The sequence below is a fragment of the Lactuca virosa genome, chromosome 4 (genome assembly GCF_052849685.1).
Source record: "Lactuca virosa cultivar CGN04683 chromosome 4, Lactuca_virosa_CGN04683_v6, whole genome shotgun sequence".
Classification (NCBI taxonomy): Eukaryota; Viridiplantae; Streptophyta; class Magnoliopsida; order Asterales; family Asteraceae; genus Lactuca; species Lactuca virosa.
Genome location: NC_136429.1, coordinates 6663215 through 6735303, shown reverse-complemented (window position 1 = coordinate 6735303; position 72089 = coordinate 6663215). Strand labels below are relative to the sequence as shown.

The 72089-nt window shown below is 40.5% G+C and overlaps 3 protein-coding genes and 1 long non-coding RNA gene across 5 annotated transcripts; 3 read left to right on the top strand and 1 right to left on the bottom strand.

Annotated features, from left to right (window-relative positions):
- The first annotated feature begins 24892 nt into the window (after positions 1-24892).
- LOC145169248 (two-component response regulator ARR14-like) lies at positions 24893-27432 on the top strand. 2 transcript variants are annotated; one of them, XM_079087813.1, is made up of 5 exons: positions 24893-25189; positions 25665-25817; positions 25901-26293; positions 26394-26467; positions 26542-27432. In XM_079087813.1, the coding sequence occupies exons 1-5, from the start codon at positions 25054-25056 to the stop codon at positions 27319-27321; spliced, it is 1536 nt and encodes a 511-aa protein (XP_078943939.1). In that variant the 5' UTR covers positions 24893-25053; the 3' UTR covers positions 27322-27432. The 2 variants fall into 2 exon arrangements, with proteins under 2 accessions (XP_078943939.1, XP_078943938.1); XM_079087812.1 differs by having other exon boundaries at positions 26391-26467.
- A 27-nt stretch (positions 27433-27459) lies between these two features.
- On the bottom strand, positions 27460-30052 carry LOC145169249 (TPX2 (targeting protein for Xklp2) protein family). The gene is made up of 7 exons (XM_079087814.1): positions 29860-30052; positions 28559-29335; positions 28414-28472; positions 28202-28301; positions 28045-28116; positions 27856-27954; positions 27460-27783 (listed from the first exon to the last, which is right to left on the bottom strand). Exons 1-7 carry the CDS (start codon positions 29929-29931, stop codon positions 27574-27576), a joined length of 1389 nt encoding a protein of 462 aa, XP_078943940.1. The 5' UTR covers positions 29932-30052; the 3' UTR covers positions 27460-27573.
- An 8583-nt stretch (positions 30053-38635) lies between these two features.
- On the top strand, positions 38636-42706 carry LOC145109611 (subtilisin-like protease SBT4.6). Its single transcript, XM_079046807.1, has 9 exons — positions 38636-38755; positions 38861-38952; positions 39439-39685; positions 39770-40256; positions 40338-40432; positions 40513-40728; positions 40809-40920; positions 41514-41727; positions 41958-42706. The coding sequence occupies exons 3-9, from the start codon at positions 39510-39512 to the stop codon at positions 42572-42574; spliced, it is 1917 nt and encodes a 638-aa protein (XP_078902933.1). The 5' UTR covers positions 38636-38755; positions 38861-38952; positions 39439-39509; the 3' UTR covers positions 42575-42706.
- Positions 42707-61924: 19218 nt separating this feature from the next.
- On the top strand, positions 61925-63241 carry LOC145109629 (uncharacterized). The gene is made up of 2 exons (XR_013709107.1): positions 61925-62326; positions 62645-63241. It is a non-coding gene; the product is annotated as an uncharacterized LOC145109629 (long non-coding RNA).
- The last annotated feature ends 8848 nt before the right edge of the window (positions 63242-72089 follow it).

Genomic DNA, 72089 nt, shown 5'->3' with positions numbered 1-72089 from the left:
TAATCTCTGCCTCAGATTCTCAAGTGTCGCCTGCTGCGTTGGCCCCCATTGAAAATTAACATTCTTCTTCGTCAATCGGGTTAAAGGAACAACACTCTTGGAGAAATCTTGAATAAATCTCCGATACTAACCTGCTAACCCAAGGAAACTTCGAATCTCAGATGGTGACCTCAGAACCTTCCACTGCATCAAGGCCTCAATCTTACTTGGGTCGACTAATATACCATCTTGGTTGGCAAGGTGGACCAGGAACTGCACCTCATGCAACCAGAATTCACACTTGGAAAACTTGGCATAAAGCCACTCCCTCCTCAAAGTCTCCAGAACCTCCCGTCAGTACTCCTAATGTTGTTCCTTGGTCTTAGAATAGACCAAGATATCATCAATAAATACAATCACATATCAGTCCAACATCGGCCTGCACACCCGGTTCATGAGATCCATGAATGTTGTCGGTGCATTGGTAAGCCCGAACGACATCATCACAATCTCGTAATGAACGTAACGAGTCCTAAAGGGTTTCTTCTATACATCCTCATCCATGAATCACATTTGATGATAACCCAATCTCAAATCAATATTGGAGAACCAAGACACACCATGAAGCTAGTCAAACAAATCGTCAATCCTCGGAAGTGTGTAACGTTTTTTAAACGTTAACTTGTTCAGCTCCCTATAATCAATGCACATCCTGTGCGAACCATCCTTCTTTTTCACGAACATGATCGGTGCTCCCTAGGGTGAACTTTTAGGCCTGATAAACCCTTTATCCAACAACTCCTGCAGCTGTGTGGACAACTCCAACATCTCCGGGGGTGTTAACCAGTACGACACCTTGGCTATCGAGCCCTTCATGACTAGCATGGTATGTAAGAAACAAAGACAGCAAGCAAGCCTTTACTTGCTTCTTCCTACTTATAACTTTAAGGCAATAAAGTCAAGGGATTGAGTGTCTTTCACTTTACCCATAAGGGCCATAACTAGTTAGTTACATCTTAACTAAATGGTTCCTCTAAGCACCGAAAATCTTGTGCATAACCTATATATCCATACCTTATGTATATAGCTAGTTTTATTCTCTTTTATTACTATTTTCTAGAAACAGTAATTCCTAATATGCTGTTCAAATATTATTTTTATAAAATAATATTTTTCTAATTAAATACAAGTGTTGATATTTATTACTAATCAAAATTACTCTAATAAATAATCAATTAGTAGTAACTTGCTACAAGGTGTTACCCTATATGATCATATGTCATTAGAAAATATTATTCTATAATGACTCTTGGGCATAAATATCTTTTAGTCTTAAAAACCAACACTGTTGGAAAATTGTTAACATAGCCATACCATTTCAAAACACTAGCCATCACCGTCATCCTTCAAGCACGTTCATCGTTCCCACCACTTGTAGAAGCACCATCTCCTCTACGGCCTGACACGAAGGAACGAAGTTCAACACCGAACTAATAAGGAAGCCATGCTTAGAAATATAATCCCCACAAAACAAATTGGCAAATGCATCTTGCATCCACTGAAGACGTGTAGGATCATGGAAGGGAATCTTTCCTTCAAAAAGACCAAGAGGGTGCTCCCGGTTCATAAGCTCATAATCTAGCCACTTCTCAAACTCAATACACACAGACTCGAGTGATCGATTTGCATCATAAAATGGAGAATCATCAAAAACCTTATCAAAAATTCCGCTAATACCTTCAAACAACACCCACCTCATATCCTCCTCAATTTTTTGCACTTGAGCAGTCAAGCCAATCATACTAGCCTACAAGTATGTGTTTTTCAAAACAAATTCATTAAGATCATTCCTGAGCTTGTGAACAACCGTATCCAGTCCACCTTAACCTCGTCACACAAATCCTGGTTCTCTTGATGCAGCTCAACATTCTCATCACACCAATTCATCACCTTACTTTCCAAAGCCAAGTTTTCAAAAATTTTGAACTTGAACATGACCCAAATATTTTCCCTTTGATTATTACCAAGGCTAAGCTAGGTACCTGGGGATGCAAAATTTTCAAAAAAAAAGTGACATAACAGCTTTGGGATCTAGAAAAATTTGATCTCAACGATATTACCAGTCAGGAATGAAGATGGGCCCACTAGGATGGATAATGCTTTCATATGAAAAGGGACTAACAGTGTTCAGACGATCTAAATAAGAAGTTATTTCCCCTACCCTTTTTTAAGTAATTAAAGGAGTATCGTCAATATCATCATCAGGCTCATCATTATTAATGTTTGTTCTCAAAACACCGCTAGTTGAGAAACCACCACTACCACATATATCAGAATCATAAGATTCATGCACATGAATGAAAGATTGAGACTCTTCCACATCATCATCATAGTTATGTAACACCCTATTCCCCTTACGTATTTAATTTATTAAAGTATTCATTTCGTAAGAGCTACTCGACGAGTTGGTAGCCCTAACTCGTCGAGTAGATGCCAGCTGGGTCGCGCGATTTAAATGGTCTACTCGACGAGTCCGAGCTTGGACTCGGTGAGTAGGTCCATCAAGAGGAACCCCTAATTTTCAGGGTTTGCACCCTATAAGCATCATATATGGCCTCCATCCTAGCCTCCATCACCTCCAAACCCTGTAGATCTTGCCATTTTTGAGTGTTTTTGTGCATTGTGAAGCTTGTAGAAGAAGTAGAAGATTGAAGACTCAAGAGAAAGACTGTAGATCCAGAAGTTTCATCCCTTTAGCTACATTTTCTGGTAATAAAGCCTCAAACTTGATCATTCTCTTCTTAGATCTATTCATAACCTCTTTTGAGGGGTTTTGGTCCAAGATTTGCTAACTTGTGGGTAAGGATTGACCCATGTGTTGTCCTTCCAGATCTAGTGCCTTGAGAGGCTATGACGACATAAAAGTGCAAACTTTATTCCCTTAAAGTCCTCATGCAAGTGCTAAAGAAGTATTTATGGCCTTTTGAGCCCAAAAGAGCCATGCATGGAAGTAAGCTTGAGACTTTCAGTGATCATCTGATAGCTAGACCTTAGATCTAGGTTTGTATGCGTTGATTTGAGATTCTAAGGCTTTTTGGACAAGATCCATGTCCTAAAGGAATTAGGGTTTTGTCTAAACCATTTAAGAAGAGTTATGAACGGGTAAAGTTGGAAACTTTACCCTTAGAAAGGCCATTCCGGTGAGCAAACGAGCTAAGAACCTTGGATCTAAGAAATTAGGGGCTTAATCTATTAAGATGGCCAAACAGACAGAAGGAATCATCAAGTCCATAAGGGAACTCGACGAGTCATATCGGGTTGTCCCGATTTTTATGACAGCGAGAACTCGACGAGTCTGTTAAGGGACTCGACGAGTTGACTCAGTTGACCATGGGTTTAAGCGTTCAGGAACTCGTCGAGTTAGGAGATAACTCGACGAGTTGGGTTGATTGGGAGTTGACTTTGACTTTGAATTTGACTAGGGGTAAAATGGTCATTTTACCCTAAGACAGGTTTAGCAAATTCTGATTAAGTGTTATTATGGAATTGATAGCCGGAGAGTCGCCTGAGCAACAGTCAGGGATTCCTCGCTCGAGTTTTCAGCAGTCAGTCTTGCGAGGTGAGTTTCCCTTCAGTAGGAACGGGTCTAAGGCACCAAGGTCGGCCCGTAGTATGATATGTTAGTAGCCGATTGTGGGCGGGGCCTATATCTCTTAGTAGCCGAGTGTGGGCGGGGCCCGTATCCCGTAGTTTAGTTTGGTTATAGATATATGTCTGACTGATAGAGTTGTTATACTTGTTGTCTGTGTGATATTTGTATATTTGTTTAGTAGCTAAGTGTGGGCGCGGACCGTATCTCATAGTATTTGAGTGTGGGCGGGGCCCATATCTCATAGTAGTCGAGTGTGGGCGGGGCCCGTATCTCAAAGTAGCAGAGTGTGGGCGGGGCCCGTATCTCAGAGTCAGTGGAGTGTAGGCGGGGCCCATATCTCCTAGTTAGCGGAGTGTGGGCGGGGCCCGTATCTCTTAGTTGCATGTTATATGTGTATGGTATGGGGTAGTTTGGGGGAGCTCACTAAGCTTTGTGCTTACGGTTTTCAGTTTTGGTTTCAGGTACTTCCACTAGCAAAGGGAAGGGCTCGGGATGATCGCATGACACACACCACAGTCTTCAGCCTGGGAGTTGTACTCTGATATTTTGATATGATATTTTGACATGTGACATATATTATGATACTTTGTGACACATGATACACGGTTTTATTTATGAGTATGGATGATTTATGGTTTTAATAATGATTTGAAAACGAAATTTTTGGACCGTATTTTTGGAATGTTTCAAGTTGGTATCAGAGACTTGGTTTCAGGGATTCGGGCACACCCTTGGGTGTGTATGAACTCAAACTAAGGAATTGGTATGAAATTTTTCAAAAGAAAATCATTTTTATAAAAAGAATTTTGAAAAGAATTTCAAAAAGAGAAAAGAACTTTGAAAAAGAGAACAAGGGTGTGGTGCATGCAATCAGCCGAGCTCAAGTAAGTACTCCCAAATTACCCATACAAGTTTATGTTATGTTATGATTATCTGCTTTATGAGAGCCGCATGCTAGTTTAGGACAAAGGATCTAGGAAGGATGCCTTATGTGCCTGTTATATGTATCTCAGCTTATGAACTACATGGTAGTACAGATTAGTCAGGGATAGCCTGAAAGAGATATGCTTGATTATGTTTACTCGATGCTAGAATGATGCTTGCTTTGTGCTTTTAGGAGTCTTAGTTATCTTGTACTAACTAATAAATGAATATGTTAAGTTACATATTGCGATGATTAAATAATTTCAGAAGGTTAGGTCTAGCTCTATTGCGCAGCTCTTGTCTGAGTCCAACCGTCGTAGGGTAGGATCTCTCATTCGAAGAATTATTTAGTCTTAGTGATATGTAATAGTATTCGCGAGCTAGTTAGGGGAAGATAGCAGGGACTTCTTATGCAGCTGATGGCGGAGAGTGGGATGGTGATTACCCTAGGGCAAGCCTAGGATGAGAGTAGCACGTGAGGCAGTAGTAGTAGAAGGGACTTGGTGGAGTCGAGGCAGTTCTTGAGGAAAGTACGGATAGATGTGGAAGGTAGTATGGGCCCGTACTAATGAAAGCAGATGATCCGTACTCGAATCAAGGGAGGCTGAGGTGAATCCAAGGAACTTGTAGATCCCTCGAGATTTGATGTTTGTTAGATCCCTCGAGATTTGATGAGTATACTGATGTTTGTTATGGTGTATTTTTAGTATGGTGGTTCTACGTCCTAGGCCGGCGGGCACTTCAGGTGAGGGATCAGGCTCGGGCTCTGGATCCAAGCAGATGGATGAGCAGACGAGGGAGTTTCTTTCATCTGAGGTTACACGTAGCATTCTAGAGCAGACTCATGTGATTTTTGGATCGGTCAAGGAGGGTATTTTAGAGCTTCTGGATGAGAAGCTGAGCGCTTTCCGCACTGAGATAGCGGCCATGATGGGGTCGCGCACACTGACGTTTAGGGAGTTCAGAGCATGTGGAGCTCCCGAATATCATGGGGCTCGGGACCCCATTGCTAGCAGCAGGTGGTTGGCTGATGTTGCCAACGCGTTCCGTACCAGCATGTGTCCCGAGGGGGACAAGGTCAGACTAGCGTCCTGTCTTCTGAAGGACAGGGCCCGTGATTGGTGGGAGGAGGTTGGGAGAGCCATTGGTAATGATACAGTATTGGATGCGATGACCTGGAGTGATTTCACGACCATGTTCAGGGCCGAGTTCGCACCTGTGATCGAGGTGCAACAATTAGCGAGGGAGTTCCAGGATTTAGAGCAAACTATTGAGACTGTGGCGGAGATCACTGCCAAGTTCAGGGAGAGGGCCCTTCTTGTTCCGCAGTATGTGGCGGACGAGGAGATGAAGAAGTCCCGGTGTCATGAGATGTTGCAGAGTGATATCCGCCAGTTTGTGAGCCGCTCCAGCTGCAAGACGCTGGAGGACATGATTGCGAGGGCTCGTGAGAGGGAGACAGATTTAGAGATGGAGAGGAAGAGGAAGCCAGAGTCGGTATCTGGCATGGAGGGCTCGGGAAAGAAGCCCAAGACAGATTCCCGATGGAAGGTCCAGCAGGGTCGAGGCCGCTGCGGAAAGTGTGGCAGGTCGCACGAGGGGACGTGCAGGGCGGGGAGTTCGGGCTGCTTCAAATGCGGCCGAACAGGGCATGTGAGCAGGGATTGTACTGCTGCTTCTACCACAATTACCACCGCATTATCTGATCTGATTTGCTTTCAGTGCAATCAGAGGGGCCACAAGAGGTCCTAATGTCCGAGTTTAGCAGCAGCAGGGAAGGTGACGACACCCGCCCCTGGTACATTGAGGATTACAGACGGCCGTCAGGGTCGGACTGAGGCGCCAGTGGCAAAGAGCAGAGCCTTCCAGTTGACAGCAGAGGAGGCACGAGCAGCTCCTGATGTGGTTACGGGTATGTACCTTCTCCATCATCTCTTATTTATTTCTGATTATTACTTATATTTGTATGTTTGTTTATAGGGTCGCTCTTAGTGAACGACATATCAGCCATGGTACTCTTTGATTCGGGTGCTACCCGATCTTTTGTGTCGCTCGCACTTAGCAAGTGATTTAGTAGGGCTCCGGGGGAGCTGGATTGTCCACTCGACATGGAGATAGCAGATGATAGGACCGCTAGGGTCGCGAGGGTTCATAGAGGATGTACGCTACGATTATTTGATGAGCAGTTTTCAGTGGATTTGGTTCCTATTCCCCTGCAAGGGAATAAGGTTATAGTTGGTATGGACTGGTTGAGCCCCAATGGGGCAGTGATTGACTGCGAGCAGCAGCTATTGAGGGTTCGTACTCCTAGCGGGGGGAGAGTTAGTGATTCAGGGCGAGAGGCCACATCGCGGACCGATTCTCTGTTCAGCAGCGAGGGCGAGGCGCCACCTTCAGCAGGGTTGCGCCGGATACGTCGCCTATGTCAAGGATACCCGGGAGAAGGGTAAGGCGATAGTCAATGATTACCGGTAGTATGAGAGTACCCGGACGTATTCCTGGAGGACTTACCTGGGATACCTCCGGAGAGACAGGTTGAGTTTAGGATTGACCTGGTTCCTGGTGCGGCTCCGATAGCCAAGGCATCATATCGGCTGGCTCCTCCCGAGATACAGGAGTTGTCTACGCAGCTGAAAGAGCTGCTAGACAAGGGTTTTATCAGGCCGAGCAGTTCACCATGGGGAGCCCCGATCCTCTTTGTGAAGATGAAGGACGTGTCACATCGCATGTACGTTGACTACCGGGAGCTGAATAAGGTTACGGTGAAGAACTGTTACCCACTTCCGAGAATAGATGATTTGTTTGATCATCTTCAGGGAGCATCTTGGTTCTCCAAGATTGATCTACGGTCAGGGTATCACCAGATGCGAGTCAGAGATGATGATGTGTAGAACACAACTTTTAGGACTCGTTATGGTCATTATGAGTTTGTGGTGATGCCGTTCGGGCTCACCAATGCTCCAGCCGCGTTCATGGACCTCATGAACCGAGTGTGCAGACCGATGCTGGATCGGTCTATAGTAGGTTTCATTGATGACATCTTGGTTTACTCCAAGACTCAGGAGCAGCATGAGGAGCACCTGAGGGAGGTGCTGGAGACACTGAGGAGGGAGAGACTTTTCGCAAAGTTCTCCAAGTGTGAGTTCTGGTTGCGCGAGGTGCAGTTCCTTGGGCATCTCGTCAACCAGAAGGGGATTCTGGTCGATCCGGCCAAGATAGAGGTCGTGATGCAGTGGGAGATTCCGAGGTCTCCAACCGAGATTCGTAGTTTCTTGGGTCTGGCAGGGTATTACAGGAGATTCATTCAGGACTTCTCCAAGATTGCAGTTCCATTGACCCGACTGACCAAGAAGTCGGAAGTTTTTCGCTGGGGACCTGAGTAGCAGGCAACCTTTGAGACGCTCAGGCAGCGATTGTGTGAGGCACCGATTCTCACTCTGCCAGAGGGTGTAGATAACTTCGTAGTCTACTGTGATTCTTCGATAACAGGCGTGGGAGCATTGTTGATGCCTCGAGACAGCTGAAGCCTCACGAGGCTAACTATCCGACGCACGATTTAGAGCTGGGGGCAGTGGTATTCGTCCTCAAGATTTGGCGGCATTACCTCTATGGGGTTTGGTGTACCATATACACGGATCATAAGAGTTTGAGGTACCTCATGGATCATCCGAATCTGATCATGAGGCAGCGTCGGTGGTTAGATGTGGTGAAGGACTATGATTGTGAAATCCTTTACCACCCGGGCAAGGCCAATGTAGTGGCCGATGCCCTGAGCCGCAAGGCGGTAGCGGCCCCGATCCGAGACATCTGTCTGAGGATGACAGAGATTTCTCCATTATGGGAGCATATTAGAGAGGCACAGGTCGAGGGCCTGAAGGAGGAGCGTCAGAAGTGTGAGAGGATTGTAGGCCGGGTGGCCTCGTTTGATTATGACAGCCGACGGTTGTTGACCCTGCATGGGAGGGTCTAGGTTCCGTACTGGGGTGGAGTACGACATGTTCTGATGGATGAGGCCCATAAGTCGAGGTTCTCCATCCATCCCGGGGCGACGAAGATGTACATATATCTTCGACCCGATTACTGGTGGCCCTGCATGAAGCGGGACGTAGCTTGGTACGTGGAGAGATGCCTGACCTGCAGGAAGGTCAAGGCAAAGCACTAGATACCGCACGACAAGATGTATCCGTTAGACATTCCCATGTGGAAATGGGAGGATATCACCATGGATTTCATTACTAAGCTTCCTAGGACCGCACGTGGGGTCGATTCGATATGGGTCATTGTGGATCGTTTGACCAAGAGCGCCCATTTCATACCGATCCAGGAGAGCATCTCATCTGAGAAGTTAGCCGAGATTTATGTTCGAGAGGTAGTAGCACGTCATGGAGTGTCTGTCTCGGTGGTGTCAGACCGAGATGTCCGTTTTACTTCCAGATTTTGGAAGCGGTTTCACGAGGAGATGGGTACTCGTCTCCACTTCAACACCGCTTTCCATCCCCAGACGGAGGGGCAGAGTAAGAGGACGATTCAGACTCTCAAGGACATATGCGTGTTAAATTTCGGTGGCAGTTGGGATATGTATCTTTCGTTAGCAGAATTTTCGTATAACAACACTTACCATGTCAGCATAGACCGACCTCCCTTTGAGATGCTCTATGGGAGGAAGTGTAGGACCCCAATCTGTTGGGGTGAGGTCGGTCAGAGAGTTATGGGAAGTACGGAGGTAGTACTCAAGACCACCGAGCGGATCCAGCAGGTCCGGAGTAGGCTCCAAACCGCTCAGATTCGGAAAAAGAGCTACGCCGACAAGCGAAGTTCAGACTTGGAGTTCCATGTGGGCGATATGGTCCTCCTGAAGGTGTCACCCTGGAAGGGTGTTATCAGGTTCCGGAAGAAGGGCAAGCTGGGCCCCAGGTTCATAGGTCTGTTTAGGGTGTTGGCTCGGGTGGGTCGGGTTGCTTACCGGTTAGATCTTCCAGCAGAGCTCAGCCAGATCCACAACACGTTCCATGATTCTCAGTTGCGAAAGTGATTATTGGATGACTCAGCAGTGGTACCCCTTGAGGAAATCAGGTTGATGACAGCCTGAACTACATCGAGAGACCACTGGCGATTTTAGATCGTGTTGAGAGAAAAACTTTGAGACACACTTGAACAAACGTTAGAACAAGTAGATTGCGGAATAGTTAATCTCGAAGGATCTAAAAGCTCAACAATAATATTAATAAGTTAGAGTTAGATAGTTAGAGAGTTAGTTGCGGAAAAGTAAAGAAATGGAAATGACAACAATTGTTATATCAAGTATACACATAAGTTGATTCATAACAAGGAATGCATTCAAACCAAGTTAATAAGGAAGATCAAACTTAGTGATTAAGTCACAAAAGACTTGCTCCGAAGAGAGGTTATAATCAGTTATATTCTAGTAAGATTTGAGAGTAAGAAGAGATGTGTGATAAGATAGAGAGATTGAAAAGATAAGATCCAAGTTATATTGAATAAGAATGAATGATCTCTATTTATAGAGTCTCAGGAAATACACTAGATTACGTCTCTAAGAGTAGCCATGCAAGGCATACTGGACAATAAGGAGTATTACAAAAAATAGACAAGTAAAGTAATCTAGTAAAAGTGACTGCGGTAGATTATGACTCCGGATGCGGTTGCTGATGAGGGAGCTTGACTACGGGTGCTTGTAGGCTGCGGTAGGTGAAGTTTCAAGAGGGTCACTTTTCATGATTCAACAGATCGCAAGACGATGGAGCTGAGGAACAAGAGGGTGGAGTTAGTTAAGGTGCAGTGGCAGCACCGCAAGGGTTCAGAGTGGACATAGGAGTCCGAGGAGGAGATGAGGGAGCACTACCCGGAGTTGTTTACGGAAGTAGTAGACTTCAAGGACAAAGTCTAAGACAAGTGGGGGAGAATTGTAACGCCCCGTTCCCGGTACGTATTTAATTTATTAAAGTATTCATTTTGTAAGAGCTACTCGACGAGTTGGTAGCCCTAACTCGTCGAGTAGGTGCCAGCTGGGTCGCGGGATTTAAATGGTCTACTCGACGAGTCCGAGCCTGGACTCGGCGAGTAGGTCCATCAGGAGGAAACCCTAATTTTCAGGGTTTTCACCCTATTTAAGAATCATATATGGCCTCCACCCTAGCCTCCATCACCTCCAAACCCTATTATCGAAACCCTAATCCACCATAAGTGATCTTGAGCTAGTTCTTGCCATTTTTGAGTGTTTTTGTGCATTGTGAAGCTTGTAGAAGAAGTAGAAGATTGAAGACTCAAGATAAAGACTGTAGATCCAGAAGTTTCATCCCTTTAGCTACATTTTCTGGTAATAAAGCCTCAAACTTGATCATTCTCTTCTTAGATCTATTTATGACCTCTTTTGAGGGTTTTTGGTCCAAGATTTGCTAACTTGTGGGTAAGGATTGACCCATGAGTTGTCCTTCCAGATCTAGTGCCTTGAGAGGCTATGAGGACATAAAGGTGCAAACTTTATGCCCTTAGAGTCCTCATGCAAGTGCTAAAGAAGTATTTATGGCCTTTTGAGCCAAAAAGGGCCATGCATGGAAGTAAGCTTGAGACTTTCAGTGATCATCTGATAGCTAGACCTTAGATCTAGGTTTGTATGCGTTGATTTGAGATTCTAAGGCTTTTTGGACAAGATTCATGTCCTAAAGGAATTAGGGTTTTGTCTAAACCCTTTAAGAAGAGTTATGAACGGGTAAAGTTGGAAACTTTGCCCTTAGAAAGGCCATTCCAGTGAGCAAACGGGCTAAGAACCTTGGATCTAAGAAATTAGGGGCTTAATCTATTAAGATGGCCAAACAGACAGAAGGACTCGTCGAGTCCATAAACGAACTCGACGAGTCGTATCGGGTTGTCCCGATTTTTATGACAACATGTACTCGATGATTTGACTCAGTTGACCACGGGTTTAAGCGTTCAGGAACTCGCCGAGTTAGGAGATAACTCGATGAGTTAGGTTGACTGGGAGTTGACTTTGACTTTGAGTTTGACCAGGGGTAAAATGGTCATTTTACCCTAAGAGAGGATTAGCATATTCTGATTAAGTGTTATTATGGAATTGATAGCCGGAGAGTCGCCGGAGCAGCAATCAGGGATTCCTCGCTCGAGTTTTCAGCAGTCAGTCTTGCGAGGTGAGTTTCCCTTCAGTAGGAACGAGTCTAAGGCACCAAGGTCGGCCCGTAGTATGATATGTTAGTAGCCGATTGTGGGCGGGGCCTGTATCTCTTAGTAGCCGAGTGTGGGCGGGGCCCGTATCTCACAGTTTAGTTTGGTTATGGATATATGTCTGACTGATAGAGTTGTTATACTTGTTGTCTGTGTGATACTTGTATGTTTGTTTAGTAGCTGAGTGTGGGCGGGGCCCGTATCTCATAGTAGTTGAGTGTGGGTGGGGCCCGTATCTCATAGTAGCCGAGTGTGGGCGGGACCCGTATCTCGAAGTAGCAGAGTGTGGGCGGGGCCCGTATCTCAGAGTCTGTGGAGTGTGGGCGGGGCCCATATCTCCTAGTTAGTGGAGTGTAGGCGGGGCCCGTATCTCCATGAGTGTGGGTGGGGCCCATATCTCTTAGTTGCATGTTATATGTGTATGGTATGCGGTAGTTTGGGGGAGCTCACTAAGCTTCGTGTTTACGATTTTTAGTTTTGGTTTCAGGTACTTCCACTAGCAAAGGGAAGGGCTCGGGATGATCGCATGGCACACACCACTGTATTAAGCCTGGGAGTTGTACTCTGATATTTTGATATGATATTTTGACATGTGACATATATTATAATACTTTGTGACACATGATACACGATTTTATTTATGAGTATGGATGATTTATGGTTTTAATAATGATTTGAAAACGGAATTTTTGGATCGTATTTTTGGAATGTTTCAAGTTATCTCCTCCCTCTCCCTCACCACTATTAATAATATCATCCACAAATTGTAACTCGAAGTCATCAGAACCAATATCCCTACCAGATACTTTTCCTTTAATAAAATCACTTAGAAGAAAGGGGGATCGAGCATCATCTATACACATAAAATGGAGGTTGAGAAATTCTTAAATACGACCCATAAAAAAAACCCCTAGAAATATACACAAAACAAAGAAAATGTAAAAGAAGTACAAGACAAATTTTTTTCTCGAACAAACAAAGCATGAACATTCGCCATATGAATCCAATGATGGCTCATACCCACTTCCCTAATACCACCTCGGGGAATTTCTTTATTGACATGCCTAACAAAGAAATTTTGGTAATATCTTGACCAAGATCGGTTATCCTCCCAAGTTTCTGGTCCTCAATGGTACCGTGTGAATGAAAGACTTTGGGAAAGAAAATCGCAAAGCATTAAGCCAAATGAACTCATTATTCCATCTTTTGATAGATTCCAAAAGACCTTCTATAAAACTCTTTCCTCTGGAGTGAAAGTAAAACCAAGCACCGCTCTTGTAAATACAGAAGACATATTTAAACAAATCTATCATCGACACAACAAGGGAGGTATGACACAATAACTCAAAGCATATTAGTTTGGAGATAGAGTTTGGTTTCAGTTGGTACATATGGATCTTGTAGGTTATAATAACCTACCCAAAGAATGGAAAGGGGGCATCCGCAAACCTGCTTCAAAATAATAGATATAGAACCTTATATTACCAAGAGAAAGACGATCGATAGTAGCATTCGAAGCAGGAATCTCGCCACCGTTGTAACACTCTAAATCTGGTATGACTTGAAACCCTCAATAATTGACATTTTAGCATAATTAGACCCTTAAGTACGTTCGCCGTACATGGTTGTATGCTTAGCGTACTATGCAGGGTTGGACACAGAGGAGCTGGGCGTACACTGGGCGTACGCGCCAGGGATCCAAAACCCTAATTCTCGGGCATGAGGCCTATTTAAGCTACCTTAATTCCCTTGGACTTAACCCTAGAGAGCCTCCACAGCCTTAATGTTGGGTTTTGAGCATTCTAACACTCCTATGGTGTACATGCAACCCTAAATACCTTGGATCTATGTTTTCTCTATTATACATGCAAATATCAATTTCCAAGGTATTTATCCTAACTAGCATATTATGAAGTACAAGTAATATAAAAACTAGTAGAAATATATACCTATTTGTTGGTGCTTGATTCCATGGAGCTCAAGAGCCTAGTGCCCCAAATGTGACACCTCAAATGGTTCACACAACATCATATGCACTTGGAATAACTTAGAGAGAAAGTAGAACACTTCATGAAATCGGTTTGCCCTCTTCATGCATACATGGTGGCCGATTTTTGCACAAATAAGATGCTTATATAGTTGTTACAATTAGGGTAAACCCTAATTGTCATGGCTTTCCATTTCCTTAGATCCATGGGTTCAAATACACCATGGAGCATCCATGGAGCATCCTAATGGGTTTTAGCCCAACTTGATAATCCATGGAGCATTAGCCCACTATATAAGTATGGATGATTTACACAATCAACCCATATATTTAATTAGTCTTCTTTTGATCACTTAATTAATTCTAGATTAATTCTTGATCAATACTAATTAAATAATCTTATTAATATATTAGAACTTATAATATATTAATAAACCTTAAGTGTTATTTCTCTCATTTTAGTCTATCCAAATGCATGATGCCATGCAACCCAAATGGACCATGCCGGGTCGGGTCAAGTATATACCAATTATAGTTATGGACTTAGACACTAATCCAACACTCTCCCACTTGGATAAGTCTAATAACTATTATTGCAAGTACGCCTTCACAACCTGACCATCAATCGTAGCTCTTAAAAGCTGCTGCCAAACTCTGAACAAATCAATGACGCGTCCATTAGATAAGTGATCATATATTCCTCCATTCTAGATATCATATGGACTGAGACATGGATTATAATACTTCTCTCTGTCCATCTGTTGTTTCCTGATTTCCGATTTATGACGACTGACTAATTGAACAAATCAAATCAGTCCAGGCTCGGCCGAGCACTTACATTTTGTCATCACTAAATCATCGAGGGGTCCACAGATATCACTTTTATCCCTTTGAGGATAAAAGGAATGGATAAACTTCGACTCATATGCTTGTACTGACTACTTGTTGAATCATACACAAAGGCACGTTTTATAACATCAAGTTACCAATGCGTTTACGTGCAACCAATATATAACCAACTCATAGTCAACAACTCATATCTCTAGGTTTGAAGAATATAAGATATTATCGTCTCATGATTCACTCGTGATAAAATCCATGAAGTGATTCAAATGAGCGTGGGTCGAATCCAATACTCAGAACTTATGAGCACTCATGAATGTTGTAGCAACCACTGCTATGTCTAATGCACATTAGACAAATCATACAAGCCAGATTCATGACAGTCTTGATTCATATCTACTTCCAACATATGACCGACTGTGGATGGTTTGAATAACTTAGTCATTCGGGAAGAATGACCTAGTTATTCTGGAAGTCAAAACATGCAAAGTGAAACACAAAATAATACTAATCCTATATGGCCCCAACACTTTGAGTGTAAATAAAAACCCTTTTTATCTAAGCACCATATTGATTACTCATTATTCATGTTTCGATTAATCAACTTAATACTTGAATTGAAACAATAGTCATGCCATGCTCCAAGCATGCACATTATGTTCGTCCAAACAATAGCTATGCCATACTCCAAGTATGCACACTATGTTTACATATGGTCCTCTCTTTGTGAAACAGATCGATTGAAAATATTTCAATGATGCTCATTTCACAATCCCAAATCCTTTACAATAAATGCAAGAATACCAAAATTCTTGTCATTTACCGTAATCTTGTTAGATTCTAAACTTATATGCAATGATCCTCTTGTAATGAATATGCACACAAGTCACAAAGACTTGGCAACAGACATTACAAAGTATTCTAATGGAAAGCAATTCCATGGAAACGAAGTCTCAAATTCAAAGTACATTCCTTTGAACATCCTTCTTTGCATTAAGTTCTTTAATCTTACACAGATTCAAAAAAATAACTTCCACCTATGGAAACAATTCCATATTCCCATTTGGACCATCACCTTTTGAACAAGAGTTGCCTCTTTTCAGAATATGTCAATATGATCCTTACTCTATACTTCCAATTGTCCATGAGTAACCAATCTTTGGTAAACCTCAAATTGTCCTCGACAATTGCTTAATCATTTTAGTCATATCCAGTTCTAATCCCTTTTCCCTTCTTAATGCCCTAAGCATTAGGAAAATTTAGAATGGATGAATATTATAGCACATGCAATCGATCCTATATCCTAAGCATATGGGACATGATTCATGCTATAAAACTTTTATTGGTCATATTCTCACAATTCGAACTATGAAGAGGTATGCCGTAATCATAATCGAAATTTTGAGAACGCAACATATACAGAATTTCCTTATGTTGAACCATTCCAACATAACATTCATATATATCCTTGACTAAAGTTGATTAAAATCTCAATCTAAGCTGGTAGAATTGGAATGAAGTATAAAATCCTCTCCCTTAATTATAGGGAAACAACTTTTCAAAGCGAATTGAAACTTTTGTTTTCTATAATTAACATTGCTAACTTGCAACATAATCATCATGCTCCCACTAGCATAATGATTATTATCTTACTAGCATAACACTTATGCTCCCACTAGCTTTGACATGTACTCAGAAATCAGCTGGACTTCTAGAAAAACAATACTTTATTGACTTTCTTACCAAAGTTCAGATTTCTGATACAAGATGCTTTGATAAGACTTTATCAAAATCATACATCTTTCCTTAGATAGCTCACTTGTGTGTCTAAACAATTATGAAGAGGGATGCCGTAATCAAAATGTTTAGACCTTTTGTCATTCTCACAATTGCTATCTACTTAAAATCTACTTAGTGAAAGAGTTTCCTCACCATCATTTTCATGAATCGGAGAGAAACCTTATGACACTTAGATTCTATGGTGTAAGTGTTCCTATCCATGTGAATTTGTCATAACCATAATCACAAGACAAGGTTAGTGGCAAATCCAAACACATATGGACTGAACTTGTTCAATCTTAATTTCTTGCCACCCGGCAGCACAAGGGCCTACCATTGCTTCTAGGTTGATATGCAAACAATTGAGAACTCATAGAACTCACAAGCATAGTCAACTTTTAACTGGAATAGACACAAAAATAAGAATATGTCAACACGATAGGTTACAAACCTCAAGTCGTGGGCTAGTGATTAACAAAACTTCTTGATAAGTTCTTGAAACTATTTCAGGATCTTTTAAACTTCCACTGTCCTCTTGACATATAAGACTCTGTTTGTCAAGAACCATTCCTTGATAAAACAAATATTCAAGAGTTAGTGCAGATTCTTATCAAGTTAAATACTTCTCACAACTGGTCTTAGTTGGTCTTTGTCTTATCCAAAACATCACAACTTACCAATCTCAAATGTACAAGAATAGGAAACATCTTACTCTACATTTGACAAGTGTTAAAAACTTTCAAAATATTATGTCACTCAAGGCTCAATCTTGGAGTATGACTCTAAGATTTTATTTTGGAACGAAGTATGATTTATCCTTTGATTTAACCATTTCCACAATTCACGATTCCTCTCCTTAGCCACCAAATGCACTAAGGTGTCCTTAGAGGATCAATTGTGATATGGTTCCATAATCACTAAGATAATCATAAAACAAGATACACAAGTACTCTCCCATCTCTTCAGATTGGAGAAACTTTTATCTTTCTGCCTTATTTGATTCTTCTTATTCAACCTTTGTGGTGGACCTGACTAGTACACAACCTAATGTATCCGATCCTTTAGTCCTTCGCTTGACTCACATGCGAATGTGAACAAGGAATTAGTCTTAATTTACCAAAGATGAAAAATCTCATTCATCACACAATACAACTTGCATGATTCCAAGTTTCTATCCAACTGAAACTTGGGTGATGAGAATCTTTCCTTATTTGATAAATTATGACACTACCACAAACGAAAGAATCAAATTCATTTTCCAATATTGCTTATCAATGGAAACATATAAACAACAATTTTTCACAAATGCCTTTATAAGGATACTTAAAATAAATAAAAATTTTCTTTTATTTTTAAAACTTGCGGAAAAACTTATCCTTACAATGCAAATTCATATGAAAACTTTGTTGTTATCTATTCCTAAGCAATATCTCATAACTCTTATCCAGTGGCTCAAAATTCTGGTCATCGAACCATGCGATCAGAATCAGCACCCCTTTTTCTTTAAGCTTCATTTGATTCTTCAAAAACATCAAAATGTAATTACATTACATCATGTATTAAGAATCTCCAAAAGAGACTTAATAGAGTTAGATAATGGACTCTACCTGAAGTAGAGTCAAACTTTTGACTTTACCATCCTTATGAGGTTTCAGGTAAACTCGGCAGCTTCGCAACCAATGACCCTTTCCTTTGGCAATGGGCACATATGGACTCTTTGGGAAGTCGATCTTCTAATCAAATTTGCTTTACCAGTGTTCCATATCATTGCTGATTCAGCATCACCAAGCAAATAGATAAGATCATTAAAGGGTCATATCGTGATCTGTCATCAGGTAGTGACTGAAGAACCAAGTCAACAGTCAGCTACCTCGAGATTTCGACACCCGACTCTCCCGGCTTGTCAATATGTGACTTAATCTCCAAGACCTAAGCACATATAGACTTTGTTTGCCAATAGGGATTGAGTGACTTAGAACTTATCAAGTCTTGAAACTTGTGGGATAGGGAGATTTATTGGAAGAGGTGGAGGAAGTGAAGTATGATTTCCAGTCCCACTAGTGCTCAATAAAGGGATTAGTCTTTCACCTTGATTGCCTTTTGGGATATCATCTTCATTAGGAAGCTGGTTCCTAAAGATATGGGAAGACCATAGTTGTCTAAACTAGAAATCTATAAGGGAGAAATTCAAGTTAGTTGATTTAAAGTCCTTAATATAACACCCAATATGAAATATTAAGGCTAGAATCCAACAACCTATTTATAATTGGAAGAGGGATGCCGTAATCCAAATTATAAAATAGTTGAAGGTAGGTAAATGACGATTTACCAATTTCCACCATAAAAAACGAAATATAATTAAGTTTTAATTGGATTTGAAACTCCTAGATCTTTTGAGATACATTGAACTTTCAATGGCATGTTTGAATCTCGATCGTGCCCTCTCAAGTTTGTGACTGGGATGCCGAGGATCACAAACAAGGTGTGAATAACCATGCAAATTGAATTGGTACCCTTAATTTTATCACCTAATCGATGTGCCGGTTAACCACACACGCTCCACCGATCTATAATAAAGTCAAGTTACCCTTTGTCACTCTTACTAGTCCTTATTAGTGTGCCGGTTAACCACACACGCTCCACTAACGACTTGGTAAGGTACAAAGTGTAATTTCATGGGTTAGCACCTATTTCACATTTTCCTAAGTAACTAAGATTGGGAATTTATAAGTGTTTAGTTACTTAGTATTTATCATTATACTTTTAATGAAGGGAGAATTATAGTCCTTTCCTACCCGTTCGGCTAACGACCCTCCACCAGTCAAGGAAGCGGTGGGTGAGAGTGGACACCCATTAAACTGCCATTTTATAGGCAGTAACCTTATACCCCCCTTATAGACCGGCTTCGTGAATGAGGCCTACTAATGGTAAGATTGACTTTATCTTATACATATCTATATAATTAAAATTATAATAATAGTATAAGGGTGTATTTTAAACATTTAAAATACTTGGTGGTTTAATCTATTAATTAAACTATACGCTTAATTTAATTAAACTTAAACCATGTCTTTATGGAATTATTAACTCTTTTAATTAAACACTTTAATTAATTTAATGAAGTCCATAAAGTTTGAATTTTAGCTTTTAAAATTCTAAGGGTTCAATTTGGAATTAAAGTATACATGAAGAGTAACTTTACAAATTCCAAAACTTGAGGGCAAGTTTTGAAACTATTCAAGACTTTTCAGTTTAATGGCTCATTAAAATGAAGACTCTTCATTTTTATGTAACTTCTTATTCTTTAATAACACTTTTAAAGAAGTGACTTTTAAACATCCATAACTTGAGGACAAGTTATGGAGTCATAAAACAATTTAATGAAAAAAACTCTTCATTTTTTGTGTAACCTATGGCACTTTTATGAGTTTTAAGATTCATAAATATGACTTTTCATGTGACTTGAAGACAAGTTCCAAAAACATATTTTATGAACTCCTTTTAGATTAATTTGGATCAAAAACAACTAAAACACAATTTTTTTTCATTAATCTAAACTAACTCATAAATCAAGGAAACATAAAAAACTTTTGGTAATCCATAATTTGAGGACAAGTTATGGACTCCTTACAATTTCATTGAGATCAAGAATTATAATAACAAACAATTTGCACATAATTCCTATGATCTACCAAAACTCATAAGCATGAACATTCACAATCAACAATTTTCAAGAATTACATAAACATATATAAACTTGAAACTTTGATTATAGCATTGAAATTGGTTTAACATAATCATTACCACATTAAAAACAGGTTTTATAAGACCAAAACAGTCAAAGGTAATGATTCTAGACCAATTCCAGCACCAAAACTCGAAGATATGCTGTTTGGGGGTCCAACTCGTCGAGTGCACGAACCAACTCGGCGAGTTGGATGCATTTTGTCTTGGACTCGTCGAGTCCTCTGTTCAGACAGCACAAAACTTCGATTTTTAAGCAGTTTGCATCAAGTATAAGTGAAAACAAGCCTAGGCTCTGATACCACTGTTGGGTTTGAGCATTCTAACACTCCTATAGTGTACATGCAACCCTAAATACCTTGGATCTATGTTTTCTCTATTATACATGCAAATATCAATTTCCAAGGTATTTATCCTAACTAGCATATTATGAAGTACAAGTAATATAAAAACTAGTAGAAATATATACCTCTTTGTTGGTGCTTGATTCCATGGAGCTCAAGAGCCTAGTACCCCAAATGTGACACCTCAAATGGTTTACACAACATCATATGCACTTGGAATAACTTAGAGAGAAAGTAGAACACTTCATGAAATCGGTTTGCCCTCTTCATGCATACATGGTGGCCGATTTTTGCACAAATAAGATGCTTATATAGTTGTTACAATTAGGGTAAACCCTAATTGTCATGGCTTTCCATTTCCTTGGATCCATGGGTTCAAATACACCATGAAGCATCTTAATGGGTTTTAGCCCAACTTGATAATCCATGGAGCATTAGCCCACTATATAAGTATGGATGATTTACACAATCAACCCATATATTTAATTAGTCTTCTTTTGATCACTTAATTAATTCTAGATTAATTCTTGATCAATACTAATTAAATAATCTTATTAATATATTAGAACTTATAATATATTAATAAACCTTAAGTGTTATTTCTCTCATTTTAGTCTATCCAAATGCATGATGCCATGCAACCCAAATGGACCATGCCGGGTCGGGTCAAGTATATACCAATTATAGTTATGGACTTGGACACTAATCCAACACTTAGAACGTCCTTACACTCTAGAGAAACTTGTGATACCATTTTGAGCTTTAAAGAGTGCATTTGTGGCCTTCTAGTGTTCATTCCAAGAAGAAGAGGTGGTCAAGCAAGCTTGGAACAAGTTGGTGCTTCAAGAACCTGCATTTTAGTCATCTTGCAAAGCTATTGGAGGTAAAAAGCTTGGATATTTCTTCTTTAATCTTTAGATCTAGCTAGGGTTTTCATATTTGTCCCTTTTGGTTGATTTTGGACCTCCATTGGTGAGTTAAGCAACTCCAAAGGATGGAAATGACAGATCTGAGGTCCGTTAGTCCTTTTTCAACATAAATATGGAGTCTTGATGGGTATTTTGACCTCATGCATGGGCTAAGAGCTTTGAAAATGTCTTAATGAGGGTTTTGGGAGCATTTGAGACATGCAAAGGCATAAAGTTGCCAACTTTATGCCTTAGGTCGTCTTAATAGGGTTGGATCTGACTTCTGGACGTAAAAGAATCAAGTATTAAGCACTTAATGGAAAAAGTGCTTAATCGGTTAGTACGCTGGGCGTACCCCAGTGTACGCTGCGCGTAAGTCCTAGAACCCCAGTACGCTGCGCGTACCAGGATGGTACGCTAAGCGTACGCACCACAGTTGGGCCGAATCCGTTTTGGGCCTTGAGCTATTTGGGCCTCATTTGATTATTGGGCATGGGGGTATTCTGAGAATTATGAGTCATATCATCTATTATGGGCCATGGACATATTGATTGGGCCTTATTGGGTCAAGAGGCCAGTTAGGGATTTTGGACTTGGACTTTGGGCCCATCAGCAAGGGATGGATAATTGGGCCTTTGGGAAGGGTTTGGAATTTGGGTTTCCTTTGGCTAGTTAAAGTCCTAACATTGTTTAAAATTATTATTCAACGCGGGAGGTTACAGACTGTTGGGAGAACAGCTTTGTATTCGGCAGACTGAGGTGAGTCTCCTCACCATACCAATGGGTCTAAGGCACCAAGACCGGCCCATTTTATGATGTGTAGTATTCTAGCTGAGGTTATGTTATGTGACATGATAATTGATATGAACTAGGAAATATGCTTTGATATATGTGATATGTTGTATGGAAGACCATGGGAGAGCCCATGACACTCGGATGTAAGAACATGTGGAGAGCCCATGGCTTTCCTATCAAAGACCATGGGAGAGCCCATGGCACTTAGGTGTAAGACCATGCGGAGAGCCCATGACATCCTGGAGTAAGACCTTGGGGACGAGCCCACAACATCCTTATTAGTTGTATGCATGACTTATGTGGTGTATGTAGCCTTAGGGCTAACATGATATGTGATAATTGGATTGTATGTGTGGTATGCTCTGGGGAAGTCACTAAGCATTCGTTTACAGTTTGTGGAATTGTTTCAGGTACATCTGAGCCCAAGGGCAAGGGCAAGGCGTGATGGCGCGGCGTGCACTCTATCTCACTTTTACTGATATGTTTTTGGGGACATTATGATGAATTAAATAAGTTGTAATGAATACTGATTTGAAAACTGTTGTGCTGGGATTTCATGGATTATGCAAGTGTGTTTTATTAATTAAAAACGAAAATTTCTTTGAAAATTTTGGGTCGTTACAACCGTCTTCTTCAATAAGATGATACTTCTCGGAGACTTTGACCAACGATCCGCAGAAACAATAGAATGAAAAACAGGCATAGAGAATCGCGACATTTTTTTCGTAAGAAAAACACAACAACAATGGCAAGAAGAAGCAAATGGAAGGAGAAAGGGGCAATAAACTATCAGATGGGTATTAATAAAGGCAAAAGGGTAGGAATGCATCTTCCGGACAAACTAGTAACTGTCTGCATGGTTACGCGAGCACACAAGCGTGTGTAGCTTACGATAAATTGTTCACTACCTAAGGTTAATGATATTTAAATCCCAGTTATCAAAACCTGCTATGAACCAACCTTTAACAATTGGATTAGATGCTTAATGGTGTATAATGTTAGCTCATACATAAAGGCCAAGTATGCACCTGGTAGAGCAACATCCTAAATTAAATAATATTTGAGAAAGTACTCATGCGATATCCTGGGAAACATGAATAAAGCTCCAATATTTTATTAAATGATACTACCCTTATAACCACAAGACAACAACATCATCTGTGTAACAACAACAACAAAGAGTCCTTCATCCATATAAAGTTACATTCGTGCAAACCGGTAAAAATCATCAACACTCTCAAATTCTTTACATATGCAATATCCATCTCCGATATTTAACTTAGGCATCAGAGACTAATAGTGGGGTTTCACCCTCGGTAGTGCTTCCTGGCTTAGTGTCTATCTATTTTGCAGTGTAACTTCCTTCATAAGCCCCATTGGAGAAGACCACCCACATACCAACAACCCTCCGGGAAGTGACATAGCATCATATAGTTTCATATCATTTCTTTTTAACTTTAGTGTGTGGTTGATTCATCTTGACTTTCTTATCAAATATTAGGTTATATACAATGATGTTAACATTTTCAATGAATTGTTAAATTTAATTTAAAGAAATCTTATGGTTATTGTTTTTAATAGAAATTTGGAAAAAGATAGAAGTTGAAGGTGCGAATGGCCATTAGGCTTAGTGTGGGATAACATGACTCAACACTCACTTTATTTAAGCATTAGAAACCTACTCTACTTACTTTTAAACCCAACTTTAACCATGATTGGCACTCATCCTCATTAGTTTACTATATATTCCAAAATTTTGTAATTTGTAAGGTCGATATAAAATATTGTTTGAAAAATACTCACGTTTCTGATAACATGATTATGAAGAAATAAGTATGATGGTCCCATAAATTAAGACGGTGCTGTTTCATCTAATAAGCTCAATAGAGAGGCGACATGTAAGGCATAAAGATTCATTGTTTACATTAATTATTCTTCCAATAACATCAATATTAAATTATTCAATTACATTTAGATGGAAACAAAACAAACAAGTTCTATTTGGTAATCTTTTATGGATTGCAAAACTAATTCTTTCAAAAATATGTCCATAAATCTTGGGGTCATAAAACTACATTGAATGACACGTTGGGCTCTATTCTGGTGCTAAGAAACCAAAAGTATCCAACCAAAAATAATATAAACGTATGTTGATTATCCATACATGGTTTCGACTTTGTATATGGGGAAGGTTTATGCATATGGGATATGAGTGTCTTGAGATAAGTAGCGTCAAACTGTGGGTAACATCGAACACTTGTTTCCCTCAAAAACTTAAGATGAGTAGATGATATATATGTTGATAGTTATACCTCCAAAAATGACTGCACCACATTGATGTCCTACAACATGTTCGTTAACATGTGAACGAAAACAAAGGGATAGTAAGTAAAGTGAACCGTAAGACATAGACCTGAGTTAAGTTCCTAATACATCCATACAAATATCATAACCTGCAAATAATGCAAACAAGGAAAAAATAAGTCACTGTGAACAGATAAACATGAAGATGAATAAATCATAATACAATCATATTAAAGGGTATCAACAATAAAGATGATAAAAAGAAACGCAGAAAGTGAATAGGGAATACACCGTACAAACTTGAGGGTGTTGGTGGTGATGTTTTTTAATGTATAGGGTCCAATAAAATAAATCATAAACTTGAGTGGTCTAATTAGAATATTCGCTACTTTAAACACCGGGGACCGTTGGTTACTACAAGCTTACTGCCGGCGCCAAATATTCGTCTTCTTCCCTCTCTTAAAAACTCCTGCAAACATCAGTCGATTTCCGAACTCTCAAACTCCATCCACCTCTTCATCAGAGCTCTACTTCTTCACTCCCGGCTGTTCGCCTGAGTATTTTTGTGTTTATTTGACTAATCTGTCTTCTCTGATGGCAGAGGGAATAAATGGATTTTCATCGCCAAGAGCGGACGTTTTTCCGGCAGGACTTCGTGTCCTTGTCGTCGATGATGATCCTACTTGGTTGAAAATTCTAGAGAAGATGCTCAAGAAGTGCTCTTATGAAGGTCTGTTTGTATTTCATCAGCAATTGTTTTTTTTTTTTTTTTGGTTCAATATGATTCGTTTTCGTTCATGTATACATTTGTTCGACTGAATTTGCATGAGGGTTTGTTTTTTATGTACATAACATTACAAATCATCTAAATCAAGCAGAAATACCAGTTTTACTGATTCATACCTGTCATCAAAGTTAAGCTTTGGGTGAATATCGATATCAGGTAAGCTCTGAGATTTGGGGTGTTACTAGAGAAGGCCATGAATGAGTTTAGCTTTTTTCAAGCAAGATCATTTTTTCAGTTGTGAAGTAGGAAGCCTTGGGCATATACAAAATCACCCCCTGTTACATAGTTTGATTGTTCTTTATGAGGTCTATACTTTATACAGAGAGCCTGGTTAATTCATGATCCAAGTAGAAGACATTGTTAAACAATGGCATGGAGAAGATGATTGATTGATTGATTGTTGTTGTTGTTGTTTCAGTTACTACATGTGGACTAGCAATAGAGGCTCTGGATCTGCTTCGTGAAAGAAAAGATGGGTTTGACATTGTAATTAGTGATGTCAACATGCCTGACATGGATGGTTTCAAGCTTTTGGAGCATGTTGGACTTGAAATGGAGCTTCCTGTCATTAGTCAGTCTCTTTCTTCCCCAATATATTTATATCCCAGTTTTATATGCATATATTAAAAACCAGAACTGATTATTTCTATGCAGTGATGTCTGTTGATGGGGAAACAAGCAGAGTGATGAGAGGTGTCCAACATGGTGCTTGTGATTATCTTCTGAAGCCAATTCGAATGAAGGAACTAAGAAACATATGGCAACATGTTTACAGAAAGAAGATACATGAGGTGAGAGATAGTGAAAGCCATGAATGCCTTGAAGAGATTCTGATGATGAGAAATGTATCGGAACAATCTGATGATGGCTACTTGCTTTCTGGGGGTGGTGACATAACACCAGGTAAGAAAAGAAAAGACGCTGAACATAACAATTACAATGACAAAGACTTCATTGACCATTCTTCAATCAAGAAAGCAAGAGTTGTATGGACAGTTGACCTTCATCAGAAGTTTGTCAAAGCTGTCAATCATATCGGTTTTGAAAGTGAGTCATCAATCATCATAGCACATACTTTTCTTGAATTCACTTCTCATACTTCTTCTGATCATTTGATATAAAAACGTTTGTTTTTTCATGACAGAAGTGGGTCCCAAGAAAATACTTGACCTAATGAACGTGCCATGGTTAACAAGAGAGAATGTTGCAAGCCACTTGCAGGTATTTCTTTAACTCTGGGCTATCGGTTTAAGATCTTATCCAGTTCTCTCATAAAGTTTCTTAAAATAGTGCAGAAATATCGTCTCTACTTAACTAGGTTACAAAAAGATGATCTTAAAAGTACAGATTCTATAAAGATGCAACAAAATGAAGGCGTCCAGAATACCAATTCCAGAATCCATGAAGTTGATCTCAAAACCACCACCACCACCACTTCATTGCAGACAATAGAATCCAAGAAAGTATTAACCGGTTATGCAGCCAAGGGTCATCACAACAAGGCCAGCAGTTCAAACATTGGGATCGGAATCGGAAACAACCACTCCTTCCGGTCAACTCAGTACCCGACATTTAACTCAGTGTTGCCAACTCAGTACTCTTGGGATGGAGGTTTCACAGAAATTCAGTTCAAACAAGAACACAGCAACCAACACTTTGAGGTGGAAAATGGGTTGGGACTACTATTGCCTACTACTACTGTACTCCAACAACACAACCAAGAAAGAGGCAAACGAGTAGTAGCGAATTCAAGCAGTGGAATCAAGTCATCTTTTGGCTCCTCCTCCTCCTACATTAACATTATGCCAACTTTCCAACCTCCAGATCCATGGAGCCTGAAAGATGATCAACAAACTTCCATTAATAATCTTGATTTATCTTCTATTCTGCTTCAAGGTCAACAACTTTCCTCCTCAACAAATCTTGATATACAACAAAAGAAAGGAGTAGCCGAGTATAACGATCCAGAGTTCCCTCCAAGCTTATATGATGCACTAAGATTCGACTATGAATATGAATACCCTCCTGACTCATTGGAATATCCAGTAATAGATCAAGGCCTATTCATAGTTTGACATCATCTCATTCTCATCTCATTTAAAAAAAATGATATATATGGATCCTCTTTGGCAAGAATTTGAGGCGTCCTACAATGGACAAAAACAAGAGGCTATTTTGTTTGGGTACATACATTTTTCCTTTGCAACAACACATTAGATAGAAACTTGTTTTAATAGAATAATAATAACAATACACTTTATAACTTGCATACAAAAAATTATTACAGCATCTTAAATGATGTTGAAAGAAGCAATCAACAACAACTTTCAACATTGTTTCTTTGACATAAAGACTGATGATGATGAATCATTCTTCTTCTTGGTTGTCAAAAAAGCCATTGAACTACTTAGTTTTTTTTTATTTATTTCTATATAATTCTTTGGCTTTGAAGGAGATTGACAACAAGTGTCCTTATGTACTAATCTTGGAGTCGGCTTCCTTCCAAGCTTTGGTGAGCAAGGTTGCATTTGTGGAACCTGCATGATTTTTAAAATATGGTTTTTTACTGATTAAATAATAAGTTTTTACTTTATTGATAATTTGATTACCTTCTGAATGCTACTACTTCTTATCACTTTTGTTTCATTTGCAAATGTTTTTGCTTCCAAAGCAGTGCTCCTTCGCAACTTTTTATTGTCATTCGTAGTCTGTACAAGAATATGGATGGAATCTTTATCATAACCAAAAGGTTATATCAGACATTTCACAAACTATGTATCGAGTAGAATGTAGCAAACCTTCAGTTTAGGTTGAAGATGAATCTTTTCTGTCTCCTTCTTGTTGCCCTTTTCTTCTAGCTTCTGAAAGAACTGTAGTGAGAGAAGCAAGAAAACATCAACAAACATAACAAGAAAAAAACATCAAGAACCTAAATTTGGTTATCTTTATCTTTACCTCTTTACGTTTTGCTGCACGTTCTTCACTTCTGAAGCTAAATGATGAAGGCACAGTAGAAGAAGAAGAAGAAGAAGATTTTGGTTTCTTTGTACATACACTAGAATGGAAGACACAATATTTTTTAGAGACATTATTAGGGTATATATCATTTACAGGGATAAAAAATTAAAAATCCAAGAACCTCATTGGTTTTGTTCCATAAAAATTACCTTTTGTTTTCTGGTGGTGGGAGGACCTGAGAAGCTTTCCTTACCCCGTTGATAGACACCTGGGAATCAAAACAGATGATTCAAATGTGATAATAATAATTAAAAATAAATAATGAAAATTCAAGAAAAGAAAGCTGAAGGTTACCTTTAGGTTTAAAGGTTGCTTAATAAGTCTATCTTTAGGTTTACTTATAGTTTTTAAGATCCTATTTTTAATTCCAGCAGGGGGAAAGTTCATTGACATATGCAGAGATTGTAAAACTGATCTCTTTTTCTCTGTTACATCATTTGCAGCCTTTTTGGGACGAATTGGAGGAGTTGGTGTTTTTCTAGAAGTTTCCTTCTTACTCAAAGAAATTTCAGAACCTTTTTTTATCTTATTTTTATGTTTCTCTAATGAAATATTTTCGCTTGATACTTTCCCTTGTTCCACTTCCACCTGGCAGCGGCTACTTGCCATGTCATCCTCAACATTTCCAAATTGTTCTAGAACTAGGTTAGTACTAGGTGAGCAAACATCTTTACATGATGCTATTTCTATATCTTGTTCATGGATATGTTGTGAGAAAGCTGGAATAGTAGTAGTAAGAGTAATTGGTTTTGATGACTCGTTTTCTTGTGGTTCATCAATGGGTGAAAGGGTATCGGATCTTGTAGGAGAAATGTTGGTTTGAGGGGAGTGATTAGGAGGTTTGTTTTCTTTTTGAGGTGATTTTGTTTTTGTGGCTTTTTTGGATGCGATTTTCTTGTAATGTGCTTCAAAGAAAGCTTTCTTTTCAGCAACAGCACCGGGTCGGGAGTGTTTTTGAACATCTTCTAGGGTTCGATTGTGAGAAAACGAAGACCATTTTTCCCAATCTAATGGTTCAGTCATGAATCGACCAAATGAAATTGATGTGGTTAGGGCTCGTAGAGGGTCACCCTGTGGCACATAAAAAGAACCATATAAACCCTAGAAACACGTTATATAATTACGGTTTTCTTTAAAACCCAAGGAAACAGATTAAAGTTGGGGTTTTGAACAAGAAACAGATTAAAGTCTTGACAAAAACCAAGTAATTTCAAGAAAACAAGAAACAAACTAGTGGTGGAACTTCAATTTTGGTGACAACAACACAAAATCAAAACCCTAATCGCGTACATATCAAAATGAAAAGCCCTGGAAGTAAAAATCATACAAACTCTAGAAAGCAGAAACAGATTAAAGTTGGGGTTTTGAACAAGCTGACAAAGCGTATACATACATAATCGTGACAACAATGAAGAGTTTTGAAAAAAAAAAAAACGAGATGAATGTTATTGCTAAAACTTCAATAATTAAAATCGAATTTGGATTCAATTGGAGAGCATATAAAAATTGAAAAACAGTGCAATTGGAGAGCATATAAACCCTAGCAACAGATTAGAAATTAGGGTTCTTTATATCATATTCTTGAACTAACTAACCTCTTTGTATTCGCAAGAAGCGAAGAGAGGTTGTGAAACTGAACGCATCAAGCAAGGAGCTGCTTCACCCATTTCCACAGATGTAGAGAGAGAAAGTAAACCCTAGTAAAAGAAAAAGAAAGAAAGAAAAAACCTTGTTTCTGTGTTTGTAAATCTTGGGTCTAATTAATCCTTGAAATTTGAAGCTTTAAATGGATTGGTTTTTATATTCTGGTTAAGAACACTGTGATATGAAGCTGATGGACATTTCCCCAACGTCTAGTTTTAATTTTCTGGGTTATTTTTCGGCTTAATTTAAATGTGGGCCCCACACCTAACACAACGCCCAACGGCTATATCTCTGTCGCACATCATAGAATGTGAAAATTTTTACTCTTGTTTTTAACTTTTTTTAATGTACATCATATAAGTTTTGCTATGCATTGATGATCTATATTAATTTAACCTTTTATTAAGGAAAAATATATATTTATGTCATGTATTTCAATAATTTCCTTTTTTGTAAATTTGTTAGTAATTCAAATTAATCCAATCAATTTATTAAAAAATATTTCCATTTATAATTAACTTTTATTATTATTATTCAAAAGATTAGAAAAAGTGTATACATTTTATAAGCTATGATTTTATTATATTTTTATTTTATGATCATCCAAAAATATAAAAATATGTGTTTTTCTTTGCTAATTGAAACATAATTTTTTATTTATAAATTTTGGTTGAAATGGAGGCACAATGAAGTTTTTCGTATGGTTTAAAAATGTCCTTAAAGTAAATTTTGTATCTCAGACCTCATTAAAGTGGAAAACTACCTGTCATTTACATCCTTTTGGAAGAAGCAAAGCGATCACTCGGTAATTTACTGTGACGTGGACTTTTGACCTCATATTTCTTCAATTAAATGACAGTTAACAATAACACATCGTCTTTTGTTTTAAAATAACTGTTCGAAAAACCTCCCATTGCATAATCATTTCTACAAATCGTTTTCCAAAATCGTTGAAGAGCATTAGAGTAGAAGAATCTAAGGTTTTCTCCCCCAACTCGAGTAAGTTATCTTTCATCTTAGGGAGTAAGTTATCTTTCATCTTAGGTTCTTTTGAAGTAAGATTATTGGTAGAGGTGAAGTGCATGGCTAACGAAAACCCTGATCCTATTTATTTGAAAGTGCGTTTGCATTATAATGGTGTTTTCACAAGACACCCACATAGATATATTGGAGGTGATATGTTCATGTTTATGGATCATGATTTTGTTGAAATGCATCTTGAGGTGTGTTTCACCTTTCAAGAAAGGTTTACCGGAGAACCTTTTGAGAAACTTTACTACTTAGCACGTAATGAAAGTTTGGAAAATGGTCTTAGGGTAATAGCTAACGAGTTTGACTATGTTATTTTTATGGATGCAACTTATCAAGCCACAAAATGCCAATATACCTATATTTAGATCATACTTGGGATGGATTTGAGGACTGGTTGGACGAAGAAAGTGATGAAAGTGGTTCAGTGATCCAAGGGGATGACAAAGAACCTTCACTCCCGATCCTGAATGTAACATCCCAAAAATCATGACCACAAATTTCATTTTTAAATCATTAAATAAACCATAGTTACTAGAAATCATTTATCAAAACAAGAACCATAATATCTCGAAACATCAAAATCAGTATATTCATATCAAAACTCATGTCAAATATATATATCAGAGTAATCATCCCAGGCTAAACATAATGGTGTATTGTCACAACTAGCAAATTTAGGGTTGAGATGGTAATCTTGGTACAAAAATTTCCTCTATGTAACCTTATTTCACTAACTATTGAAGTCCAAAACAACAATGTCATATGAACACATATGAATCAAGTAGTAATAACCTCATGCAAGCCCAAAACTTAATCCAATAGCTAACCCCAATCAATTTTGGACCTTGACCCAAGAATTCTCAGCTCAAACATTGTATGGGTAATTTGGGAGTACTTACTTGAGCTCGGCTGATTGCATGCACCACACCCTTTTCTCTTTTTAAAATTCTTTTCAAAATTCTTTTTATAAAAATGATTTTCAATTGAAAATTTTCATACCAAGTCCTCAGTTTGAGTCTATACATACCCAAAAATGTGCCCGAATCCTTCAAACCAAAGCTCTGATACCAACTTGAAACATCCCAAAAATACGGTCCAAAATTTTCGTTTTAATTTATAAATGAAACCATAGTAATCCAAATCATCTCATAAAAACATAAGTGATAATATCTCAAAAAATCATATCAAAACGCTGTATCAAAATCACATGTCCAAATATCAGAGTAAATCATCCCAGGCTGAACGCTGTGGTGTGTACCATGCAGTGATCCCGAGCTCTTCCCCTTACTAGCGGAAGTACCTGAAACCAAAACTGAAACAGTAAGCACGAAGCTTAGTGAGTCTCCCCAAACTACCACATACCATACACATAATCACATAATAACATACATTGGGCCTTGCCCACTACATCGGGCCCCGCCCGGCGTCGAACCGAAGTCCGACATCAGGCTCCGCCCGGCATCGGACCGAAGTCCGGTATACATATAAACATATCAACAAAGCATATAACATAAACATAAACATATAAACATTCCTCGGGCTTGCACCGACATCGGACCGAAATCCGGTAACATATAACATAACATATAAGCTCAACATTCCTCGGGCTTGCCCCGACATCAGACCGTAGCCCGAAACATATAAACAAACACATGCAAGAATCACGAAGACATCAAGCATACAAACATTCCTCGGGCTTTCCCCGGTATCGGACCGAAGTCCGGAAACATATAACCTACATCGGGCTAACCCCGGCATCAGACCAAAGTACGGCATATGCTAACATACATAAACGGGCCGACATTGGTGCCTTCGACCCGTTCCTACTGGAGGAAAACTCACCTCAAATGTCGAGTGAAGTAGCTGAACGTCTCTGCTCCTGCAACCGGCTCTACTCACGCCCTATACAAAACAACCCCTTAGATACCATTCCTTACATCAAGACCCCTTCACGGGTCAACCTTGGTCAAAGTCCATGTCAAAGTCAAAGTCAACGCTCAGTAAAAGTAAAAGTCAACAATCCAAGTTGACTCAACTCGTTGAGTCATCCTCCTGACTCGCCGAGTTCCCTTGCTACTCGCAGTGGTGATAAAACGAGTCAACTCGTCGAGTCCCTTCATAGACTTGTCGTGTTCTACCACCTTGTATAGAATCGGGACAAATCGACACAACTCGACGAGTTCCTCTATGGACTCGACGAGTTCCTCAGTCTGTTTGGGCCATCTTAATGGATTAAGCCCCTACTCTTCAGATCTAAGCTTCATGCTTCTCATATACACTGAAAATGTCCTTTTAAGGCTAAAGTTTCCAACTTTACCCATTAATACCTTTGCTTCATGGGTTTAGCTCAAACCCTAACTCTTTAGGACCTAAATCTTGGTCCACAAGCCATCCATACTCCAAGCTAAAGCATACAAATAGAGATCTAGGCCCTAATCACTACATGAACACGTAAAGCTTCCACCTTTCACTCCATGTGTGACCTTCTGGAGCTTAAAAGGCCAAAATGACATCTTATGGCTTGCATGGGGCTTCAATGGCCATAAAGTTTGCACCTTTATGCCATGAAAGCCCTCCATGATTCCAGATTTGAAGGTATACTCACTTGGGACGTCCATATCCCAAAGATCAAGCTTCTTGGACCAAAAACCCAATAAAGTGATAAAAAAGAGATCTAAGAAGCTACTAAGCAAGTTTGCGACTTGATTACCAGAAAATGATGAGGATGAAATGGAGTCTCTGGATCTACTAACTTCCTCTTGAATCCCCAATTCAGCTTCTCCTTCCTTCACAAGCTTCAAAACACACCAAGTTTCACAAATGCATTAGGGTTTCTGAATCTAGGGTTTGGGACTTGGAGGCTGGAAATGAGGCCAACAAGTGGGGATTAAGATGCTTAAATAGGATGCAAAACCCTGAAAGTAGGGTTTCATTATGGCAGCCCTACTCGTCGAGTTGAGGCTCTCAACTCGTCGAGTATGTTACTTAAAATCCTGTGTCTCTTCTGATTTCTACTCGATGAGTTTGGGGCTCCTAACCCGTCGAGTTGCTCTACAAAAATGAATAAATTATAATTAAATGCGTACCAGGAGCCAGACGTTACAATAAATTTCGCCATTTCTGATTAGTTCTTGCAATAATCGCTAAGATCGACAACATTTGGTTCTGATACCAATTGTGAAGCCCAAACAAAATGACGAGTGCGGAATAAGAATAACAATCACAAATCAATTACCATAAAGTTGCAAGTAATCTGTAAAGCTTTTGTATGTTATTGATTTAGAAATTGAACATACAAAGAAACGTTTTTGAGGAAAAGCTTACCTAACAAGCTAAGCTATAGGCAATATATATGGGATAAAATAAAACATGTGTTGAGTAACAAAACCCACCACAAAGACTAAAAAGTCTTCAATAATATCTCCAATACTCAACAGATAAGGACCAACCATGCAAGTTTTAGAAGCCACAAGAACCAAGTTTGTCCAAAAAAAATTAGCAATGACTGAAGTTATGACATTTGGTAAACCACATGAACCATTTATGTAATTTTATTTAATAATAATAATAATACATGGAAAATGATTCTTATCACCCGATGAGGTTTTTGGCTAAGTAGAAAGTTGTCTCCCCTAACATCTGCTTTAATTCAAAACTTTGGCAATGCATTTTTATTGATTTAACTGTATTCGACGGAAAACCAATGAATTTGAAAAAAAATAAATTTATAAATTTCCATCGGTATTCACTGACAGATTACCGACGACATATAATTCCCGTCACTAAATTAGAGTTCCATACTCCGTCATAGTTATGTCGGTTTTTTCTAAAGGAAATTTTTTGTCAGCGATTTCCGTTGAAAAGACGTGCTTTTCTAGTTGTAACATCCCAAAATTTAAGACAAAAAATTTCATTTTAAATTGAGTAATTATAAAACCAATAGTCTAAAAACATTCATAGTGTCATCCAATGTCAAAACCAATTTGCCAATAATCAAAACATGTCATAATATAACAACATCAGAGTATAACTCCCAAAGATCTCATGTGCGGAAATCATGGTGTGATGCGTTGCAATCATGCCGGCTCCTTTCCTTTCGAAGAAGAAGTACCTGAAACCAAAACTGAAAACCGTAAGCACAAAGCTTAGTGAGTTCCCCCATCATACTACATATTCACATACTGCCAGACATATCTGGGTACCCGACCTACCCTGTCAAGCATATCTGGGTGCTCGACCTACCCTGTCAGGCATATCTGGGTGTCCGACCTACACTGTCAGGCATATCTGGGTGCCCGACCTACCCTCCGGTATATTTCAACCGGTTACGGGGTCTATTTCACCCCTACCACTACGATATAATAACATAGCATTTGCGTAATGTCAGGCATATCTGGGTGCCCGACCTACCCTCGGGTATATTCTAACCGGTTACGAGGTCTATTTCACCCCTACCCTTACCACATAATAACATAGCAATAAACACCTAAATCATAACAGATAGTGGCATACCATACAATTATCACAAAAAAAAATCATCTATACTATAAATAACTACTAGTGGGTCGACATTGGTGCCTTCGACCCACTCATACAAGAAGGTAACTCACCTCGAATACTGGAAGTAGCTGAAAATCCTCGGCTCCGAGTGTCAACCGAACTCAAGCTCCTAAACATAAAAGATTTCCTTAATTACCCTTTCATACTCATAATCCTTTACGGGTCGATTTGGTCAAAGTCAAAGTCAAAGTCAACGCGCCGAGTTGACTCAACCCGTCGAGTTTGCCCTTCAACTCGCCGAGTTCTCAAGAATCATAAAATCATGGAATTGCGATCCAACTCGTCGAGTTTTCCTCCAACTCGTCGAGTTCCTCCTTGACTTACAGAATCGCGATATCCCGAGTCGACTCGTCGAGTTTCTCTTACAACTCGTCGAGTCATTCTTTTTCCAACAGAGTTGGGACACTTCCAATCAACTCGTCGAGTTCCCTTAAGATCTCGTCGAGTTCTTCAGTCTGTCATCCTTCTTAATGCATTAAGTCCCTATTCCTCAAACCAAGGCCCTATCTTCTGGATCCAAGCTGGAAATACGTCTAGGAGGGTAAAGTTTTCAACTTTACCCATTAAGAACCTCTTCACAAGGCATAAACTCAAACCCTAACCCAAAGGGCTTAGATCCAACTTCAAAAGCCATTAAAACTTCAAGATAGGCCATGAGGCCATAGATCTGGACATTAGGGACAATTTGGTCATGTAAAGCTCCCATCTTTACTCGCATGCATGGCCTACTAGGGCTTAGAAGGCCAAAAAGATGGTCTAGAAGTTGCATGGGACTTCCATGGCCATAAAGTTGGCACTTTTATGCCATTAAGTCCCCTCAAGACCCTAGATCTGAAGGGTTTGCCCAGGTGGGACATCCAAATCCCAACCATCAATATCTTTGGACCACAACATGAAGCAAAACATCCTAAAACTAGATCTAAGCATGCCATAAACAAGGTTGGAGCTTTATACCTCAGATGAACCAGAAATGAAGCTCTACTTCTGGATCTATTCTCCTCCCACACGTTCTTGCTCCTCCTTCAAACTTCTCCTTCTTCAAACTCACCAAGAAAGCCCAAGATTAGCTCACAGTCACCAAAAATGGCTTAGGGTTTCGAGATTAGGGTTTTGGGACTTGGAGGCTGGAAATGAGGCCAACATTAAAGGTTTAAGGTGTTTAAATAAGGTGCAAATTAAATACATACCAGGGATCATGCGTTACACTAGTAGTATAGTTATATTTTGCCTAAAACGGAAATTCACCGCCTAGTATATTATAATTGAGTGCAAAGAAAGCTTTGACATGTCACAATAGCAAATGAGATATTTTGTCTTATTGCTAATAAAGAAAATATGTGGGAGGGAGATAAATTGTGTTGGGCTAAATTCATGAAAGTAAATATCTTAAAATTTGATTGCCAAATTCATGAAAGTAAAAATTCTTAAAATTTGATTTTGTTCCTAACAAATTTTGTTTTCTATGATTTTCTCTCACTTTTGTTTTGTAACATAATTAATATTGAACTTTTAGATTAAGTTTTTCCACTTTAAATTGATACACATCGTGTAAACATTGGGAATGGTTCAATCAAATGTTCCGTACTTGTAAATCCCCTCACACTTTGCTATTATCTCTGAACTTACGTGTACAATGGCAAAAGCAAGCAAATAATCTCATAGGAGAAATCAAATATCATTCTACCTTTCATTTTTATTTATCTTCTACTCATTAAATAGAACACAAATGCCAAAATCAACAAATGAAAGAGGATATTTAATTTCTCTTTTCATAAATTGGCAAAATTAATGTAGTCGATGAAATATACATACATACAAATGGCTGTTAAAGCAATGGTAAAACTAATTCTATTAAAAGCCCAAATTTTTGGAATGATTTCGTTACTTCTTTCTCTTCACCGGCTTAACTTCATGACTTTAAATTGGAATGATATATCAAAGATGAGATTATTGAATTTACAACTTTTATGTTGTGCTTATACATGCAAGCTTTTAAAAGAAAACATGAAAACTCATTCATTAAAAGGTGAAAATATTTTTTTTTCTTCTCTTTGATCATACCGACTCCGTGTCTTTCTTTGTCTTCTTCTGTGTATCTGCTGTAAAAGAGAAACTTTCACTAAAACAGGTAAAAATGAAAAAAACAAGTGGGAGACTTGGCACCCCAAATAAGTAAGACTGACCTGATGGATGCTAAGCAAAGGAAAACATTTTCTTTTTCATGAAAAGTTTATCTATTCCTATATTAGTAATGATAACCAAATAAAGAAATGTGTCAAAGTAATAAACATGCAATCCCTTTGCTCAATACAATGCATTACAGTCAAACTATGTGTTAGTTGTAGGCAAATTTTGAATTTTGGTTATCCCATCGTGGACCATTTATAACTTTATGTCTTAGTCCATACGGGCCTAAAATTCCTCTTTTATCTTTATATAATAGATATATTCAGACAACAAAACCTTTTATAATCATCTTGTGTGAAAAAAATACAGGAATCCTAACATTCTTAAGAACTAACACCAAAAGGACTCCAACATTGTGAGAATGTTGGATATTATGCTTTTCTTATCCTTCTGGTTAAAAAAAAACATATGCATACTTCTACCTACTAAAAATACTTACTTTCTTAAGATTTTGGCTGTTTAAACCATTATAGATATATGTATATATGTCCTTGATTCCATCCCAAGGGCATTTTTATGGGTCATTTGAATTTAAAAATAAGGTGAAAACGTCTTCTGTGTTAACATTTGATATTAAAGCCATGGTTTTTCTATGGCTCTCAAAAAGATCAAAATGGGGCAAAGGTCTGAGTTTGGGGTTTGTGGGCTGATTACCCTTTGTAATTCACCATGTAACTTTGAACTCTAGTTTCTAATAAAGTGATCTTGCTGTTAAAAAATAAATAAGATATATGTATATTGATATACATGTACATATACATGTCATGTAGAGATATGTACAGAAATAGAGAGAGATGGAAAGATGCTCTGAAGTGGACAACGACTAAAAAAGAAAAAAAAAAAAAAAAAAAAAAAAAAAAAAAAAAAAACTAAACCCGGTGCCTAAATTCCTATAAATGCCCTCTATGGAAATCCAATTAAGCATACTTAATCGTTTTGTTTCACCATTTACAAAGAGAGTGAGGGAGAAAAAAGAAGAAGAAAATGAAGATGATGAATGTGGTCTGGACATGCATAGTAGTGATTTCTTTAGTAATAGTTGTATCCTCAATTGATGAAGACTCAAAGGTTAGTTCAGTTGACTTATTTTTATAGAGAAGATGGTAATTAATTAAAATACGAATTGTAGATAAAGATGTTCAACTCTTGAATCTAATGTAAATTTATGTGCAGGTTTTTATTGCTTACATGGGATTTCTCCCGGAAGGAGAATATTCACCTTCATTGCATCACTACGAAATCTTGAAAAATATTACCAACCCCAGGTATATCTTTACATTACATTACCTTTTTAGATTTGATAAACACATTTTTTGCTTATGATCTCCCAATGGTCATGCCTTGCCTTTCGTTGACATATGTTCTCCCAATGGTCATGCCTTGCCTTTCGTTTAATTTCCTGCAGAGGTAGCGAAATTAAACTTGCACAAAATTAACAAGTAACATAATCACACAAAATTAACAAATGAATACAAAAAATAACAAATAGAGAAACGTGAGAATCTTCGAAATCAAGAGATATAGCAAATGGAGGTTTTGTTTTTTGTAGAGTAAGAAGGAATTAAAAGACTGGGAATGGTAGATAACACTGTTAGGCCAAATTCATGAAAGACACTTTATTATTAGGTTTGCCAAATTCATGAGCAAATACATATATATTCACATAGATATATTCTCATATATGTATATGATGGCTGTTAAATTACCCATGTATATATGCATTGCTAAGCGATTGATTAACATCCCAACAGGTTTTGATGGGATCATCTCGGTATTTCCATGTCAAAAGTTGCACCTCCAGACAACAAGGTCGTGGGACTTCATGGGATTTCCAACAACAATCGAACGGAGTCCAAGGGGTGAGAGTGACACAATCATCGGAATCATTGATGGCGGAATATGGCCAGAGTCGGAGAGTTTCAGCGATGAAGGCCTTGGACCTGTTCCCGCTAGGTGGAAAGGAGAGTGTCAGGGTGGCACAAATTTCACTTGTAACAGGTAAGCTTGAACTACCAGACTTTGTAATTAGTCTTTCTTAATTATAATTTTTAACATTGCTCATAATTAATAATCAATCCACAGGAAGATAATTGGAGCTCGTTACTATGGAGTGGAATATTCTGTTAGAGACATGCATGGGCATGGGACCCATGTTGCATCTACCATAGCTGGGAGGCAAGTGAATAAAGTAGGTTATTATGGTCTAGCACAAGGAACTGCTAGAGGAGGCGTTTCTTCTGCAAGGCTGGCTGTTTATAAAGCCTGTGACGTGGACTGTAACATGAGAGATATCTTGACAGCTTTCGACGATGCAATATCCGACGGAGTTGACATAATATCTATTTCTGTCGGGAGCAATGATCCGCTTGAGTTTACCTCCGACCCGATTGCAATCGGAGCTTTTCATGCCATGCAGAGAGGTATTCTAACAGTCAATGCTGCCGGGAACGCTGGTCCTGGTTTGTATTCCGTCACAGGAGATGCTCCGTGGATCTTTGCTGTTGCAGCAAGTAATACGGATCGAAGAATTGTTACTAAACTTCTTCTTGGGGATGGTACAATTCTAATGGTGAGTATGTATAATCATTACTTATTGCTTATTTGTCTTTCACATGAATTTTAGAAGTTAATAGTTAATGGAATATTGTAGGGCAACTCTATTAATGCTTTCCCTTCCAGTAACGAAGAATTGCCTCTTCTTTATGGAAAACAAGTGACAAGCGAGTGCTCTGAAAATGAAGCAAGGTAAATTTTTATTTATTGAATGCATGCAAAAAAGAATTATCTCAAGGCATGCAAATTACTAATCACATTTTCGTTTGTAGTTATTGTCATGCAAGGTGCTTAGACGGTAACCTGGTTGAGCAAAAAGTAGTTCTATGTGATGTAGATACCAACATAGATTTAGTAAAAGCAGCGGGAGCCATTGGTTGTATCGTCCCAAACCATGGAAACAATGTCTCCGAGGTTGGACCCTTACCTATTGCTGCTCTAAATACACATGACATTAACTTGGTCAAAACCTACCAAAACTCTACCAGGTTTGTTTTTTTCCTTATTAAATCTCTATAATTTATGTAGTTTCATATTTATGTTTAACGGGTACTTGTCACTTGAACAGATCACCTAAAGTTCAAATTTTCAAAAGCCAAGCTATTAACAATCAAGTTGCTCCTCTTGTTGCCTCATTTTCTTCCCGAGGACCGAGCAGATTTATATCTGATATTCTAAAGGTATTTCTTTATCTATATATCTGCTAGCATTTATATAGGATTGCCCAAGGGTTGAACACAAGCATTAGAACCACGGGGCCATGTAGTTGACAAACCTTGCACCTCTTAACAAATGTTGCTGAATCTATCTCCATAAAACCATGCAAACATGTTTAATTAGTTCTCCAATACGTTATATACCGATTTTTCAATGGTCGTTTATTAATGTATTTTTAAGAATTATTCTTGAGGTAATATAAAACCATGAATTTGAATAGGAAACTTCTTGAAACAGATACTTGAATGATGTTCATCCAATCTCTTCATACTATTTTAATCTCAAAAATATAATGTAAAAGTTTTTGATTTTAGTAAATTCAAAGACTGAAGTGATCTATTTGGTAACTAATTAACGAACTAACTTTGACTTGTTGAAATAGCTAAAGGTGCATCTCATCTTTTATGAATTACAAGTTATATCAATCAGACCAGATTTAACATAACACTTACGAGTTAACCAAAATATTACTATTAAAATTGTCTATCTATGAAAATTTCGTATTAATTACGTCTATATATGAGAATATATAATGAAACATTCCATGTTATATTAGCCTGATATAACGGCCCCTTGTGTGGAAATTCTGGCGGCCTATTCACCAATGGCTCCACCATCTCATACTTATATCGACAAAAGGTCTGTTAAGTACAATATCCTATCAGGAACATCCATGGCTTGTCCACATGTTGCTGCTGCTGCTGCTTTTGTCAAATCATTTCACCCAAATTGGTCTCCCTCAGCAATAAAATCAGCACTCATGACCACAAGTAATTTGTTATCTTATCTTAAACTAAGACTTTAGCATCTATTAATTTAAACATGTTCAGGTATATAAGACTTTAGCAGTCATGACCACAGCTAATTCCATCAAACACAAACACCTGTTGTTTTGCTATTCAACTTCTCTACTACTGTGTCACTTTCAATATTATATGACCTTATTAATGAACTTTGTAGAGCTCATCTCATTCCTTGTTGTTTAACTATTGTGTCATAGCCTGGGAAATGAATCCTAACCGGAGCTTAGATACTGAATTTGCATATGGGTCTGGGCATATTGATCCACACAAGGCTAAAGATCCGGGGCTTGTGTATGACACCTCTAAAGAAGACTACCACAAGATATGGTGCAGCATATTTCAAAGCATATTAAATACTCCTTGTGATGCCAACTTGACGCTTAGACAACTGAACTATCCTTCCATGGCAGTTGAAGTTGATGTGAATTCTGCATTTGTGGTGTCTTTTCCAAGAACAGTGACGAATGTCGGTAAAGCTAATTCAACATATGTTGCATCCATAACAGGAAGCACAAAGCTCGATGTCAATGTCGATCCCAGCATTCTACATTTCACATCATTAAACCAAAGGAAGTCTTTCGTGGTGACGGTTAGTGGAAAAGGGATCAAATCCTCACTAACTGTAGAGAGTGTGTCATTGTTATGGACCGATGAAGATGATATTCACAAGGTCCGTAGTCCAATTGTGGTGTATACCGGGAACACTACTGGGAACACCACCTCTAGTGCAGGAGCATCCATATCACCAAGGTTTTGTACAAACTTTGTAATTCTTTTTATTAGCATTATTATACAGCTCACTGTGTTTATATAGTCTAGGACTATTATTGTCATCAAGGCTTTACGTTAGTTAGACGTGTACTTGTCTTCTTTTCCTTTTTCATCTTAAAGATGTAAATAGGCTGAATTATTGTTGATACAAAAAAATAATAATAATAATAAAGCAATCTATATATCAATCCTAACGAACAGTAGCTTTATGCTTACATCGATTTTATACCATAGGCATTGGCAACATTCAAAATTGTAATCAAAATCAAAATGTTACCTGTTCATCCATAACCGAAATTGACAATTTGTATTTAAAGCTTCAGAAATTCATCCAGATCCGCTCCAAAAATGGACGCACCACCTACAAAGAACGGTGTACCATCGTACAAAACACAAATGATAAAGTGAAAATTTGTTATTATTAAACTATATTCGTTTATAAATTTTATTTTACTAATTAAAAAACATATTTAAAATAGACATTTAAATAAATAAAACAATAATATTGTTTTATAAAAAAACTATACCGAAAAAATATTGAATAATTTCGTATATATCTTAAATATCAAAATATCATATTTGTTCTTGTATTTGCCCAAGCTAATTTTTAAATATCATATTTACCCTTCATAGTATTTTAAATATTGGATTTGTCTAAATCAATATTTTTTGATTATTTTATATATTTTATAATTATTATAATTATAAAAAACAATTAAAGCGACTATAACTAACCCATGTAACCCTTCTCCAATATTTTTGTTGATGAAGTAGATTTATATTTGTTTTGATGATGCAGACGGTAGTTATGGTGGCATTCACTATAAGAAAAATCATCATTATCGGCAACGTCATTAGCAACGACGCCACCATTACCAACGACATTTTTACATGTCGGCGTTAATGGTGTCGCCGCTAAAAGTTGAAATCACGATCCGTGTGTTTTTTCAAAAAATAACCCTGTCCGTTGATAACATAATCCAATCAAACGACTGATATCCCTTCCATTGTACAATAGCATTACCGACGACACAAATAGCGGCGATTTGTCGCCTCTAATGCCCGAAAATTCTCTTCATCTGCATCGGGACATTCCAGCTTTCAATTCAAGGACATTCCAGCTTTCAATTCTAGATTGCAGGCAAAATTGATTGGTTCCATACTCCGGTGATTTTGACTTCCAAACCCTCGATTGGTTTCATAACACCGACGACGATTACCCGCAATCCTCGTCGCTTCACCACCACAATACCAACAATTGACAATCATCGAGATCTCACTATTATCGGCCACAAATCGAGCATCATCGGCGATTGTTCATGTTTCTCCTCCTTTATTTCTATTTATCTTTCCCATCTGAAAAAGATTAGCCATTTAGTTGCAACAACTTTGGGTTTCAGGCCAATTTGACCACCACTAGTATCTTTCTATGCTCTTCCCAACGACTTTCTACTATACGATACTACCACCACTGTATTATTGACAAGCACAAGTTCTTTCACTAATAATTTGTATGTATGTATTTCATATATGTATGTGAAATGTGCAATATATGTGTGTGTAATTGATAAGACCTGTTTGAGAAGGTCAATCTCCAAGAAGAATAGAGCAAGAAGAACAGAGAGAGCTAGAGCAAACAAACTACAACTTAATGACTTAATGGTTGTCATGTGACTCCTCAATTCTAGGAACTAAAACAATCATGCATAGACTTATTTAAGGAAACACTAATGGAGCTAAAAACATGCAAATTAAGAAAATATCAAGTTCACATGTGCAGCTAACTGACGATCAACAAACTTGGTCTTTAAGGTTCCTTTAGTCTTCATAACGGTTGGGTCTCTTGATGGTCCTTTTGGGTTGGCTATAGGTTGTACCCGTATCAACATCCCATCCGTTAGCAATGACCTCGTCCTCCAGGTTAGGTAAGAGCTTGGATAGATCAAAATCATCCTTGTTTTTCCTAGGTTGCTTCTGAGATGTCAGGCCCTTTCCAATGAAGAAGAACTTATTTTAATAGTCTGTGGGGGTGTGGAGAATACGTTGATACAAAATGGCTTCAGGCTCCAGAACTGGTAATTCCTCAATGGAATTTCTGGAAGTGGTAGCTGTGAGGGAGTGGAGTTTCCTGGACATGCTCGTAATAGAGATATGTAAAAGACATGGTGGATTCGAGAGCCTGGTGGGAGCTCGAGGCGATATGCTACTTTCCCGATGTGTTCCAAGATTTTGAAAGGACCAAAAAACGTTTGCACAGTTTGTTAGAGGTTCTTTTTACAACTGATGATTGTCGATAGATCCGTAGCTTGAGGTGAACTAATCTGCCCACTTTGAACTCCTTGTCTTGACAGTGTTTATTTTCCTGATCGGTCATTCTTTGACTTATGCGTTGTAGCGTGATCTTGAGGTGGTTAAGAAGCATTTGATGCTCTGCTAAGGTTGTATCAATGGAAGCTACTTTGGATGAACATGCAATATAATGAGGAAAAGCTGGTGGGAGGCGACCATAAAGGGATTGGAAAGGCATCATGTCGATGGCATTGTGATAGCTGGTATTGTACCAATATTCCGCCAAGTAGAGATACTTGTTCCAGTGCTTTGGTTCATCGCTTGAGAAGCAACGTAAGTAGGATTCTAAACACCGGTTGACTACTTCTGTTTGACCGTCTGTTTGTGGGTGGTATGCACTGGAGTGTAACAGCTTCTTCCGAATTTGGTGAACAATTCCTTCCAAAAACTTACTAAGGAATAGCGGTTCGTGGTCCGAGACTATGGTTTTTGGTACCCCATGGAGCATGTAAATGTGGTGAAGCAAAAGTGTAGCTAGCGCTGTTGCAGTATACTGAGGTGGAAGGGCTATGAAATGTGAGAACTTAGATAGCCTATCAACAATTACCCATACTGAAGTTTTTCCATTGGATGGAGGGATGTGAGTGATGAAGTCCATGGATATATCTTCCCATACTTGATTTGAAATTGGTAGAACTTGAAGAAGATCGCATGGCTGTTGAGTTGAGTATTTGGTCTGTTGACATACCAGACACTCTTTGATAAATTTTGTGACCTCCCTTTTGAGATACGGCCAAAAAAAGGAAGCGTTGATCCGATGCATTGTTGCTCTGATCCCCGAATGGCCACCCAAGGTAGAGGAATGAAATTCTTGTAAGAGTATGAGCAGGGGAGAATCAATGGGTGGGATAAATAATCGCTCTCTGAAGTAGAGTAATCAATCATGTAGGTGGTATCTAGGAAGTGTGGTAGGGTTAGCTGAGATCTTCTTGATCCAAGTTTGTCCTTCCTCAGTTGCTGTGTAATACTCACGTAGCTGTTGTAACCACGAGAATGTGGTAAAAGAGATGGCTAGCATCATTGAGTCTTCTTTCCTTCTTAGGGCATCCGCAACCCTGTTTTTTTCCTGGTTTGTAAAAAACCTCAAAGACGTATCCCAAGAGTTTGAATGACCATTTATGTTGCTTCGGAGTTTGAATGACATGGGTGAGAAGGTGTTTGAGGCATCTTTGATCTGTAAAAACCCTAAACCGTCGACCGAGCAGATATTGGCGCTATTTCTTTACTGCTTCCGTGATGGCATAAAGTTCTCGGATATATGTTGAAGCGATTTGCATGCGAGGGCAAAGCTTCTTGCTAAAAAAGTAATTGGTTTATCCACTCGTGATAGAACAGCTCATATGCCAGTATTTGATGCATCTGTGGTAACATAAAAAAAATGTTAGTGAAATCAGGTAGGTCAAGAACTGGAAGACATATCATGGCAGCCTTTAGGTTAGCAAAGGCCTCGTTGTCGTCTTCAGTCCACAAAAGCATTGGGCTACGAAGTAGTTATGTGAGCGGTGATGCCATGTTTGAGTATTTCTTTACAAAACAACGGTAGTAGCCCGTTAGGCCCAGAAATCCCCGAAGTCCTGTGAGTCTTGGGTTTGGGCCAGTCACTAATGGCTTTTAATTTTTATGGATCTGTGGATACTCCATTTTTGGAGATCACATGCCCTAGGTATTGAATCTCATATACCCTAAAGATGTATTTGGATAATTTGGGGTAATATTGGTGTTGAGACAACGTTTGAAACACAAAATGGAGATGTTCATAATGTTGTTCTCGCGAGCGGTTGTATATGAGGATTTCATCAAAAAAGACTAGCAGAAACCAACATAATATCGTTCAAAAGATGTCGTTCATGGTTGCTTGAAAGGATGAAGGAGCGTTGGAAAGGCCAAACCAACATGACATGAAACTCGTAATGGCCATCGACTGTGTGGAATGCTATTTTGTGGATGTCGTCGTCATGAACCTTATCTGGTGGTATCCGGATCGAAGGTTAAGTTTAGAGAAACTAACGCATCATGAAGCTCATCCAGAAGTTCATCCACCATTGGTATGGGAAATTGATCCCGAATTATGATTGCATTAAGAGAACGATAGTCTACACAGAATCTCCATGTTCCGTCCTTCTTTTTGACCAATAAGACTAGAGATGAGAACGGGCTATTATTCGGGCGAATCAGGCCTTCTCGTAGCATGGTGGATATGAGATCAGTCATGATCTGTTTTTGGAAATATGGGTATCGGTAGGGATGCACATTGACTGGTGGTGTGTTGGGGAGGATAGGAATGCAATGGTCGTGTGGACGGTTAGGTGGTAGATTTATTGGTGTAGTAAATATGTGCTGGTATTCTTGTAGGAGATTTTGAATTATGGTGTCAATCGGAGGTGGTGGTGAGGACTGATGTTGTGTGGAGGGTTCGAATAAAAGTGCATGCATGGGGGAAACTGATTTCTTTTGTAATAGATGATGGATTGAGCTTGCAGTGGCGGGGTGGCGAGTGGTTCTCCAGTAAGAGTGATGGATTGTTGGTTGTGTTGAAATGTGATTTGGGGGATGGAGAAATCTGATGTGAGAGGACCTAGAGAGCCCATCCATTGTAACCGCATAACCACATCAACGCATGTAATTGGTAGGATAAAAAATGGAATAATTACTGTGGTTCTTGGTAACTATAAGGATACTTCGGGGCAGTAGCCCCCATAGTGGATATGGGTGCCATTGCCGACCATCAATAAGAAGGTAGATATTTGTTTGGTGGTTAGATTGAGAAAATTAGTGACACGAGGCTATAGGATGTTGTGTGTACTGCCATAATACACCAAAATAGTCACTGGTTGTCCATCAATGTGACCCGTAATGCGAAGAGCAAGTGGAGATGCAGACCCTAGGAGGGCTGTCGGGGATAGTGACCAAAATTTAGAGAGGTTGTCGGTGGCTTGTGTCTCAGTGTGGGGAATTTCATTAATGGACAAATAGGATGGTTTGATTATTGGTTGGTGGTGTCGTCCGATACAAAGGGTGTTACTTCATTATCAACCACTAGCAAGAATTGAGGTGTGTTGCACTTATGACCTAGGTGGTACTTGGCTGGACAGCGGAAGCAAAGGCCAACCGCTCATCATTTCTGCATGGCATCTGGTGAGAGACGGGTGAAGGGAAGGTTGGGATTTGCTTGCGTTGGTGTGGGAAGGAGAAAGGTTGGTGGTGAGTTTTGGGTGGTTGTAGAGTTGTCGGGGGAAGGAATGGCAGGGAGTTCCAGGACCTTCGTCAGACTACTGATACGGTGGCTGAGATCATCACTATGTTCTGTGAGAGGGTGTTTCTGGTACCGTAGTATGTGGCGGATGAAGAGATGAAGAAGGAAAAATATCATGAGATGTTGAGGAGTGATATCCGGCAGTTTGTGAGCCGATCCAGTTGCAGGACACTGGAGGATATGATTACAAGAGTCAGTGAGAGAGAGAGAGATTGATGTAGAGATGGAGAGGAATAGGAAGTCAGATCAGGCTCAGGGTTCAGGGAGTTCGGGAAAGAGGCCCAAGGTATTTGATTCGATATTGTGAGGCCATCAGGGTCAGACCCGTTGTAGCAAGTGTGGAAAGACGTACGATGGGGCATGAAGGGTGGGTGGTCCTAGCTGCTTCAAGTGTGGCCGGACGGGTCATATTAGCAGGGATTGTATTGCTACTACCACCGCCACCCTGACATCTGATCTAATTTGCTTCCATTACAATCAGAAGGGAAAAAAGAAGGCCAATTTCCTAAGTTTGGCAGCAGTAGGACCAGTGGTAGCACCTACTCCAACGACTCTATGGATTACTGATGGCCACTAGGGTATGGCAGATGCGCCTGTTATGAGGAGCAGGGCCTTTCAGCTAACAGCCGAGGAGGCTCGTGCAACATGATGTGGTGACGAGTATGTATCTTCTCCTAATCTATTTATCTATGTTAATTTTTTTCTTATATTTGTGTGTTTGTTTTAGGATCGTTCCTTGTGAACAATATCTCTGCCATGGTATTGTTTGATTTGGGGGCTACCCGATCTTTTGTATCTCTTGCACTCAGCAAGAGGTTTAATGATGCTCCAGGGGAGCTGGATTGTCCATTAGAGGTGGAGATTGCAGATGATCGATCTATTCGAGTATCGAGGGTTCATCGGGATTGTGTTCTAGAGATGTTCAGCGAGCAGTATCCGATTTATTTGGTTCCTATTCCTTTGCGCGGGAACACAATTATTGTAGGGATGGATTGGTTTAGCCCTAATTTGTGTAATGATAGATTACGAGCATCAAATGGTACGTATTCGGGCCGCAAGGGGGGGGGGGATTGGTGGTTCAGGGAGAGAGAGCTCATCATGGACCGATTCTATGTTCAACAGCTAGATTCAGACATTATCTTCATCAGGATTGTTCCGATTATGTTGCCTATGTTATGGATACACGAGATAAGGGTAAGGCGAATGTGGATGATGTGCCGATTGTGCGGGAGTACTCGGATGTGTTTCTGTAGGATTTTCCTGGAGTGCCTCTGGAGAGGCAAGTGGAGTTTCTGATTGACTTGGTCCCTGGTGCGGCTCTGATAGCCAAAGCATCGTATCGGTTAGCTCCTCCAGAGATGCATGAGTTTTCAACACAGATGAAGGATATGTTAGACAAGGGGTTCATTCGAACGAGTAGTTCACCTTGGGGAGTGCCAATCCTATTTGTGAAGAAGAAAGATGGGTCGCATCGGATGTGTATTGACTATCGGTAGCTGAATAAGCTGACGGTGAAGAACCGTTATCCACTCCCTAGGATTGATGACTTGTTTAAACAACTTTAGGGTGCATCTTAGTTTTCCAAGATAGATCTACATTCGGGTTATCATCAGATGATGGTCAAAGAGGAGGATGTGTAGAAGACGGCTTTCCGAACTCGTTATGGTCATTACGATTTCGTGGTGATGCCCTTTGGGCTCACGAATGCTCCGGCCGTGTTCATGGAACTCATGAACCGCGTATGTAGGCTGATGTTAGATTGGTCTATGATTGTATTTTTTGAATACAACTTGGTCTATTTCAAGACCCAGGAGCTGCATGAGGAGCACTTCAGGGAGGTATTGAAGACTCTGAGGATGGAGAGGTTGTTGCGAAGTTCTCCAAGTGTGAGTTATGGTTGCACGAGGTGCAGTTTCTGGGGCAACTTGTCAACCAAAATGGTATTCCGGTCAGTCCGACCACGCTCGAGGTCGTGATGAGATGGGAGGTTCTGAGGTCTCCATCTGAGATTCGGAGTTTCCTTGGGTTGGCAGGTTACTATCGGAGATTCATTCAGGACTTCTCCAAGATAGCGATTCCTTTTACTCGGTTGACGAAGAAGACTATCCCTTTTCGCTGGGGGCCTGAGCAGCGGGCAGCGTTTGAGACCCTGAGACAGAGAAATTTGTGAGGTACCGATTTTGATCCTGTCGGAGGGTGTTGAGAATTTAATGGTTTATTGTGATGCGTCAATCATGGGTTTGGGTGCAGTTCTGATGCAGAGGGGTCGTGTTATTGCTTACGCATCGAAGGAGTTGAAGCCTCATGAGGCGAATTACCCGACACATGATTTGGAGTTGGGGGTTGTGGTTTTCACCCTCAAAATTTGGCGACATTACCTTTATGGGGTCCGTTGTAGTATTTACATGGATGATAAGAGTCTGAGGTATTTGATGGATCATCTGAATCTAAACATGAGACAGTGCCGGTGGTTGGATGTGGTGAAAGATTTTGATTGTGAGATTCTTTACCATCCGGGGAAGACCAATGTGGTGACCTATGCTCTCAGTCGTAAGGCGGTCACGGCTCCGATCAGGGATATCTGTATGAGAATGACAGTTATTACTCCACTCTTGGAGTGGATCTGAGAGGCTCATGTTGAGGCTATGAAAGAAGAGCACCGGAAGATTAAGCACATAGTAAGTCAGGTGGATTCCTTCATTATGATAGTCAGGGGTTATTGACTCTTCATCGGAGCGTGTGAGTTCCTTACTGGGGTGGTGCGCGACAGGTTTTGATGGAAGAGGTGCACAAATCGAGATTCTCCATTCATCACGGGGTGACGAAGATGTACAGAGATCTCCGTCCTGATTATTGGTGGCCCTGTAGGAAGCAGGATGTAGCCTGGTATGTTGAAAGGTGCTTGACTTATAGGAAAGTCAAGTCCGAGCATCAACGACCTCACGACAATATGCAACCGTTGGACATTCCCGTTTGGAAATGGGAAGAGATCACCATGGACTTCATTACGAAGTTACCTCGGACAACGCGCGGAGTGGATTTGATTTGGATCATCGTGGATCGATTGACCAAGAGCGCGTATTTTGTTCTGATTCAGGAAAGTATCTATGCGGTGAAGTTGGCCGACATTTACATCAAGGAGGTTGTGGAACGATATAGGGTGCCGATTTCAGTGGTTTCAGACAGAGACGTCCGGTTTACTTCCAGGTTTTGGAAGAGGTTTCACGAGGAGTTTGGTACTCGTCTGCACTTCAGCACAACTTTTCACCAGCAGACTGACGGATAGAGTGAGCGGACTATCCAGACCTTGGAGGATATGCTTAGGGCGTGTGTATTTGATTTTGGTGGGAGTTGGGATACGTATCTTCCTATGGCGAAGTTTTCTTATAACAATAGTTATCATGCCAGCATTGATCGACCTCCTTTTGAGATGTTGTATGGGAGGAAATGCAGGACCCCGATAAACTAGGGTGACGTCGGTCAGCAAGTCATGGGGAGTACTGAAGTGGAACTCAAGACTACCAAGTTGATTCAGCAGGTTCGGAGTAGACTATAGACAAATCAGAGTCGACAGAAGAGCTATGTCGACAAGTGCTAATCGGACCTAGAGTTCCAGGTTGGGGATATGGTCCTCCTGAAGGTGTCACCTTGGAAAGGTGTCATTCGATTCAGGAAGCGGGGCAAGCTGGGCCCAAGGTATATTAGTCCTTTCAGGTTTGTAGCCCAGGTGGGTAGGGTAGCGTATCATTTGGATCTTCCGGAAGAACTCAGTCAGATTCATAGTACATTTCACGTCTCTAAGCTACGGAAGTGTTTGGTCGATGATTCTGTAGTGGTTCCATTGGAGGATATTTAGGCGGATGATCGCCTAAATTACATCGAGAGACCGATGGCGATCTTGGATCTAAACATGAAATCCTTGAGGAACAAGGTTTTCGAGTTGGTAAAGGTACAGTGGCAGCATCGGAAGGGGTCTGAGTGGACGTGGGAGCCTGAGGATGAGATGAGGGAGCACTACCCAGAGTTATTTGCGGCATCAGAAGTCGAGGACAAAGTCTGATTTAAGTGGGGTAGAGTTGTAACACCTGATTCGAGGTATTTTCATTTTTTACCCTTGGTGTGTTAACACTTTGCAAATTTGGTCCCTAGGGAGAGTTTTTCCATTTCTAGTAAACTTGTAGTATGCGGGGGCGTACTCCTTGTATGCGGTGTGTACTCGTGTAGGGGACAAACCCTAAATTTTAGGGTTTGGACCCTATTTAAACAACATTATGAGCCTTGGATCTCTCATTTCTCAGCCTCCAAAGCCCTTTGAGTCACATTTCAAAATCCTAACCCTTTTGAAGAATTTTGGCCCCTCTTGTGTGTGTTTTAGTGTACGTTAGTGAGACTTGGAGAATAAGAAGTTGGAAGAAGGGGAAGTGATCAAAGGAGGGCTTTTAGATGCAAAATTCTCACATCATTTCCATCGTCATTGAGGTATAAAGCTTGGAACTTGCTCCTTATTTACTTAGATCTAGTACTTATGAGGTTTTGGTCCCGCTTTGGTCATATGATGAGGTCTAATGGATTCCTTCCATACCAGAAGTTAGGAGTTGCTTCTCTTGATGTTTCTGAGGTCCTAAGTCCATAAAGTTAGCATCTTGATGGTTGAGGATCAACCATGCATGAGTTTAGGTCATTATGGTGAAAGTAGAATGCTTAAAGTGAGGTTTGGGTCCTTTTGATCCATGGAAAGGCTCCAAGTTAATGGCTTTATGGTTTAAGACGTTTGATAGGACTTGGATCTAAATTTTGGGTTGTTGGTTACAAGTATTAAGCACTTAACGAAAATATGCTTAATGGGCACGTTCGCTAGGCGTACGTATTTGTACGTTGCGCATATGATGCCCGGTCCCTGATATTGACTTCCTCATGTGTAAGCCTGAGTACGTCGGGTGTACTCAGCCGCCATTGACTTCGGTTGACTTTCTTGATTTGGGACGCTTTTTGGACTAGAAGAGTTTTGGGCCCTTTTGGGCCATTAGCCTTCTGATTTTTGGCTATGGCTAGGCCTTAGGCTTTATTGGAATTAGGTCGTGATGGGTTTTGGTCCCAATGAGGAAGTTGGGCCTTATTGGGCTATTTAGGCTAATCGGATTGGGCCATAGGTTTTGGGCCTAGTGAGGAAAGCATACAATGGACTTCTACCCTGAGGTTTGTGTTGGATTAGTGTCTAAGCCCGTAACTATATTTGGTAAGTACTTGACCCGATTGTGCATGGTTCTTATGGTTTATTAATATATTATATGAAAAATATATTAAAAGAGAAATCATATAATTAAATTAATATTAGACAAGAATTAATTAAGAAATTAATTCTGTAGCTAAAAGGCATTAATTAAATATCATGGACTTAAACTGTCAAATGTGTGATAGTGGAGTATTGGGCTGAGAAGCCTCTTGGACTAGGCATGGACGAAGTTAGGATGTGTCCATCCATAATTTCGGCCATAAGGCCCTATTTCAGCAGCTTCCTCGGATAGCTTAAGGCCTAAGCTGTCCATTAGGGTTTAGGCTGAAACCCTAGCAGCACCAGTATAAATAAGACCCTAAGGCTTCCAATTTTCGGCCACTTGATACCCTAGAAAGATCATAGCCGAAATTGTGCCTCTCCCCTCTCTTCAATATCATCCTCTTGCTTCCTTGGTGTTTGTAAGCCATTAGAGGAGTGACACTTGTGACTCTAAGCTCCAAGACAAGAAGATTCAAGCTATTGTTCAAGAGGTAATTATCTAGATCTGTTTTCTTATTTCAATTTCAAATCATGTATACTAGATCTAGGGTTAGAAAGTCTTGGATGAATTGCATGTACAATAGAGAAGCCTAGATCCAAGCTTTAGGGTTTTCATGAGCACATAGGATGTTCTTTTGGCTAAAACCCATCAGTGGTATCAGAGCCTTGATTGGTTTCTATTGTATTGATGCTTTGTGTCTTCATTCTTGCTTTAAAATCGAATTTTTGGCCCCCTGACTGACAGACTCGGCGAGTCCCAAAGTGGGCTCGACAAGTAGGATGAACTCGACGAGTCCGTAAGGGGACTCGGCGAGTCGGGACGTCAGACAGAGGGATTTTCGGGATTTATTGCTGTTTTGTTGAAGGATAATTACCAAAATCAGTTTTGACTAATAAAAACCGAATTTTATTGTTGTTATATGTTTATCCTTACCAAAACAAAAGATAATCACCAATTATTTGAATGATTAATTCCTTATATGATAATATTTAGTTATTTAAATTATTTGATGAATTATCTTGTAAATAAAATTGATTAGGTCAAATTTAGATAATCATTAAATTAAATGTTTAATTTTAAATTATTTGTTATTTGATCCTATGTGTTTTGAAAAGTTCAAAACTTGCCCTCAAGTTTTCAAATTTAATTTTTTGATTAAAATTTTAATTTGAACTATTTAAATTTCAAACCCTAGAATTTTACAAGTTTAAAATTCAACCTTATACTTTATAATATTATAATATTAATATATATATATATATATATATATATATATATATATATATATATATATATATAACTTAAATGCTAGTCTTACCGTTAATAGGCCTCATTCACGAAGCCGGTCTAAAAGGGGGGTATAAGGTTATGGCCTATAAAATGGTCATTTAATGGGTGTCCACTCTCACCCACCGCTTCCTTGATTGGTGGAGGGTCGTTAGCCGAACGGGTAGGATAGGGCAACCCTTTCCTCATTAAAAGTATAATGAAATTATAAAAGTAACTAAATGTTTTTATAAAATTCTCAATCTTAGTTACTTTAGGCAAAAGTGAATTGATGCAATTCCATGAAATTACACTTTTTACCCTTGCTAAGACGTTAGTGGAGCATGTGTGGTTAACCGGCACACTAATTGGGTTCTAAGCAAAGGTGGCAAAGGGTGACTCATTGTTTGTCGTAGTTCGATAGAGCATGTATGGTTAACCGGCACATCGAGTAGGTGACTGTAACAATGAGGGCACCATGTACATTTGCATGGTTATTCACACCTGCTTTGTGATCCTCGGCATCCCAGTCACAAACTTGAGGGGAATATCGAGATTTAAACATGTTATTGAAACGTTCAATGAATCTCAAAAGATCTAGGAGTTTTCAATACATTTAAAACTTAGCTTTATTTGTTTTTCATGGTGGAAAATTAGTGAATCGTCATTCAATTACCTTCAAATTATTTACTTGTTAGATTACGGCATCCCTCTTCTAATTTGTAAATAATGTTGTTGGATCCTAGCCCTAATTTCTCATTTGGGTGTTTAATTGGGGATTCGTTTCTAATCAAACTTTGTTCTTTTTCCTTTTCAGATGTCGAACGTCAATAACAACGCTTCTGGTTTAACTTCCTCTGGCTCATTCTCACTCATGAACTTGTGTGGGAGAGTGATCTTTGACAGGTCCAATTTCAATGAGTGGATCCGCAACATTCGAATGGTCACTCGTTACGAGGACAAAGAGTATGTCCTCGATGAGAAGTTGAAGGAAATCAACATCAACACTGCCTCTGCTGAAGAGATCACGGCCTTTGAGGCCCATGAGCGTGATGCCACGAAAGTCCATTACATCATGCTAGCGACTATGACTGCCGAACTCCAGAAGTCCTGTGAGGACATGTACCCCTATGAAATGCATCAGGATCTACTAGACCGGTACCACCAAAGCGCCAGGCAAGAAAGGTATGAGATCATCACTTCGATGATCACTACCAAAATGGGTAATGGAGAGTCCCTTATTGCTCATCTGCAAAAGATGTAGAGATATGACGATCGCTTGCTAAAGCTAAATGTTAACTTTGATGAAGAGCTGGCAATTGACATCATCATTCTTTCCTTGCCTCTCTGCTATAGAGTTCCGCATGACCTACCACATGAATAAGGAGGAGGTCACCTTGAGCAAGCTTCAAGGACTGTTGAGGACTGCTAAGAGCAACCTCAAAGATAAATCTGTTGCATCATCTCCAACTCCTATTGCTGCCCCAGTCCTGGAAATTGAGCAAGGGAAGGGTAAGAAGAGGAAGACTCCCTCAAAGAGCCACCATAAGGGAAAGTCCCAAAATGGCTCCTCTTCTAGTGGAACCAAGGTTGGTTCTGCTAAACCCAACTCCAACCCCAAGGAGGCAGAGTGCCACCACTGCCACGAAATAGGGCATTGGAAAAGAAGTTGCCCGAAATATCTACAAGACATCAAGGATGGAAAGATCAAGCCGTCCTATGCAGGTATTTACACTATTAAATCTAATGATTCATCACATGCTATTTCTTGGGTTCTTGATACAGGATGTGGTTTTCACATTTGTTCTGACTTGTAGGGCCTAAGAAGAAATAGGGATATGGAGCATGGGAAGATAAATTTGATCATGGAGAACAGAAGATCGTCGCCTGACACCAAGATTAGAATTTACTCTTTAATGCTCAGTAGTGGATTAGGATTAGATTTAAATAATTGTTGCTATTCGCCAGATATGGCAAGAAACATCATTTCATTTCATGGTTTGTATAGAAAAGGATTTCGATATTCATTTGATAATGAAAAGGGTTCTATTAATGTTTATCTTAATGGTGTTTTCTATTTTGAAGCATTGCCTTGTAATGGAATATATGAAACTGTGATGGTTGTAGACAATTTAGGAAATGATGTGTTGTGTATTGATTCTTCCAATGATTTGGATAAAGCATGCTTGTGGCATTGTCGTCTTGGACATGTCAACAAGAAACGCATAGCCCAACTCCAAAAGGATGGAGTGTTGGAGTCATTCGACCTTAGGGACGATGACGTGTGTGAGTCTTGTTTACTTGGAAAGATAACCAAGTCACCCTTCACTGGTACTTGTGCGAGGGATGAGGGTTTATTGGATCTCATACATACAGATGTATGTGGACCTTTTAGATCCACCACAAGGGATGCGTGCCGCTTCTACGTGACTTTTACCGATGATTATAGCAGATATGGCTATATCTACTTAATCAGGCATAAGTCATAAACCTTTGAAAAGTTCAAAGAGTTCAAGCAAGAAGTGGAGAACTAGTTGGGCAGGAAAATCAAGATGGTTCGATCAGATCGAGGTGGAGAGTACCTAAGTCTTGAATTCCACGACTACCTCAAGGAATGCGGAATTGTTTCACAATTAACGCCACCTAGGACACCACAGTTGAATGGTGTGGCTGAGAGGAGTAATCGAACCTTGCTAGACGTGGTTCGTTCCATGATGAGTCATGCTTCGCTATCTATCTCATTCTGGGGGTATGCCTTAGAGACTGACGACCATATCCTTAACTTAGTCCCTACGAAGAAGGTTGCCAAAACACGTCACGAGATGTGGATGGGGAAAGCTCCCTCATTGGCACACATCAAGGTTTGGGGTTGCGAGGCTTTCGTAAGACGAGAGACTCACGATAAGCTCGAACCTCGTAGTGAGCGGTGTATTTTTATCGGCTACCCGCAGAAGTTCTTTGGATATCTCTTCTATAGATCGAGTGACGATGTTGTCTTCGTTGTGAGGAGAGGGGTTTTCCGAGAGAGAGAACTCATAAGCCAAGGGGACAGTGGGAGGCAAATCGATCTTGAAGAGCTTCAAGAGTCGAGCGATGAAGGATCCTCTAACAATGGCGCTCAACCCGAGGAGGAAACTCCGGTTGAACCGATTGACAAGTCCTTACCTCTTAGACGTTCTAGTAGAGTTAGTGTTCCGCCCGTGTTGTATGGTTTTCATATAACGAGTGAGGGTGATACGTTTATTAGTGATAGTACACTAGTAAATTTGGACGAACCTAACAGCTATAAGGAAGCCATGGCAGGCCCGGAGTCTGTGAAATGGAAATAGGCTATAGACAGTGAGATTCAGTCCATGTACGACAACCAAGTTTTGAATTTGGTTTAAAATGTGACAGGTCGTAAGACGGTCGGGTGCAAGTGGATCTTCAAGAAGAAGACCGACATGGATGGGAATGTACACACCTATAAGGCGCGATTGGTTGCGAATGGTTTCACTCAAACTCCCGGAGTTGACTAGACCTTTTCACCAGTTGAGAAGATAAAGTCTATCAGGGTGATGCTGGCCATTGCTGCATTTCATGACTATGAAATATGGCAGATGGATGTCAAAACCGCCTTCCTTAACGGGAAGTTGGCTGAGGATGTTTACATGGCTCAGCCAGAGGATTTTGTCAATGCGAAACATCCCAATAGAGTGTGTAAGCTTGAGAAGTCCATCTATGGACTAAAACAAGCATCTCGCAGATGGAATCTTTGTTTCGATGAGAAAGTCAAAGAGTTTGGTTTTCTGCGAAGCGAGGATGAATCATGTGTATATGTCAAAGCCAGTGGGAGTATAATTAGCTTCCTCGTATTGTATGTCGATGACATACTACTCATACGAAACGACATCCCAACCCTGAAGGAAGTTAAATCCTGGCTTGGGAAGTGCTTCGCTATGAAGGACCTCGGAGAGGCTGCCTATATTCTGGGAATAAGGATAGTGAGAAACAGAAGTAAGAGACTAATAGGACTTAGTTAGAATACTTACTTGGACAAGGTACTAAAACGTTTTAGTATGGAGAATTCAAAAAATGGGGAGTAACCAATCCAAAGTAATGCCAAGTTGAGTAAGACTCAAAGCCCGAGTACCGAAGTCGAGATAGCATAAATGAGCCGAGTACCATACGCTTCCGCAGTTGGCTCGATTATGTATGCTATGACTTGTACTCGCCCTGATGTGGCCTTCGCTTTGAGCATGGTCAGCAGATATCAAGGGAACCCTGGCAAAGCACATTGGACCGCAGTCAAGAATAATCTTAAGTACCTTCAGAGGACCAAGGAATGATTTTTAGTCGTCGGTGGGAGTGACGACTTAAGGGTGCGAGGGTATAGTGATGCCAGTTTTCAAACCGATAGGGACAACTACCGTTCGCAGTCGGGCTGGGTCTTTACCCTAAATGGAGGAGTAGTGACTTGGAAAGTTCCAAGTAGGAGACCGTAGCTGATTCAACGTGCGAATCAGAGTATATAGCAGCGAGCGAAGCGTCAAAGGAGGCGATATGGTTGAAGAACTTCATTGGAGACCTTAGATTTGTGCCAACCATAAAGGAGCCCATGGAAATTTTCTGTGATAATGAAGGAGCGCTTGCCTTAACCAAGGAACCGAGGGATCATGGCAGATCTCGACATATCGACAGAAAATATCACTTTATTCGACATCGGATGGAAGAAGGACTCCTCATAGTGAAGAGGGTATCATCGGAAGATAACCCAGCAGATCCCCTTACGAAGGGACTGAGTATGGTTAAGCATGCTAGGAGCATCGGGCTGAAGGACGATATTAGTTTAGATTAGATAGTTTAGAGACGTGTAATAGATAAATGTAATTGACATTTGATGAATAAATAAAAGAGTATTATTTATAAGTAAAGTACTGTCTTGTGTTAATTATTTACCTATTGTTTCATTTTGCATGTTTTGACTTCCTAAATAATAAGATTATTCAAATGTTCCATAGTCGCTCATACTTTGGGAGTAGGTATGAAAGAAGATTGTCATGAATTGGTGTGTAGATTGTCTGAAATGTATTAGACATAGCAAAGGTTTGCTACAACATTCATGAGTGCTTATGAGATCGATTTGAGCATTGGATTAGACCCGCGCTTTCTGGAATCACTTCATGGAATTTATCACGAGTGATCACAAGACGATAATATCATATGGTCTTAAAACCTAGATATATTGTTTATTGTTTGCAAGTTGGTTGTGCATTGATAATGCGTAAACGCATCAGTAACTTGATGTTATAAAACGTATTGTTGTGTATGATTTGATTAGTGAATAGTAAATACATATAAGTCGAAGTTTATCTGTTCCTTTTATCCTAAGAGGGTAAAAGCGATATCAGGGCCCCTCGATGATTTTGTTTGACTTATGTGTCAGGCCCGGTCAGGACTGAATTGATGTGTTCAATTAAGTTCTATGTCAAAAGAATCAGAGATCGAGAAAGAACTGCTGGACAATAAGTATGACTATGTTCCATGTATTTGTCCGCACAATATCTAGAACGGATGACTATACGATCCCTTATCTAGAGGACAGGTTACTGATAAGATCAGAGTTCGACAACGTCTTTGAGAGCTACGATTGCTAATCGGATTGTGCTTGCATTTATAGTTACTAGACTTGTCCAAGTGGGAGACTGTTGGATTAGTGTCTAAGCCCGTAACTATATTTGGTAAGTACTTGACCCGGTTGTGCATGGTCCTTTTGGGTTGCCTTCACCTAATGCAACTTGACAGGGTGATTTATGAATGGAGAGGTTAATATGGTTTATTAATATATTATATGAAAAATATATTAAAAGAGAAATCAAATAATTAAATTAATATTAGACAAGAATTAATTAAGAAATTAATTATGTGGCTAAAAGGCATTAATTTAATATCAGGGACTTAAACTGTCAAATGTGTGATAGTGGAGTATTGGGCTGAGAAGCCTCTTGGACTAGGCATGGACGCAATTAGGATGTGTCCATCCATAATTTCGGCCATAAGGCCCTATTCCAGAAGTTTCCTTGGATAGCTTAAGGCCTAAGCTGTCCATTAGGGTTTAGGCTGAAACCCTAGCAGCACCAGTATAAATAAGACCCTAAGGCTTCCAATTTTCGGCCACTTGATACCCTAGAAAGATCATAGCCGAAATTGTGCCTCTTCCCTCTCTTCAATATCATCCTCTTGCTTCCTTGGTGTTTGTAAGCCATTAGAGGAGTGACACTTGTGACTCTAAGCTCCAAGACAAGAAGATTCAAGCTATTGTTCAAGAGGTAATTATCTAGATCTGTTTTCTTATGTCAATTTCGAATCATGTAGGCTAGATCTAGGGTTAGAAAGTCTTGGATGAATTGCATGTACAATAGAGAAGCCTAGATCTAAGCTTTAGGGTTTGCATGAGCACATAGGATGTTCTTTTGGCTAAAACCCATCAGCTTGGACTTCAGATTAGGACTCCAGTTTGGGATGGTGGACTAATTATTAGTTGGACATTATTTGATGGTTTTAGCACGGGGATTTTCCAGATCAGCGGATTGGGATTTTATTTGAGAGATTCAACAACTTGAGATGAGTTTCCTCATTGTGTTTGGTGGGTCGAAGGCACCAATGTCGGGCCATGACTTGATATTATTAGGATGCTAGTTGTCTACGTGACCCTTGCATGTTTGTTATCTGATATGTATACCAGGCGAGACCTGATGACTATATTGTATGCTATTTATCTTTGTGATTCTTGCATGTGTTTATGTGTTTGTATGTATATCGGGCGGGACCCGATGCCAGGCGGGGCCTGATGACTGACAGATCTATTCCGAGTGGGGCTAGATGGCGGGCGAGGCGCATTATATATTTGATATGTATGGTATGTGGTATTTTGGGGAACTCACTAAGCTTCGTGCTTATAGTTTTCATTTTATGTTTCAGGTACTTCTGGTTTGAAGGGGAAGAGCTCAGGATGACTGCATTGCACACTAGGGATGTCAAAAACCTCCGTGGGACCCCGATACTGTACGGGACTAAATTTTTAAAAAAAATCTGCGAGCGAGGGCGGGGGCAGGATTAAACTCAGTTTATATTCAGGATCGGGGTCGGGAGTCGGTATTTTCGTCCCGTACTCCCGCAGGGGGCCCGTTTGTACATTTATGTAAAAATTATATATTTGATATAAAATACATATATAAAATAGATTTTTTAATTTTAGGTTTAGGTTTCACACTTTCACTTTCCCGTTTCCTTCTTCCGCCCAAAACGAGTACGACGACTTCACAGTTCACACTCCCACCTAAAAGGCCAACTGGCCAAGACGCGACGATCCCAATCGGCCAATCCCGTCACAGCATCGTTGACGAGACGACGAAAAAGTCACCATTACGACTTGGACTTTCTATATTGCCTGTCGACGTTGCGTCATTGTCGAAATCGGACATATCCTTACACCCCATCGACGAAATCAGAGTGCTCACTTACGCTAGTCGACTTCCACCGGTCAATTTCTGATGCCGAGTGTCGACGCCCTTCTGTCGGTCTTAATCGAATGATGTCATCTTCAACGTCCAACGAACGCAGCGACTTCGTCTCTCTAGTCTCCACAATTCGAACACGATTACACGAATAGGTTAGCCTGATTTCTGATTTCTCCTTTTCCAGTCTTCATCTGTGATGTTTTCATTTACTAATTTCTGTCAAATAGTCAATGATTTCTGTTGATTTCTATCGATTTCAACTGAGTTTGATTTATTGTTTATGTTTTGGGTTTGATTCTTTTACTGTTCTGTGCTTTAAGTGTGAACAAGTTCTGGTATCTGATTTATTGTTCATGTATTGGGTTTGATTCTTTCGCAGTATTTGCATAGAATATTGTTTACATTTTTACTAATAATTTGGTTATTTGCATAGAATATTGGTACTTATAGGCTTAAATTATATTGTGCAGCCAAATAAAAGCATTTTCGAAGAGATGGACTAAAATTGACAAAATATGGAACTTTGGAGGCTTGAGGGAAAGAAGAAATAAAACTCAAAAAATCTCGTACTAACGACGTGAGTAATTGAAGGCTCACGACGTGAGTAGAGTGTTCTAGAAGATATGCATCGGATGAAGAAGAGTCCTTGTCGAATACGTTAATCTCGCATTCACGTCGTGAGGCTTATCTGCTCACGACGTGAGATTGGAAAAATCAAAAAGTATATAAACTCTTGTCCATTACAACTTGGGAGAATTTTGGCTACCTTGGAGGGTTCCTGGACACGAATTGGAGAAGAAGAAAAGTTCTGGAATTGGTTTTCAACACCAAGGAAGAAGAAGTTCAATATTTGATTCATATTTTGGTACATTTAAACATGTTTTTGATTAGGGATTTTGTTTGCTTAGTTGCTAGTATGTCCAGCTAAATCTAGTTGCTTCTGTTAGCTAGATGAAGCTGGAACTCATGGTGTATTTAGTTTAGCTTTGATTTGCTAGTTGGTTAAGACTTGTGTTGGATTGATTTTACCTAGTATGTTTGTTTGATAATTGATTGCTTTAAATTCTTATTCTGTGTAGTTAGTGAATATGAAGTTACATGAATTTGAATACCTAATAATTCAGTGAACACTAGTTTATTAGAGCTAAGATCAAACCAATCTTAGATAAGCAATTATTAAAATTAAGCTGTGCTAGAGAACTCATGATTATGACCATAATGTGTGTTTATCAAATCAATCTTACATAGCTCCAATTTCATTTAATAATCGATTTTGTGTTAGCTATTGTGTGACCATACATAGATTTACATGAATTGATTAATGTTAGTAGATTTAGAACTAAATTGCTAATACTGTCTTAATTCGTAACCAACAGTAATTGTGATAGCTAATTATTACCCATTGAGTGAAAGTGGATTCGAACTAACAGAAGTGTTTGTTTATTGATTGATTTTGTGTTAAAAGAATTAAGTTCATCTAATCGTGAAAAATTAGATAAAACCCTTTCCTTTGTTGATAATTAAGTTAGTTTAATAGTAAGTAGATTAATTAGTCAATACTGTTCCCTATGATCGACACCCGACTTACCCAAAGCTATACTATAGTCTGACTAGGTACACTGCGTAGGTGCAAGTAGTTAGTTAAGGTAGTTAGGTTATAAATTTAAAATTAGGTGTAACCATTTGCACACATCAAGTTTTTGGCGCCATTTCCTGGGAATGGATACCAAATAAATTATGCCAACCCTTGCACGTGAATGAAAATCCATTCCCCAAAAATATCTTTGTAAGAAACGGAGACAACCGATAAAAGATTCCGACCTCCCTCAATCTTGCCCAATGAATTGTAGGGGCAAGAGCAATTTCCCTATTGTACAACCACCCTAGCTTGTTGTTGCAACGTGTCAAAATATCTCGTGGCATGGTTGTTGGGAAAACGTAGAATGGGTGCAAACTTGCCACCCCTGTCGGAACTTCTCTTCTGGGAGCCATTGCTACAAAAAATAAACATAAAACAAAACAAACAAAAACATCCCCAAAAGATTAGTATTAAACAGAATCAGAAACTGAGAGTGTCTAGGATTCACGTCGTGAATCCCTAAGGAGTCACGTCGTGAGTTCGTAATCAAAAGTCAGAATCGGTCCATTCTGTGTGCGGATCGTGCGAATCTAATGTTTAGGGTTTTATGCTAGGACAATTTCAAACTCATTCCAGGTGCATGCAGCAAAATCTTCACACATTAAGGGTATTGATTTTGATTTTCAAATGAAATGCAAACCCTAACCCCTAAATCTAGCAAATAAATCATGTAAAGAATATTAATTTACCTAGATTGGAGGATTACGTAAGCACAAGAAGAATAAGAGAAGATGTCGGCCGCAATCGAAACAAAGGGGGGGGACCAAAATCCGTTTTCACTTCGTGGGAGAATAAAGTAATGGTTTAGGTCAAATGGTTTCTGTCTTTTACTGTGGTCCCATGCGATTCTAAATTCACGTCGTGAATCCCTAAGGAGTCACGTCGTGAGTTCATGTTGAGCTGAACACTTGGGCCATTCGATTAAAGATTAAGTGGGTTGGGTAATATAATGGCCTAACAAAAAGGTGTCCGTAAGTCACAATTATACTCACGTCGTGAACCATAATGATTCACGTCGTGAGTTCGTCTGGATCTTAAAACTTTAAATTTTAATTAATTAAATCACCTAATTTATTACCACTTAAGTTTTAGGGACCTCACACTAAAAATAAAAGAAAAGAAAATTCAAACCAAAGTCGGGTTGCCTCCCGAGTAGCGCTTCTTTTTGATGGAGTCGTGAGTCGGACTCCGTGCCTCCTACGTTGAGCTGTCAGAGGAATCCATCACCACCTGAATCTTTTGCTCTTTCCATCGCCTCTTGTACGCTTGAACTCGTCTAATGTACGCCTTCTTTGAATTCTCCTTTTTAGCTTTTACTTCATCTACATCGAGCTTGCGTTTTATCCCTTTAGTCTCTAATTTTTCTTCACTTTTATTAAGCTCCATAGGAATCTTTTCCTCCTTTACCATTGGACTTGTCTCCTTGGAAGTAGCCTCGTCTTCATCACTCGACAATTCATCGCTTTCCTCACTCATCAAAGTTGTTGGTTTTGTGTAGGTAATGACTTCAACGAAGAACAGGACGGATGCTCTCGGTTTGGTGCGTTTTACTTGATGAATTGTCTTGATTTCTTCCTCCATTAGCTTTTCCAATTCTTCAAGATCATTATCTTCTTCCATATTGAACACATCACCTTTTACATCTTCTCCTTGAAAACCTTCTTGTATTCCAAATGTCTCCTCATCATCACCAACCCTCAATGTAAGCTTCGATTCACGAACATCAACTAAAGCTCTAGCAATATTAAGTAGAGGGCGACCAAGAATAATTGGGACATTCACATCCTCCTTCATATCTATAATCACAAAGTCAACTGGGAAAACAAATTTCCCAATTTTAACAAGGATGTCTTCTACAATTCCCATCGGGTGAGTCACCAAACGATTGGCCATGTGGATGGTCATCTTTGTACCCTTCATTTTCTGAATATTCAGCTTTTGATAAAATGAATGTGACATCAAATTTATGCTAGCCCAGGAATCAGCTAAAGCATAAGTCTTCAAATTGTTACCAAACTCACATGGAAGAGTGAGGCGTCCGGGATCTCCCATCTTCTTAGGTATCTCTCCTAATACAGCTCTTGAACTTTGTTCACTAAGAATAACCTTAGATGTAACAACGTAAATTTCCAAAACAATTTTTCATTTTTAAAACATACTTTTATTCATAAGGTAATATCAAAATATAATGTATCCGATGTTATCATAACAAAACATATCCCAGAATCTCAAGACATAACTCCATGAGTGTGTACGGATCATGTCGGCGCCTTCCCGCGATCCTTGCTAGTGCCTGAAACACATAACACAACAACTGTAAGCATAAATGCTTAGTGAGTTCCCCAAAATACCACATACGCACATACGCCGCTCAAGGATATAAGACCTTCCGGTCACTGTGTCTCAGAGGACTTCCGTCCCACAACCCTGGTAGACCTTCCGGCCCTACCCGTAATGACCTTCCGGTTCATATCATCCTGACCTTCCGGTCCACATCATGATGACCTTCCGGACCTTATCATTCATAGCATACATAACACATACATATCATATAACAACATGCAGCACATACATCTCATAGCATATAAGACCTTTCGGTCACACATAGGTACCACTCTAGGTACAGTATAGTGAGAAGACTCACCTCGTACAAAGTCGGATAAACTCTCGTGCTTGACGTCCCGACCTAGCCTCCTCCTATCATACGAATAACATTCCTGATCAATAACCTCTCATAGCCTCATCTCTAAAGATTGGGTAGAAGGCCATCCTACCCCTCCCTGAACTCTCCTGAATCAGCTTGACCAAAACCCTAAGGTCACTGAAGTCAACGGTCAAACTTTGACCCGACTCGTCGAGTGCACATGGGCGACTCGGCGAGTCCATGCGGGTCCTCAGAATCCTTCTAGCCTCACTTGACACGTCAAGTCATCCCTCCACTCGACGGGTTACACCTGTCACGAATCGCGCGGTAACCCCGAATCGACTCGTCGAGTCCACTTATGAACTCGGCGAGTAGCGTCCATGGCAACACTCAAATGACCTTCTGAGTTCAGATCCGCTTCTCTAACCTATAGATCTGCCCTCCCCATACACAATAATCACGTAAAGGTCTGACCTTTACACTCATGCAACACACATAGGGCTCTCTTTGGTGAAATCATCTCTAAAAAGGCAACCTAAGATCATTTCTTCCATGGAACAACATAAAGCAGGTTGGATAAGGCTCTTTGGACCTCTAAAGGTCCAGATCCATAGTCTAACACTCAAAGGGACAATATACTCATCATTTCAAGCCACTAAAAGGGTATAGAAAACCCTAAATTCAAGGATCTCATACTAAACAGAAGAAGGGATCGATTTACTACCTCAAAGTTGCAGATCCAAGCTGGAAACCCACATAATAGCAATCCCCTTGACCTCCTCTTGCTGGAAACACCTTCTTCTTTGCAAAATCACACTAATAAGGATCAAAAAGGCTCTCTCTCTTATACCACTCGTTCAAGCTCTCTAGGGTTTCTCTCTCTGGACTGGTAGCCGCAATTGAGGGCTATAAGGACCCTTAAATAGGGCACAGGACCAAAGATTTAGGGTTTCTGTCCACAGCGCGGACTCGTCGAGTCCACCCATCGACTCGTCGAGTCCCTTCACTAATCCAGTCAGCAAATCGCGATCCTAATCGACGAGTCTAGGCGTCAACTCGTCGAGTCCCTCTTCATAACTCAAAATAAATGAATAACATAGGATACCTGGGAATCCGGATGTTACATTAGAATTCTTCTTTAATTGTTGACGAGTATCTATAAGATCTTGTAGGAACTTCGCGTATTCTGGAATTTTTTAAAGTGAATCGATAAAAGGGATATTAATAGGAATACCCTTTATTTGCTGAATAAATTCCAGATGTTCCCTTTCCAGTGGAATGAGATGTGCTTGATACGGGAACGAAAAAGGCGGTCAGTAAGCCGGAACGGACCCTCTCCGATGTTGCCACTGGACCTGAACTAGGGGCACCTCCTTGTTCCTCAGAACCTTGATCTTCCGATCCAGGATCGCGATCGGTCTCTCAACATAATTCAGTCTCGCATCCACCTGAATATCCTCCAGCGGCACCACCGCCGACTCGTCGGCTATACACTTCCTCAACTGAGACACGTGGAAGGTATCATGAATCTGGCTCAACTCTGCAGGTAGCTCCAAACGATACGCTACCCTGCCCACCCTTGCGGTCACCCTGAACGGACCAATGTACCGGGGCCCCAACTTGCCCCTCTTCCTGAATCGGATCACTCCTTTCCAAGGAGACACCTTCAGGAGTACGAAGTCTCCCACCTGAAAGTCAAGTTCGGATCGTCGCCTATCCGCATAACTCTTCTAGCGACTCTGGGCTATCAACAACCTCTGTCTGACCTGCTGTATCTGCTTAGTCGTCTGCAGCACTATCTCAGTGATACCCATCACGCGCTGCCCTACCTCTCCCCAGCAAATGGGAGTCCGACATCTCCTCCCGTACAATAACTCGAAGGGAGGCATACCAATACTCGAATGGTGGCTGTTGTTATAGGAAAACTCAGCCAACGGCAAGTACGTGTCCCAACTTCCTCCGAAGTCCAACACACATGCTCGAAGCATGTCCTCGAGCGTCTGAATTGTCCGCTCACTCTGTCCGTCCGTCTGTGGGTGGTAGGCGGTACTGAAATGCAACTTCGTACCCAACTCCTCATGGAACCTCTTCCAGAACCTGGAAGTGAAACGTACATCTCGATCTGACACAATCGAGATCGGTACTCCATGACGCGATGCCACCTCTCTCACATACAACTCGGCCAGCCTCTCTGCGGAAGAGCTCTCACTGATAGCAAGGAAGTGAGCGCTCTTCGTCAGCCGGTCAATAATCACCCAAATTGCATCGACACCCCTCGCGGTCCTTGGCAATTTGGTGATAAAAATCCATGGAAATCTGTTCCCACTTCCACTGGGGAACCTCAAGTGGCTGCAACTTGCCATGCGGACGCTGGTGCTCGGCCTTAACCTGGCGACAGGTCAAGCACCTCTCAACGAACCACGCAACATCCCTCTTCATACAGGGCCACCAATAGTCTCTCTTCAGATCCAAATACATCTTAGTGGCTCCGAGATGGATCGAGAACCTCGATCTGTGCGCCTCCTCCATCAGAATGGTACGTGTCCCGCCTGTATACGGCACCCAAATCTGACCTTGAAAGGTCATCAGCCCTCGGCTATCGGTAACGAACTCAGACACCTGCCCGATCACCCGCTCCCTCTTGCGGTTCTTTGGTATCACGGCCTCTGCCTGGACCTCCCGAATGGTGTCCAACACCGGAGTCATCACCGTCAATCGCATACAAGTGTCTCGAATCGGGGCACTCTCTGCCCTACGGCTCAGAGCATTAGCTACAACTTTAGCTTTGCCCGGGTGGTACCGGATCTCACAATCGTAATCCTTTACCACATCCAACCATCTCCTCTGGCGCATATTCAGGTTGGGCTGATGCATCAAATACTTCAAACTCTTGTGGTCCGTGTATATGGTACACCGAACCCCATACAGATAGTGACGCCAGATCTTGAGGGCGAACACCACTGCCCCCAACTCCAGACCTTGGGTGGGATACCTCGTCTCATGAGGCTTCAGCTGCCTAGATGCATACGCTATCACATGCCCTCTCTGCATAAGCACCGCACCCAACCTCGATATCGATGCGTCGCAGTACACCACAAAATCCTCCATTCCCTCTGGAAGGGATAACACCGGGGCTTCGCACAACTTCTGGCGAAGAGTCTCAAACGAGGTCTGCTGCTCCGGACCCCATGAAAAAGCAATGCCCTTCCGGGTCAACCTGGTGAGAGGCACGACGATCTTGGAGAAATCCTTGATAAATCTCCGATAGTATCCGGCCAACCCCAGAAAACTCCTGATCTCGGTGGGTGATCTCGGCACCTCCCAACTCATCACAGCCTCAATCTTGGCCAGATCGACCAATATCCCATTTTGGTTAACGAGATGCCCCAAGAACTGGACCTCCCGTAACCAAAACTCGCACTTGGAGAATTTGGCATAGAGCCTCTCCGATCTCAAAACTCTGAGAATCTCTCTCAGATGCTCCCCGTGCTGCTCTCTAGATCTCGAATACACCAGAATATCGTCGATGAATACAATCACCGACCTGTCCAACATCTGTCTGCATACCCTATTCATGAGATCCATGAACGCTGCTGGTGCATTAGTGAGCCCAAAAGGCATCACCACAAACTCGTAGTGCCCATAACGAGTCCTAAACGCCGTCTTCTGGATATCCTCATCTGGTGATATCCAGACCTCAAATCTATCTTGGAGAACCAAGATGCTCCCTGCAACTGATCGAACAGATCATCAATCCTCGGTAGTGGATAACGGTTCTTGACCGTCAACTTGTTCAACTCCCGGTAATCAATGCACATCCGGTGTGAACCATCCTTTTTCTTGACAAAAAGGATCGGCGCTCCCCAAGGTGAGCTACTCGGCCTGCTAAATCCTTTCCCCAACAGCTCCTGAAGCTGTGAGGATAACTCCTACATCTCTGGTGGCGCAAGGCGATAGGGCGCCTTGGCGATAGGCGCCGCTCCCGGAACCAAATCGATGCGAAACTCCACTTGCCTCACGGGAGGCACACCCGGCAACTCCTCGGGGAAAACATCCGGGAACTCACGCACTATCGGCACATCACTAACAGAACCCGGCCCCTCTGCGGCCACCCATGAATCCATCACATAAGCCACAAACCCGCTACAGCCCTGCTGTAGGCTCCGCCTCGCTCTAGCAGTCGAACAAAATGCTGACCCAGAACGGGTACCCTCGCCGTACACCGTAAGTACTCCCCCACTAGGGTCTCGTATCATCACCAACTGTTGCTCGCAGTCTATAATAGCCCCAAATCGGCTCAACCAATCCATGCCCACGATGACACACACGTCCCCCATCGCAATCGGGACCAGATCTATCGGGAACTCAACATCGAAGATCTCGAGTACACATCCACGAATCACATCCGTAGCATACACCGCTCGCTCGTCAGCTATGGAAACTCGTAGAGGTCGACTCAACGCCTCCCGCTGGATACTGATGTGCTGACTAAACGCTAAAGACACAAATGACCGACTCGCACCCGAGTCAAATAACACCAGAGCAGGTACAGAACTCACAAGAAAAGTACCTACGCATATCATAATATAAGCACAATATCTCAAACTCAGCATAAATAAATGAAAGAATACATACCAGCCACGACATCGGGCGCTGCGCGGACCTCCTCCGCTGTCAACTGGAAGGCTCTCCCGCGAGCCTTCGGTGCCTCGGCCTTCATCGGCCGAACCTAAGTAGCTCGCACGACAGCAGGGGCAGATCCATGCGGTGCTCCCTGTGCTGTCCCCCGCAGCTGCGGACACTCGGCCTTCCGGTGTCCGGTTTGGTTGCAATGAAAGAAAACCATGAACCCCTTGGGGCAATCCTTGGCTATGTGCCCCTCCTTGCCACATTTGTAGCAAGCACCTGATCGACAAACCCCATCATGTCCCTTGCCGCACTTCCCACAAGTGCGGCCCTTCTGGCCTCCAGATCTCGAATCGGCGGGCTTTGCCTGCTTGGCTGCCGGCTGAGACTGTGCCGCCGCCGATCCTTCCCCTGAGAGTCGGCCTCCTCCCGGGCCTAAGTCTCCAGCTCGATCTCCCTCTTCCGGGCATTTGCCTGGAGCTCAGCAAATGTCCGGTATGACGAGTTCGCCACGAACTCCCTGATATCCCTCCTCAAAATGCTCAAGAAATGACTCATGCGTGCCTGCTCAGACGACACGTGCTCAGGGCAAAACAACGCCCTCTCATGGAACATCCGTGTGATCACAGTCACTGACTCCGTCCCCTGCTTGAGGGACAAAAACTCATGTGCCAACCGTTCCCTCTCCACCGGGGGAACGTACTCATCTCTGAACATGATGGTGAACCTCTCCCAGGTCACCTTCGAAATCTCTGCAAGAGTGAAGTTCGCCGTCACAAACTTCCACCAGTCCTTCGCTCCCAAGCGAAGCTGGTTCAGTGCAAACCGAACCCTCAAATGCTCCGGACACGAACAGGTGTAGAAGCATCCCTCGATATCAGAAATCCATCTCATCGCAGCAATCGGATCCTGCGTCCCATCAAACTCTGGTGGCTTCGTGTTGCTGAACTCCCGAAACAACATCGAGTCACCCTCCTGAGGTCTAGCAGCAGCAACAATTTCAGTA

Excerpts from the sequence above, each read along its gene's own strand:
- LOC145169248 (XM_079087812.1), top strand. The coding sequence starts at position 25,054 with ATGGCAGAGGGAATAAATGGATTTTCATCGCCAAGAGCGGACGTTTTT. Across the intron at positions 25,190-25,664 it reads CAAGAAGTGCTCTTATGAAG|TTACTACATGTGGACTAGCA; the intron begins GTCTGTTTGTAT and ends TTGTTGTTTCAG. Across the intron at positions 26,468-26,541 it reads ATGTTGCAAGCCACTTGCAG|AAATATCGTCTCTACTTAAC; the intron begins GTATTTCTTTAA and ends AAAATAGTGCAG.
- LOC145169249 (XM_079087814.1), bottom strand. The coding sequence starts at position 29,931 with ATGGGTGAAGCAGCTCCTTGCTTGATGCGTTCAGTTTCACAACCTCTC. Across the intron at positions 27,955-28,044 it reads ATCTTCAACCTAAACTGAAG|ACTACGAATGACAATAAAAA; the intron begins GTTTGCTACATT and ends ATTCTTGTACAG. Across the intron at positions 27,784-27,855 it reads GAAGTAGTAGCATTCAGAAG|GTTCCACAAATGCAACCTTG; the intron begins GTAATCAAATTA and ends AAAATCATGCAG.
- LOC145109611 (XM_079046807.1), top strand. The coding sequence starts at position 39,510 with ATGGGATTTCCAACAACAATCGAACGGAGTCCAAGGGGTGAGAGTGAC. Across the intron at positions 40,921-41,513 it reads TTATATCTGATATTCTAAAG|CCTGATATAACGGCCCCTTG; the intron begins GTATTTCTTTAT and ends ATGTTATATTAG. Across the intron at positions 41,728-41,957 it reads ATCAGCACTCATGACCACAA|CCTGGGAAATGAATCCTAAC; the intron begins GTAATTTGTTAT and ends ATTGTGTCATAG.